Here is a 72,089-nt window from a genome sequence, read left to right on the forward strand (position 1 = left end):
TCCTTTATTTAAACAGACCATTTGATTGGGTGATCGTGGTTGGGGATAGGAGCTTAACTGCAGGTGTTAACATGACAATATGGACTGAGTATGATGGGAGTCGTAGTCTGCGAATTTGGGAAACTGCGAACTGTTTCATCTCCATTTTCGGATAACATTATCGTTCACTAATTACACCACTGTTAGTTAATTTGCACTTGTTAAATGAAGCTTGCCAAACACCCCATTGAATGAGTCCAAATGTAATTTAAACAACCCTCTATCAAGAAATCTTTAACGCAATATATCTCTTTCTTTTTTCTGAAACATATTCTCAGATGAGAATAAATTCCACAGGACAATCAGGATGAAAAGATGGCGACCAGACTGCTACCAGCGGGTTCTGATGGCTTGCGCCCATTCACTCGCGAGTCCCTTTTGGGCATTGAGCACAGGATTGCCGAAGAGGAGGCCAAGATCTCCGAGGATTCCCGAGAGTCCTGTGCGAAAGCAGAACATCCCAAAGCCCAAGTAGACCTGGAAGCTGGGAAGGTGCTTCCTCGAATCTTTGGCGACATTCCTGCAGGACTGGTAGGAGTTGCACTGGAAGACATTGACCCTTTTTACTTCAACAATCAAAAGGTGAGTTAAAACTAGGAATCGTTCAAATCTTTCTTACTGTTATTGGTTTCACATGTTTAATGAAACTGCTAGCTCCTAAACTGATTTTATGTCTTTCTTGGTAGACCTTTATAGTGCTAAATAAGGGGAAGGCCATCTTCCGTTTCAACGCAACATCAGCCCTGTACATATTCAGCCCATTTCACATCATCAGGAGAATCGCCATCAGGATACTAGTCCATTCATATCCTTTTCCTGCCATTTATGTTCATCAACATGAAGATTAAATTGTTACTGGGTAAAAGAATGCAAAAATGGGCTTGAATTTACACAACACATTCTATAAACACGTTGATGAGATCTTTTGGAAATTTAAAACTTAACGCAATTCAATACAGCACTCGCTATGCTTGGTTTTACTTTACAAACCACGTAAGCCAACAAAACTAAACTTTTGCCTTTGCGCCATACATTCTCACTGAGAAAACGGTGAGCTAAATGCTGCAACCAAATCGTTTTTGCGATTTTTATATTGTAATTTGTTGTATTATAAAAACAAATTACAACGATTAAAGAAAAGCAAGTGCAGGGAAGTGAAAGCATGTTCTATACTGTATTGTTCTATCCACATTCACTGGATATGAGCAATCGTGTGCTCTGATTGGCTACTCTACTACTAGGATATCAGCTCATATACTGTGAGTAGAGAAAAATAAAATGGCGGCGCGTGTTGCTGAACCAACCGAGGAAGAAATAAAAACTCTACTCAAAAACAAAACCCCAAAAATACAAAACAAGCAACAAAATATGGAATGAAAGTATTTGATGGCAAGAACGTATCTTTTAAAAATTTTTCAAGAATTATTATTATTATAGCATTTTTCACAAATTGCTCCTGTCATTTCGCTGGTTTGTTTACATTCGTCATCTTAAGCATGAAAGCGTGTTGAATTTTTTTAGACTGGTTCAAAAGCTCAAAGAAGTTTGAAAATTACAGAACTGAAATGTCCAAAGGAGAATTAAATAAACGTCTAAAGCTATTCTACACCTCGGCACGACAGCAAGACGGCACAAAAAAGCAACAGTGAAGTCAATTCATGCAGCCATCGATAGGTTTTTAAGAAGGCTGCTTAAGTGGAAATGATTTTGCTGGACGTTTTGTATAAAGTCTTTATTTATTGAATTTGCAAAAAATAAAAATGCTCAGTTTCTCAAAATCCAGTGAATGTGAATATAATAAAACTATTGCACTTAAGCTCGTTGTACATGGCTTATAGCCCTCTCGGCACTACGCGTCTCGTCGGCTATCAGCTCATGCACTATTTGATTTCGTGGAATAACTTAAATATATTACTATATCACTCCTAAATGACCTCTTTATGAGCTTTCATTACAATGGAGCAAAGGTCAAAGGTTTATTCATAACTTTGTATCATAGGACTGAGGATGCACAAAACTAGGTCAACACTATTTTTTTATTGCTTACCCTTACAAAAAAGAAGTTTATTCAAGTGTGCTTCTAGTATACTTCTTTTAAACTAAAAATAAGAGCGTACTGCTTTCAGTTTACTTTTTATTTACTTATCAGAGATATACTTAATAAAGTTATACATAAATATACTTGGCTTATACTGAAAAGTATATAGAAAAGTCGAAGTATATTAAGCTTATACGTAAACTTTTGATCAAGGTATACTTAACAAAAGTGTAATAAAGTATTAAAATATTTGTGCCTTGTGTTTAAGTGTACTTGCCCTGTAGTTGTACTTATCCTTTTGATAGTAGCCTATAAAATACTTCTTTTTCACACATATTGGCTTCTTTGTGATATACGGCAGCATGTTTTAAATCCCATCTTTTATACCTACATGTACCATAAGTTTGTGGTCAGCTCAAAACACTTAAGTTGTCTACTGGTAGTGTGCATGAGGTAAGGGTTAGGGCTAGAAAACTAATGGTATACCTAGAAGGGTAATTGCAGTATACTTCAAAACTAAAAAGTGGACTAGATGTATATAACCAGTAACTAATAGTATATCTCCAATATGCTATAAAGTTTACTTTTATAAACTAAAAATTGGACTACAAGTGTATAACGAGTAAAGCAATAGTATATTTCCAGTATACTACAAAGTATACTTTAGTAAGCTAAAAAGTGGACTAGAAGTATAAGACAAGTAAACTCATAGTATATTTCCAGTACACTATGAAGTATACTTTTGTAAACTAAAGAGTGGACTACAAGTATAGAACTAGTAAACTATTAGTATATAAGTTTACTTGTGGTATACTTGCAGTACAAAATAAAAAACACTAGTTGTATACTCAAAGTTTACTTCTCTTAGACTTAAAGTATACTTTTTATAAACTACAAGTGGGCCAATTTAGTCCCAAGAAGTATTAGATTAGTTTACATACAAGTACATTGATATCAGTATACTTGATACACAAAAGTATACTTAAGGAAATATACTTTAACTTTACTTAAGTATACTTAATAAAATTAACTTGAAGTATACTTCTTTTTGATAAGGGTAGTAAAGACAGAAGGGGAATTGATGAAACTGGGTTAAGCTTCATTAGGTAGTTTAGGAGGTTTGAAATCATAGTAAGCATGAGAATAGCAGTTTTTCATTCTATATGACATTAAATATTATAAATGAGGACTATATTGTGAAAAAAATATTATCTGGTTTATTCATATAAAGCCAATTTATAAGCCTCATCATATTCCCCTGAACTTGCACATCCAGAATTTTCAAAATCTATTTTTGACCCATCCTGTGCTAATACACATTCTCATCTCTCTGCACAGATGGAGGCTTTGCAGCTTTGTACTTTCATGAGAACAGGACACCAGATAGGTCAAATAAGGCCAGAATTATCTTACTGAATCCTCAAATCCCACTGGCTCAAAGATTTCCCCTGAGTTTAGGTCAAGACAGGAAATTTATTGATGCTTGAACTTGTCATTTCATCACATCAAAGTCTTAAAATAAGGTCAAATACCGAAAAATAGCCTCAATGAGGCTGTAGTTCATACCAGCCACTACGGTTGTGTGCAAGTTTGAAATCTGTTCAATCCTGTGGGAGGAGTAGCAATTTTTGTGAAACTGCATATAACCCCTGTGTAGCTGCATCCATGGCAAGTGGCACCACCTGGTGAACAATTCTTGTTGGAATGTCTTTAGAGTCTTCTGGGTGAGTTTCAGTGAAAACATCCTAGCAGTTTACAAACAGCAGTGTTTGGTGTGACAAGTTACCCAAAATTTTCAAAATGCTCATAAAATCATAAATAAGACAGGTGGCACCACCATCTTGACAACTTTTATACATACCAACCTGAGGAACATTCCATATGAGTTTGATCAAAATCTGATCACTCCTGTAGGAGGAGTAGTGATTTTCGTGAAATTGCATACGACCCCACTGTAACCTCATCCATAGCAGGTGGTGCCACCTGGTAAACAATTCTTGTTGGAATGTCTTTAGAGTCTTCTGGGTGAGTTTCAGTGAAAACATCCTAGCAGTTTACAAACAGCAGTGTTTGGTGTGACGAGTTACCCAAAATTTTCAAAACGCTCATAAAATCATAAATAAGACAGGTGGCACCACCATCTTGACAACTTTTATACATACCAACCTGAGGAACAGTCCATATGAGTTTGATCAAAATCTGATCACTCCTGTAGGAGGAGTAGTGATTTTCGTGAAATTGCATACAACCCCGCTGTAACCTCATCCATAGCAGGTGGTGCCACCTGGTAAACAATTCTTGTTGGAATGTCTTTAGAGTCTTCTGGGTGAGTTTCAGTGAAAACATCCCAGCAGTTTACGAACAGCAGTGTTCGGTGTGACAAGTCACCCAAAATTTTCAAAACACCCATAAAATGTTAAAATATGAGAGGTGGCACCACCATCTTGACAACTTTTATACATACCAACCTGAGGAACAGTCCATATGAGTTTGATTAATATCTGATCACTCTTGTAGGGGGAGTAGTGATTTTCGTGAAATTGCATATGACCCCTCTGTAACCTCATCCATAACAGGTGGTGCCACCTGGTAAACAATGCTTGTTGGTATATGTCTTGAGAGTCTTCTGGGTGAGTTTCAGTGAAAACGTCCCAGCAGTTTACGAAGAGTATCATTTAATGTTACGAGTCACCCAAAAATTTCAGACGACCATAAAATCGTAAATATGACAGATGGCGCCACCGTCTTGACAATTTTTATGCACACACACCCGGGGAACATTGTATGCGAGTTTGATGAAAATCTGATCGCTCCTGTAGGAGGAGTAACGATTTTTGTAAACTGTGGACGTACGCTGACGACGGACGACGTGTGATCACATAAGCTCATCCGGCCTGACCTGTGGCTGGATGAACTAAAAATGAAGAGCTGGAGTCAAAAGAAATGACATCACTTCCTGCTGCTATTATAATCATATCATAAATACAGTAACTTAATAAGTGACCTTTTTTCACTACTTCCTTAACTTCTCTCTACGTTATTTAGTTTGTTCATTATGTGCACAATTTTGACCAACTGCTTCTTTATGGCCATGTCGGACCCTGCGCAGTGGACCAAGTATCTGGAGTGAGTATTATATTACATGTTTTATCCTTGAGACCTGAGACTTAATTCAAAGGTAAGATAAATTACAAAAAAAAAAAAACAGTCACATAGCTGGGAAAGGATGCTTCTGTAAATATCCGAGTATACAAATAGTCATCTGTGTGTTTGCAATAATCAAACTTTTTAGTCTTTAGTATGATAGATTGCAAACATTTGTGGTATATGTACTAGAAGATTTTATGCTTTCAACAACATAATCCTTGAAATGTCAGATAACTCAGGTAAAATTAGAACACTCAAGTAATGCAAGTGGTAATTAGAGCAAGTCGAGACTGCATCTTTTGATTAAAGTGTTATATGTAATATTTTATTAAACTGAGTTTTCATTGACGCAATGCTCTGCTTGGACGATCCTGTTTCGGTAAGACATTTTTTCACTGCATTGTGTGCTGCAACTGGAATGCTGCCATCAAATAAAACTTCTTTTTGTTTGTTTGCTGCCATGCCACTTAACTTGCCACTTGTGGTCACCACCTTCACTTATTAACTATTTCTCATGAAAGGATTATGCTATCAGCTGAAATAGGGACTCAGTAAAGGACTTTCTGACATAGTTTACATGCATTAATGCATTTATCCAAAATGAGTCGATCAAGTCGCCACTTGTTTTCGAGGGTGTGGGCATTTTAGCAAGTTTTCGACGATAAAAACAGCATCGACTTGTCTTCTGCAAACAAATCAGAACAAAACGCCACCCATCCATCGGTCATTATGATATACACCGATCAGCCATGGCATGATGACCACTGACAGGTGAAGTGAATAACACTGATGATCTCATTACAATGGCACCTGTCAAGGGGTGGGATATATGAGGCAGCAAGAGAACAATCAGTGTTTGAAATTGATGTGTTGGAAGCAGGAAAAACGGGCAAGTGTAAGCATCTGGATGACTTTGACAAGGGCCAAATTGTGATGGCTAGATGACTGGGTCTGAGCATCTCCAAAATGGCACATCTTGTGGGGTGTTCGTGGTATGCAGTGGTTAGTACCTACCAAAAGTGGTCCAAAGATGGACAACCAGTGAACCGGCGACAGGGTCATGGGTGTCAAAGTGCTAGTCCATATGGTCCAATCCTACAGAAGAGCTACTGTCGCACAAACTGCTGAAAAAGGTAATGCTGACACCTTTCTGTTTTAGCCAGCATTAACTTTTCAGCAGTTTGTGCTGAAATATAGCACAACTGTGGATATAAATAGTCTAACACACCCCTGTTAAAATGGCAGGTTTTTATGAAGTAAAAGATAAATCATGTCAGATCTTTTCACAGCTTTAAAGGAACAGTCCACCGTACTTCCATAATGAAATATGCTCTTATCTGAATTGAGACGAGCTGATCCGTACCTCTCCGAGCTTTGCGCGACCTCCCAGTCAGTCAGACTCAGTCAGATGCGCTGTCACTCCTGTTAGCAATGTAGCTAGGCTCAGTATGGCCAATGGTATTTTTTGGGGCTGTAGTTAGATGCGACCAAACTCTTCCGCGTTTTTCCTGTTTACATAGGTTTATATGACCAGTGATATGAAACAAGTTCAGTTACACAAATTGAAACGTGGCGATTTTCTATGCTATGGAAAGTCCGCACTATAATGACAGGCGTACCAACACCTTCTGCGCGCTTCGGCAGCGCATTGATACGGAGCTCAGATATCAATGCGCTGTCGGAGCGCGCAGAAGGTGTTAGTACGCCTGTCATTATAGTGCGGACTTTCCATAGCATAGAAAATAGCTACGTTTCAATTTGTGTAACTGAACTTGTTTCATATCACTGGTCATATAAACCTATGTAAACAGGAAAAACGTGGAAGAGTTTGGTCGCATCTAACTACAGCCCCAAAAAATACCATTGGCCATGCTGAGCCTAGCTACATTGCTAACAGGAGTGACAGCACGTCTGACTGTGTCTGACTGACTGGGAGGTCGCGCAAAGCTCGGAGAGGTACGGAGCAGCTCGTCTCAATTCAGATAAGAGCATATTTCATTATGGAAGTACGGTGGACTGTTCCTTTAATGTGAAATTGCAAAGTATACAAAAAAGGTGGAAAAAAACCCAATCGGAAACATTTTAGGGAAAAATGGGGGGGGGGGGGGGGGGGGGGGGGGAAGAGTACACAAGCCCAGTCATAGTGTTCTTCTTTTGCATCACCAAAACAGACCATTTTAACAGGGGTGTGAAGAATTTTTCTATCCACCATCTATTACGGAGGAATTTCCCAAAATGGTGATTATTTTTGGATTTATGTAACACATGGTGGTGTAATGGTTAGCACTGTCGCCTCACAGCAAGAAGGTTCTGGGTTCGAGCCCAGCGGCTGGTGGGGGCCTTCCTGTGTGGAGTTTGCATGTTCTCCCCGTGTCAGTGTGGGTTTGCTCCAGTTTCCCCCACAGTCCAAAGACATGCAGTTAGCTTAACATGAGACGGCCTTGGGCTGAAGTGCCCTTGAGCAAGGTACCGAACCCCTGACTGCTCCCCGGGCGCTGTAGTGTGGCTGCCCGCTGCTCTGGGTGTGTGTGCGTGTTCACTGCTTCAGATGGGTTAAATGCAGAGGATGAATCTCACTGTGCTTGAAGTGTGCATGTGACAAATAAAGGTTTCTCCTTATTATTATTATTTCATATTGAAACCTGTGCTGTTTGTTAAATAATAAAGCACACTAGAAATTTATTAGACAAAGCCTCAATCGCATAAATAAATAAAGTACCAATACAAAAAAGGAGTTACTTGGCAAAGATTGATTACGATATCTATGTTTTAAATCGTATTCTCTTGTACCGTCTTGCCTTAACAAGTGCATGTGCTTGCTGTTCGGCTAGTGGGAATGAAAGACTATAAATCACACCGAGTACACTTCCACTGTATTACAGGCGTGTATTGTGCTGTAGCTTTCCAAAAGTTTAATACAGCTGCTGTATTCACTGCTTAATCCTATAGATGTAGCCAAACATGCATTGACCTTTAATGAATATGTGCATGCAGATGAGGTGAAAGAGAATGTGACTGGGCATGCAGCATGCTGATTTGCCAGCACCATCCCTCCTTACACCATCCACATTACTAGGAGTTCACTACAGATATGTTTACTGCAAGCTTTAGATAATAAAAACAGGCTCTGAACCTGTAAAAAGAATACATTCACTTGATAAAAGTGTAATATTCTATTTCAGAGTGATATATTAGAAGTGTTTTTATGTGAAAATGTCATATTGCAAAAAAGAACGTGTGATAGAAATGGCAGATGTTGAATAACCTGTCCCCTCAAACAACTTGTCAAGAATTCATTTAAAAAAATGTCAGCAAAATTTGGATGGAAACGTGAATATGCTGGTCATTTCACTCTGGTCTGCTATATTTATTTGACTCACATCATTTTGTAAGCTCATAAAACTTTAGAATCATTGTTCACCTTCTGTTTTCTTCTTTCTTGCCTTATTTATGCTCAGATATACATTCACTGGCATTTATACGTTTGAGTCACTCATTAAGATCTTGGCGAGAGGATTCTGTATTGGACCCTTTACATTCCTCAGAGATCCATGGAACTGGCTGGACTTCAGCGTCATCATTATGGCGTTAGTATTCTTCATGCTATATATTCTGTATAAAAGTTCACACGCTTATAAATCTCAGAATAATAATTGTCTATCATATCCATATTGGTTCAGATTGAACCATTCTGAAGCAGTGGCGGCTGGTAGTCTTTCAAACGGGGGAGGCTGGTCGGTTACGATATTTCCAGATTTTAAAAGAAAAAAGAAAAAACACATCAATTTTGCCCATACTCTTGCCTATGATCTGGCTGATTGTTGGCAGCGTCACAAACTGTGAAATAACAGGTTCTTTTGGTCCATTAGCCTACTGTCCAATATACATGATGGTGGTGTTGGGGGGGGGTATATTTTAGCATTTTATATTTTAAAATTGTGGCATGTTGTTTAAAAATTGATCATTATTGAAAGCAGCTCTTTGTCAGGAACCTCAGCAGTAACAGCAGAGTGTTCTGGAATAGGCACAAGCACTGACCTTGGGGAGCCAAACATAGAGCTGGGTGCCACACATTTCATTCAATGACACTTTCCCTATATTTTACTTATTTTGACTGAGAAATGTTTTATTGACAATTTTGATAACCCTTCACTTTTAATCCAGGTCTGTAGCAGAGGCGATTTCTCAGAGACAACAAGGGAAGCCGAGCTTCCCCTAAAATTCTCTCCCCAAACTGCGGCGTCTACGACGTTGAATTCTCATTAAAACAATAACTTGCAGAACATAATATATGCCCAAGATTGTATTTATGTTCATAACTATCCTGTAACTTATTTGAGTGATGTCTGACGAAATTGCAGTTTGCTACGAGAATCACCTTTGCTGCCAGGCTGTAACCTTTCTTATTTCAATGGGCTCTATGGACTGGCAGCAGTGTTGCCAGATTGGGTGGTTTTAAGTGCATTTTGGCGGGTTTTGAACATATTTTGGGATGGAAAACGTCAGCAGTATCTGGCAACACTGACTGGCAGCCGGGTATCCGTTGCAGTCTACGAGACGGCTCTGAACAGCCAATTTCGGCTAGTTGTTATTGGTTAAAATCAACAAACTCGTCACTTTCAGGGAAGCCGGGCTTCTCTGGGACTAAACGAGACAGTGGGAGGGACAAGAAGCCGGGCTGATAAAGGATTATTGGAGGTGGTGTTTGAAAGACATGAGGAGGGCGGTACTTCAGCGAGGAACACGGAAGTATGATCAGTCAGTCCCTAGCGGATGTCGAGAAAGTGTAGTCGTGTGCCAAAGTGCTGTCCGAATTTCTTTTCATATAAACGTTTCTTCTCATTGATGTCTCTGTACATTACTCTGTAAATAAATGTAAATATTACTCGTTGTGCTCCATTAACTTTCATCCATTCTATCACTTTGATCATTCGTGAATTCACTCGTTTATTTCATTTGTAGTTCAATCTGGTTGTAGGCTAGCTTGAGCCTTATTGGGATCTGCAGTGCTAGCTGCTAACAGAATTTGGTGAAGTCTCTGGAAAGCACAACCAGCTGGTATGACAGGGTCACAGACCATTTTCTGGAAAAGGAGCAGAGGGCAGAATTTGTGTATAAATAGTGTTCATGTTCATGAATCTGAAGTGTGTATATTGTTCAGTAATGTTAAGAGAATGGTGGGCTCTGTGTTATAGGTTATACCTGGGTATGATATTCAAGGTTCTGTGTGTTGCATAGCCTACCTGGTTATGAATTTCCAGACTGTGTTGCAGAAGATGTTCAAGGATGTGTTGCGCAGCTGGGTGTTGTGTTAAAGACTCTGTGTTGCATATCAGGGTATGATGTTCAAGGCTCTTCATTGAATAGCCAGTGATTTTTGGATGTTTGATATTTTTGATTAAGGATATGAGGCACTAGCCTGGCAAGCCAGACTATAACATGAAATCTACAAGCAAAAATACTTTCTGCCACTAGGTAGGGTTGTCTAGTTCACTATGCTAATGGGGCACACCTTTCTATGCTTTGATATCCGGCCTACAGGTTTTACGATGAATGCGTAAAATGGGCTTCCCCTGTTTTAAAAACCAGCAGCCGCCACTGGTCTGTAGTGTGAAATGTTCTCAGCTGTGTTTTTGTTTAAAAATGTTTTCCAAATTGTAGCTGTGTTTAATTCATATCCAGAGAAATATATATTCCAATATAATATACTCAGCATAAACATTTTAAATAGATTCCATATTTTTGGTCCATCCATGACATATTACTAAAGTAGCCTATTTACTGTTGTTGATGTGGGTCACTTGCTGTTAGCCAATTCACTTTCTCGTACCAGGAGAGCTGAAAGGAACGAGTATTATTCCCTACCTTTTTCACCAAGTCAATTTGAGGCGTTGGTCTACCCTGCTCTTTAATTTTAATTTTTTCCTCGAAAGGAAGACTGGCAAATGGCTTCGCCAAAATTAAATCAGCAATGCTTGGCATCCGTGCGCAGCTTTCTTGCTAGCTGACTAGCCCCCTCAAGTTCAAGTTCAGTCACTCAAATAAACAAAATTTCTGGAACTAAGATAGCAAACTTGACAACACTATATTTACACTTTATTTACAATGAAAATATATACAAACTAAAAAAGCTGGTAGAAACCGTATGTAATGAATGAAATCGAAATGTAAGCTGATCTCTTACAATACACCACAGCACTTGCGAATCCGCATGGGACTGAACTGAAATTCACCGCTGCCTGTCTATATTTGAAACGAGCTGTCAATCAAAGAAAATATCTGGCTGCTTTCACCAATCACCAGTCTCCTCACGGAAACTGCCATGTCCCTCCCACTGTGAGGCTGGGACTCCGTGGGCGGGCATTTTTGCAGTATTTGTCCAATAATCGTCTTGCATTTTGAGATTGAAAAGCGCATAGCTCCCAAATGCCATTGAAGTGCACTGAGGCTGCGCTGCATCGCGCTGTAACGAGGGGGAAAAACTCACACACACATTAGGCGAACTGGGGAAAGTTATAACGGAATGATTTCGCACTGTAGTTGGGTTGAGTACATATATTTCTATGATGCTGGATCTGAAATAACAATGTTATAAGGTCGGCTATAACATAAGCCTAGCGCAATTCATCCTACACGATGTTTGTCATTTTTAGAGGAGGCTGAGCCTCCCTCGTTGTCTTAGAGCAATCGCCCGTGTTCTGATGAGTGGCACCATTAAAAAGACAAATGGACCGCATACAGTGGTGCTTGAAAGTTTGTGAATGCTTTAGAATTTTCTATATTTCTGCATAAATATGACCTAAAACATCATCAGATTTTCATACAAGTCCTAAAAGTAAATAAAGAGAACCCAGTTAAACAAAGGAGACAAAAAATATTATACTTGGTCATTTATTTATTGAGGAAAATGATCCAATATTACATATCTGTGAGTGGCAAAAGTATTTGAACCTTTGCTTTCAGTATCTGGTGTGATCCCCTTGTGCAGCAATAATTGCAACTAAACATTTCTGGTAACTGTTGATCAGTCCTGAACACCGGCTTGGAGGAATTTTAGCCCATTCCTCTGATAGAACAGCTTCAACTCTGGGATGTTGGTGGGTTTCCTCACATGAACTGCTCGCTTCAGGTCCTTCCACAACATTTTGATTGGATTAAGATCAGGACTTTGACTTGGCCATTCCAAAACATTAACTTTATTCTTCTTTAACCATTCTTTGGGAGAACAACTTGTGTGCTTAGGGTTGTTGTCTTGCTGCATGACCCACCTTCTCTTAAGATTCAGTTCATGGACAGATGTCCTGACATTTTCCTTTAGAATTCGCTGGTATAATTCAGAATTCATTGTTCCATCAATGATGGCAAGCCGTCCTGGCCCAGATGCAGCAAAACAGTCCCAAACCATGATACTACCACCACCATGTTTCCCGGATGGGATAAGGTTCTTATGCTGGAATGCAGCGTTTTCCTTTCTCCAAACATAATGCTTCTCATTTAAACCAAAAAGTTCTATTTTGGTCTCATCCGTCCACAAAACATTTTTCCAATAGCCTTCTGGCTTGTCCATGTGATCTTTAGCAAACTGCAGATGAGCAGCAATGTTCTTTTTGGAGAGCAGTGGCTTTCTCCTTGCAACCTTGCCATGCACACCACTGTTGTTCAGTGTTCTCCTGATGGTGGACTCATGGACATTAACATTAGCTAAGGTGAGAGAGGCCTTCAGTTGCTTAGAAGTTACCCTGGGGTCCTTTGTGAACTCACTGACTATTACACGCCTTGCTCTTGGAATGATCTTTGTTGGTCGACCACTCCTGGGAAGGGTAACAATGGTCTTGAATTTCCTCCATTTGTACACAATCTGTCTGACTGTGGATTGGTGGAGTCCAAACTCTTTAGAGATGGTTTTGTAACCTTTTTCAGCCTGATGAGCATCAACAATGCTTTTTCTGAGGTCCTCAGAAATCTCCTTTGCTCATGACACGATACACTTCCACAAACATGTGTTGTGAAGATCAGACTTTGATGGATCCCTGATCTTTAAATAAAACACGGTGCCCACTCACACCTGATTGTCATCCCATTGATTGAAAACACCTGACTCTAATTTCACCTTCAAATTAACTGCTAATCCTAGACGTTCACATATTTTTGCCACTCACAGATATGTAATATTGGATCATTTCCCTCAATAAATAAATGATCAAGTATAATATTTTTGTCTCATTTGTTTAACTGGGTTCTCTTGATCTACTTTTAGGACTTGTGTGAAAATCTGATGATGTTTTAGGTCATTTTTATGTAGAAATGTAGAAAATTCTAAAGGGTTCACAAACTTTCAAGCACCACTGTACTTCAAATCACACAACGTTATAGTACCATTCAAACTACCTTCGCAAAATTTCATTCTGAAGGCTTTCATTATTCACTGCAGGTTTGACCATGATGGCTGCTCACATAATGTATTTTTAACAGCATCTGAAAAGCTGGTCATAATAACAGCCTAATGTCGTTCATTAAAAGTCATTCCTGTCAGTGGTGCTGAAAAATGTGACCTATACAAAATGGGGCCAGTGGCATGCAAGAATATTTCACAAAAAAGAAAACTTAAAATAGAGCCTGATATGAAAGCGAGTGATGGTTAACTGAGAGGTGAATAATGGCAACAGCAAGAGACACATCACATTGTTAAGGAGAGAGGAAAAAAATAGACTGAAAAATATGAGCGAGAGAGAGAGCGAGCACACAGGTAGTGTTCTGATGGAAACCTGGCCAGTGAGCCATTTTTCAGCTGACCTACATATGCAGCATTAGAGCTTGATCAAATTAGAGATGTGGATTAGCTGCCAGAAAAATGGTTGGAGAGAAGAGAAACGTTGAATGACAGACAAAGAGAGAAAGAAAGTACAAATTAGATAATCTTAGAGAAAAAAAATAAACCTCTTCAATAATTACACCCACTTTATTCCTATAAGAACCCTTATTTTGAGATTTTGGAATTTTGAGAGAAAAATTGTTTAGTAAAGCTACAACCCCGATTCCAAAAAAGTTGGGACAAAGTACAAATTGTAAATAAAAACGGAATGCAATAATTTACAAATCTCAAAAACTGATATTGTATTCACAATAGAACATAGACAACAGATCAAATGTCGAAAGTGAGACATTTTGAAATTTCATGCCAAATATTGGCTCATTTGAAATTTCATGACAGCAATACATCTCAAAAAAGTTGGGACAGGGGCAATAAGAGGCTGGAGAAGTTAAAGGTACAAAAAAGGAACAGATGGAGGACCAAATTGCAACTCATTAGGTCAATTGGCAATAGGTCATTAACATGACTGGGTATAAAAAGAGCATCTTGGAGTGGCAGCGGCTCTCAGAAGTAAAGATGGGAAGAGGATCACCAATCCCCCTAATTCTGCACCGACAAATAGTGGAGCAATATCAGAAAGGAGTTCGACAGTGTAAAATTGCAAAGCGTTTGAACATATCATCATCTACAGTGCATAATATCATCAAAAGATTCAGAGAATCTGGAAGAATCTCTGTGCGTAAGGGTCAAGGCCGGAAAACCATACTGGATGCCCGTGATCTTCGGGCCCTTAGACGGCACTGCATCACATACAGGCATGCTTCTGTATTGGAAATCACAAAATGGGCTCAGGAATATTTCCAGAGAACATTATCTGTGAACACAATTCACCGTGCCATCCGCCGTTGCCAGCTAAAACTCTATAGTTCAAAGAAGAAGCCGTATCTAAACATGATCCAGAAGCGCAGACGTCTTCTCTGGGCCAAGGCTCATTTAAAATGGACTGTGGCAAAGTGGAAAACTGTTCTGTGGTCAGACGAATCAAAATTTGAAGTTCTTTATGGAAATCAGGGACGCCGTGTCATTCGGACTAAAGAGGAGAAGGACAACCCAAGTTGTTATCAGCGCTCAGTTCAGAAGCCTGCATCTCTTATGGTATGGGGTTGTATTAGTGCGTGTGGCATGGGCAGCTTACACATCTGGAAAGACACCATCAATGCTGAAAGGTATATCCAGGTTCTAGAGCAACATATGCTCCCATCCAGACGACATCTCTTTCAGGGAAGATCTTGCATTTTCCAACATAACAATGCCAAACCACATACTGCATCAATTACAGCATCATGGCTGCGTAGAAGAAGGGTCCGGGTACTGAACTGGCCAGCCTGCAGTCCAGATCTTTCGCCCGTAGAAAACATTTGGCGCATCATAAAACGGAAGATACGACAAAAAAGACCTAAGACAGTTGAGCAACTAGAATCCTGCATTAGACAAGAATGGGTTAACATTCCTATCCCTAAACTTGAGCAACTTGTCTCCTCAGTCCCCAGACGTTTACAGACTGTTGTAAAGAGAAAAGGGGATGTCTCACAGTGGTAAACATGGCCTTGTCCCAACTTTTTTGAGATGTGGTGTTGTCATGAAATTTAAAATCACCTAAGTTTTCTCTTTAAATGATACATTTTCTCAGTTTAAACATTTGATATGTCATCTATGTTCTATTCTGAATAAAATATGGAATTTTGAAACTTCCACATCATTGCATTCTGTTTTTATTTACAATTTGTACTTTGTCCCAACTTTTTTGGAATCGGGGTTGTAGACTGCCTTTCAGATTTTTCAACTGTAGGTCATAAAAAGAATTTTCCCCGACACCCAATTATTTTTGTTTAGTGGACCGAAATCTACTGAATTCAAATCACAGACTTCCAATTTTATGAGGATTTTTTCCTAATAGAACAATGAATAAATTTAGGGCCACGTGGCCCTAAATTCTCTGCTATTTTTTCCTGCTTCACCATGACCCAATTCAAGATACTCCATCATGCATCACGTGGTGGGCTTCCCCTGTTCGCACAAGGCATTGTGGGATATAAATTTGAAACAGGAGAGAAAAATGGAGGACGCGAGTGTGCGAATGAAACGTGAAAGACCGACTACAGTAACAGAAAGCGAGAAGAAAAGATATTATGTTGCGAAGGAAAGGAAACGCAGGACCAAACTAATAAATATCGGTGGTCAGCGAGCACCTCGGTGTGATCAGCTGTTCGTTTAGCGACAGAATGATGGAACTGTTAGTGCACGGTCAAAGGTAAACCTGTAGATGCGCACACACGGACTTCCTGTGTCTGCTTGACTGCACGAAGCGAGCGATTTCATGCGCATTATTTGCTCGGGAATCTCGTCAAATTAAATAACTTCCTAGCCACAGAATGGCCTGATATTTTGTGAGATATTACAGCAATAAACAATCACAATGACCAAATTTCAGCGGGGACTAAATTTCACAGATTTTATGAAATAGAAAGGCAGTCTTGCTTTAAAGGTGACGTATTATGAAAAACTCATTTTTTTTCAGTGCTTGTGCACATACGTTTGGGTATCTGGAGCACCTACCAACCCACAAACTCTGAAATAAGACAAACCAGTCAGTTTCTTTTGAATTGCATATTTCAGAAAACATGTGCTTCAACAAACTGTTCAGATTCGGCTCCTTTATGTCACAAACGGAGCTCATTAGAGTTATCCCGCCCCCTCATGGATTGAGAACTGCCTTTGCGATTGAATATTCATGAGAAAAGTGCTACCGACTGGCTAGTGGAAGAGGGGGTGGAGTGATCAGTGGCTCATTATTATTTAACGTAACAGGCGCTCAAATTGGACGTTTTGAACAGGGCTGTTTAGACAGGGTGAGAAGGGAGCTGTGGTGCTTTATCCTTGTGCTATTTTGAACAAAGCATGTCACAGACATTTCATGAAGACCTCAGGGAACTGTGTCAACTTGTGGAAAAGGGGTGTAATATGTCATCTTTAAGAACTTTAGATATGCAATTTATGTTGTCAGTTGCTATCAAAGCTAAGGCCATTGTCATAAAGAGTAGCAGACCAAGATCTGACCCCTGAGGGACCTGTTACAGGTGCATTGACAATATGTGTCACGATCACGCTGGTCCAATCATTTGGGTAAAAGGTAGAAAAGAAGCATTTCATGTTTTATAGTATTAAAAGCTGTACTAAGATCAGATGTGTGTGTGTCAAGAGCCACAGCACTGACACCACTTTCAAAAGAGGATACTATTCAAAAATAATATACTATGAGGAACACTTTCAGAAAAAAATAGTACTAATTTGTACCTTCCTTTTACTGAGGCGGTACCCTCAAGGGTACCATCTTTAATACCTATGTTTTTCATCTGTAAACGTGGATATAGTGTACCATTAACAAATAATTACGGCACATACGTAAACTTCAGTTAGTCTTGAGGGTAAAGCTAAAACGTTGAGGGCACAACTCCAACCTCAAGGAAAGTCAAGTCAACTTTATTGTCAAATATGCTATACATCCTCGACATACAGCACCGATGAAATTTCAGTCCTCTCTGACCCACAGTGCAAACAGGCAACGCAATAAATAAAAATAGAATAACTGAAATAAACAAAGTACTCTTTTTTTTTTCTTGAGAGTGAGGGAAAAAAAATCTATGGGCTGAAGTAATATTTTCTTCTGGAAATGCTGTGGTGCAGCTACCACACTTCCCATCAGTTTAGCTCAGAAGGGAAGATAAATATTGGGTTTGGAGTTCATAAGGTAAGTTGCACTGAGCCCAGTTTGCAGGTAGATTGGCCATGCCATTGTTTTCACGTACTTATTACAATAAGGATGGGAGCTAGCTCTGATGGGCATCTGCTTTCCACTCTGTGTAGATATGTAACAGAGTTTGTGGATCTTGGCAACGTCTCAGCATTACGAACATTCAGAGTCCTGCGAGCCCTAAAAACCATATCTGTCATCCCAGGTAAGAGTCCTTAGACTCACATTGCCAGAACACAAACTGAATATACACTCACCAACCACTTTTTTAGGAATGTAGCAAAGGGAAAGAACAGTCCCCTTGTCCTGCCTTGAACCCAGGTCTACAGGATGCCAAACCTGACCACAATACCAAAGAGACAGGCTCATTGGTATGGCAGTCAGAGCACATGCTCAACTGTAGTGATGGGCACTCCGTCACAAGGAACAACTGTACACCTGCTTGGATAACTGCGTGAACAATCAGCCAATCATGTCAAAAGTCAAAGTCCTTCCCGCACCATTCATGGCGCGTTTGGCGGCACCAATCTCCGTTTCATAGCCCTTGGCCTTTCGCCTATATTACATAGCTAGGGTTACAGTGGAGGGCTAGTCCTCTAGGAACCGTGAGAGTTTGACTCCCCACTCGCATCTGTATTGCACCATTTTTATGATGGTCTTTGGTATGACCTGACCCTGAGTAGAATTTGCAATCTCCCGATTGAGAGGCAGACACACTAACCACTAGGCCACTCGCCAGTATATAGCCAATCATGTGGCAGCAGCACACTGCATAAAATCATGCAGTTACAGGTCAAAAGCTTCAGTCACACATCAGAATATGGAGAAATGTGTCCTCAGTGACTTTGACTGGTTGTTAGCCAGAAATACAGAAATTGATGATCTTCTGGGATTTTCTAGAGTTTACACAGAATCGTGCAAAAAACAAAAAACATCTTGTCAGCAGAGGCTCTACAGGATGAAACACCTTGTTGATGAGAGAGATCAGAGGAGAATGATCAGGCTGGTCTGAGATGACAAGAAGTCGATGGTAACTCAAATAACCACTCTTGACCGCGCTGAGCAAAAAAGTATCTCAGAATGCACAAAAACATTCTGAAGAGGAAGATCATCACGTCCTTATTTTAAGCCATCGCATACATACAGGGTGTTTCAAAAAATTTGATATTTCACAATCTGTGTCGTAACTTTGCCAATTCTCATTCAATTGACCTCAAATTTTAACAGCATGTGTGGAAACAGGTCAAAATATTATGTTTAATGTTTTTTTGGTTTTGATCTTTTTAGGTATAGAAATGCCATTCACTGGAAAAGAAAAGGTGTTTTGTGTGTTAGAGTACGCTCGGACACAGTCGAACAAGATTGTGCAACGTGCATTCATGAGAGAATTCTCGAAAAATGCTCTATTACCAGAAAAGACTGTTACCAAAGACATGCTGCAGTGTGTTTGGCAGGAGCTGGACTACCGACTTGACATGTGCCGTGTCTCAGGCGGCGTGAATATTGAAAATTTGTGAAATCGTTAATGGAATCCACATACCTTTGAATTTATCATTCAAATTTTGAGGAGGCGGCATGGTGGTGTAGTGGTTAGCGCTGTCGCCTCACAGCAAGAAGGTCCGGGTTCGAGCCCCGTGGCTGGCGAGGGCCTTTCTGTGCGGAGTTTGCATGTTCTCCCCGTGTCCGCGTGGGTTTCCTCCGGGTGCTCCGGTTTCCCCCACAGTCCAAAGACATGCAGGTTAGGTTAACTGGTGGCTCTAAATTGACCGTAGGTGTGAATGTGAGTGCGAATGGTTGTCTGTGTCTATGTGTCAGCCCTGTGATGACCTGGCGACTTGTCCGGGGTGTACCCCGCCTTTCGCCCGTAGTCAGCATGGATAGGCTCCAGCTTGCCTGCGACCCTGTAGAACAGGATAAAGCGGCTAGAGATAATGAGATGAGAGATGAGATGTAGTTTCTGGGATATTTACATCTCAAATGATATCAAATTTTTTTTAAACACCCTGCACATGCTAGCCGGGAGGCTGTGGCCTAATGGTTAGAGAAGCAGCTTTGGGACCAAAAGGTCACTGGTTCAATTCCCTGGACTAGCAGGAATAGCTGAAGTGTCCTTGAGCAAGGCACCTAACCCCCAGGCTGCTCTGGACAACAGCATCTGCTAAATAATGTAATCGGTTCAGTTTGTAATCTGACACTAATTGTTAAAAATGTCTACACTGCTCCTGCATCGTTGGAATTGAAGCTTTAATTTTCTGTCTCTTTTTTTTTCCAACTTTAAATTGCTATAACTTTATTGGTGACTGAGATGTGTGTTGTTCAGGAAAGGCTTCACCACATGAAGGATTTTCTGAGACCAACACACATGTCCATCATCTATCAGTTTTACTATAAAATTGAAATAAATTACCCGAGTTAGCAGTACAGCCATCACTGACTATATACAGTTTACATACTTCTTGTTGGATTGTGCCTGTCCAGGTCTGAAAACCATTGTGGGAGCTCTGATCCAGTCAGTAAGGAAGCTAGCGGATGTGATGATCCTGACTGTCTTCTGCCTTAGTGTCTTTGCCCTGATTGGTCTCCAGCTCTTCATGGGTATCCTACGGCAGAAATGTGTCCGCAGCACTGCTCATTGCGTAAACTCCACGTACCCAGGGAATGGAAGCTTTTTCTGTAACAACAAGACCTGGCACTCCATAAAAGACTTCATTAGCAGTGAAGGTACAATGAAGCTGGAAAGCTCTGGTATAGCACTTAACCACACAGGCTTATTTGATTGGATCGAAATGTTATGCCATGCATATTCAGAGCTAATAAATGGTTTTAAGCAATACGTTAGCATATACTACTGTGATTTAGGTTGAGGTCTGTGATAATGAGATAATCTCATCAAGATAATCATGACAATTTCTTAGAAAGATTTTTTTTCTTGGCATTAAATTCACTGTCCTTTTTCTACTCAGAAAATTTCTACAAAATTGAAGGAGCCAAGGATGCCTTGATATGTGGATATAGCAGTGATGCTGGGTAAGTCAGAACTCCACAATTTTTTTTTTTTTTGAGTCAACTAAACTGTCTGCATCTGAGATTTGGTGAAACATAAATCATTAGATTAAGGGAGCATTCAGCAGTTTTAGTTTAACAACACAGAAAATACAGCTTTAAATTCTGGCTTCATGGCATTTAGCATGTAAATGATGACTTCAAAATAAAGTACACACTCCCGATAAAATAAGTGACGTTTTCAGTTCAGTGCTCCTCATTAGACAGTGGATGTTTTTCAATGGATAATCCCATAAATCCCAGTACCTCTCAAACAAATCTGTGCTGCCAGAGCTAATTCAATACGCATCTGTGTTAAAATATTGTATGTACTGTTACAAACATGACACCATTTGAACAGAAGGCATTTGAAAGAAAAGTAATTTTGGAGGTGAACACAGAAAGATGTCATTTGTGGTCTGGAATACAGCGGCATGCAAAAGTTTGGGCACCCTTACTGAAAATGTCTGTTACTGTGAATAGTTAAGTGAGCAGAAGATGAACTGATCACCAAAAGGCATAAAAGGTAAAGACGACACATTTCTTTTCAGCGTTTTCTGCAAGATGTGTGTATTATTTTTGTTTTGTACAATTGGAGAGTGAAAAAAGAAAAGGAACGCCATGTGAAAGTTTGGGCACCCCGATACATTTGAGTTCTCAGGTAACTTTTACCAAGGTTCCAGACCTTAATTAGCTTTTTGAGCTGTGGCTTGTTCAAATTCTTCGTTAGGAAAGGTCAGATGATGCAGGTTTCAAAGCTGTATAAATTCTCCGACTCGTCAAACTTGTCCCTAAAATCAACAGCCATGGGCTCCTCTAAGCAACTCCCTCGCATTCTGAATAATAAAATAATTGATGCTCACAAAGCAGGAGAAGGCTACAAGAACGTAGCCAAGTGTATTCAGGTAGCTGTTTCCTCAGATTGTAATGTTATTAAGAAATGGCAGTTAACAGAAACAGTGGAGATCAAGGTGAGGTCTGGAAGATGAAGAAAACTTTCTGAAAGAACTGCTCGTTGGATTGCTAGAAAGGCAAATAAAAACCCCTGTTTGACTGCAAAAGACCTTCAGAAAGATTTTGCAGACCCTGAAGTGGTGGTGCACTGTTCTACTATGCAGCGACACCTGAATAAATATGATCTTCATGGGAGAGTCATCAGAAGAAAACCTTCCCTGTGTCCTAGCCACAAAATTCAGCATCTGAAGTTTGCAAATGAACATCTAAATAAGCCTGATGCATTCTGGAAACAAGTCCTGTGGACTGATGAAATCAAAATTGAACTTTTTGGCCACAATGTGCAAAGGTATGTTTGGAGAAAAAAGGGGGCCAAATTCCAGGAAAAGAACACCTCTCCAACTCTGAAGCATGGGTGTGGATCGATCATGCTTTGGGGTTGTGTTGCAGCCAGCGGCACAGGGCACATTTCATTGGTCAAGGGAAGCATGGATTCGAATAAATACCAGCAAATTCTGGAAGCAAACATCACACCATCTGTAAAAAAGTTGAAGTTAAAAAGAGGATGGGTCCTACAATAAGACGATGATCCAAAACACACCACAAAATCTACAATGGAATACCTCAAGAGGCCCAAGCTGAAGGTTTTGCCCTGGCCCTCACAGTCCCCTGACCTAAACATCATTGAAAATCTGTGGATAGATCTCAAAAGAGCAGTGCATGCAAGACAGCCCAAGAAACTTGTAGAACTGGAAGCCTTTTGCAAGGACGAATGTGTGAAAATCCCCCAGGTAAGAACTGAAAGATTATTAGCTGGCTACAAAAAGTGTTTACAAGCTGTGACACTTGCCAAAGGGGGTGTTACTAGGGGGTGTTACTAACCACGCAGGGTGCCCAAACTTTTGCTTTGGGCCCTTTTCCTTTTTTGTCATTTAGAAAATGTAAAAGATGAAAATAAAACATTGTTTTGGCTTAAAGTATAAAGGGAATGAGTCATCTTTAACTTTATGCCTTTTGGAGGTCATTTCATCTTCAACTTGCTTAACTGTTCACAGTAACAGCAATTTTGACCAGGGGTGCCCAAACTTTTGCAAACCACTGTATGTACACCTGCGAGGGTTTTAGGATTGGTTCTCAAAAAAGGTTTTCATCTCTAAATGGATTGGAAAACATCCATCATAGTTCCTATTTTGACTGGAAAGAAAAGATGTACAGCAAATGATCTGACCAGCATAAGAAAAAAAGTATGTCCAGGATTTGCAAAATATATTGCACATACACTCACCAGCCAGTTTATTAAAAACACCCATCCACCTACTGTTTTATGCAGTTCTCTAATCAGCCAATCCCTTGACAGCAGCACTATACATTAAATCATGCAGACACAAATCAAGAGTTTCAGTTAATGTTCACTTCAAACATCAGAATGGGAAAAATTGTGATCTCTGTGACTTTCATTTCACTATGGCATGGATGTTGGTTTGAGCCAGATGGACTGGTTTGAGTATTTCAGAAACTGCTGATCTCCTGGGGTTTTCACACACAGCACTCTCTAGAGTTTACACAGAATGGTGCAAAAAACAAAAAACACTGAGCGAGCAGCAGTTCTGTGGGTGGAAATGCCTTGTTGATAAGGCCAAGTTTACATTAGACCGTATCTGTCTCGTTTTCTTCGCGGATGCACTGTCCGTTTACATTAAAATGCCTGGAAACGCCGGGAAACGGGAATCCGCCAGGGTCCACATATTCAATCTAGATCGTGTCTGGTCCGGTGCTGTGTAAACATTGAGAATACGCGGATACGCTGTGCTGAGCTCTAGCTGGCGTCGTCATTGGACAACGTCACTGTGACATCCACCTTCCTGATTCGCTGGCGTTGGTCATGTGATGCGACTGCTGAAAAACGGCGCGGACTTCCGCCTTGTATCACCTTTCATTAAAGAGTATAAAAGTATGAAAATACTGCAAATACTGCCCATTGTGTAGTTATGATTGTCTTTAGGCTTGCCATCCTTCCACTTGCAAGTGGTAAGTGATATGCGCTAGGATCACACACACAGCGGCTCAGTCCCGAATCACTGCTCGTGCGCTTCACTCGCACGCTCTGTGAGCTGCGCAGGGCCGGAGTGCGCACCCTCCAGAGGGCACTCGCTGTTCAGGACGGAGTGATTTGGAGCGCAGGATGCCTGCGGAGCCGAGCGTATCCGTGTATTGGCGTTGCTATGTGCACGCGAATCGTGTATTGGTGTTGCTGTGTGCACACTAATCGTTTTAAAAACGTTAATCTGATGATCCGCTGATACAGTCTAATGTAAACCCCACCGAAGAGAGCTCAGAGGAAAATGGCCAGATTGGTTCGATCTTTTTTTGCCAGGAAGGATACAGCAACTCATAGCAACTCTTTACAACCGTGGTGAGCAGAAAAGCATCTCAACATGCAACAGTAGAAGACCACATTGGGTTCCACTCCTGCCAGCCAAGAACAATCTTACAATCAAGAACAAGTTTCTATTAAAGTGGCCAATGAGTGTAGAAGTAATGTGAAATGTCTAAGTTATCATTCTCTTCTCGTGCATGCTTGGGAGGCTGGATTCTAACTTTTCAACCCTAGACAGCATTAGCTCCCAGGCAGCTCATCTTGACACTGCTGTGTAGAGGACTTGCCCTCTAAACTCACATCTGGTCCTGATAAGCTCTTGTGTAGATTTGTTAATGGCTGCCATCTAGCATAACATTGGGGATTATGGCTACTGTTCACCTCTCTCTCTCTCTCTCTCTCTCTCTCATGCATATACAAACACATTCTCACCCTTTCATTTTGTATCTCTTGTTGACTGTGCCTCTTTACTTTCTCAGAAGTTGAAGTACCTTAATAAGCTGGTGGACCACCACGAGCCACCAGAACAAACTCAAGTCTTTGGAACTTTATTTTACGTTCTTCCAAATAATATTCTCTCAATTTTAATGATGGTGGTGGAGATGCTGTTTAACAAGTCATGCCAGGATCTCCTATTGAGGTTTTTCACCTGACGTCACAGGGTCACGTGACGCCCCGGTGTCCGCCATTTTGAACGTCAAGCTAGCTAATGTCAACATCATCATAGCTGGTATGTTACTGTAGCAATGTTTACGTTCAGTCATTTGGATGACTGTTAAAATTTTCAGTCTCAAGTTTTTCCTTTACTGTATTTACTAGTTTACTGTAATTATGATCCGGCAGCTATTTACACCGGATCCAGTGTAAATAGCTGCCGGAGCATGCTCCGGCTTGCTCCCCCTCAAATTAAGCAGCGCGCTCCGGCTTGCTCCCGGAGTGCTCCGGCCGAAGTTCTGGAGCGCGCTCCGGCAGCTATTTACACTGGATCCGGTGTAAATAGCTGCCGGATCATAATTACAGTAAATTAGTAAATACAGTAAAGGAAAAACTTGAGACTGAAAGGTTTTAACAGTCATCCAAATGACTGAACGTAAACATTGCTACAGTAACATACCAGCTATGATGTTGTTGACATTAGCTAGTGCTAACAGCTAGCTGCTAGTACACTGCTACAACACAGACACCGACCCTAATAATACAGTTCTTGGTCATTGCCTGGTAACAGCAAATTTATAACGGGCCATGTCTCAACAGACTAAGAAGTTATTTCAATGACATTTAATAACATTTTGTTTATCCTGAGGACCGAAAGTAAATGAAAATGTGAACAAACCTTAGCTGTAATGAGATGGCGACCACCGGCTCCAGGGACGACCCACTGATGTAGGCATGTTACCCAGCCTGACACAAAATATTTTCAGATCTTTCAGATCAATACCTGTGTATGGCGATGGGTTTTTAACGACATAGGTATACAGATCATGTGGGCCGAAGTCAGGTAAAGACGAGGGCTTCGTGTACTTCCGTACGTCAGTGAACAATCCTGGTGGAAGCAGGTAAACGTCGTTCTCTAAGCCTGCTAACCTCAATTTTTGCAAATACCTCTCCCTCTGCTCGCCCTGTAAATGCCCTACGTCGCTGGATAGTGAAGGTGTTTTCTGCATCTCGCTCCTTTTTCTTTTATGTTTTTCGTTTGTCGCCTTCAAACTGATTCAAGCCGTGACGTCCAAAATGGCAGCCTCACATGACTTGGTCACGTGGGTGAAAAACCTCAATAGGTGTTCAGTTTACATCATTTTCATCCTCAAACCATTCAGTGAACCTTTGTACCCTTTGGATGGAGGTAGGGCCATCCTGGTAGACACCACTCCCATAGATGTTTCATCATAGGATAAAGGTGTTAGGTCAGAAGAACTTTGTATTAATTTGTCATCATCATTGTCACTGCCGAACCAGATGCAGGCTTGAGGCAAACCATGTTTGGTTGACATGACCAGAAGTGCAGCAGTAGGACGCACTGTTTCTGCACACTCACACCTATGGGCAATTTCGAGTAGCCAGTTAAACTAACCACATGTCTTTGGACTATGGAGGGAAACCCATGCATCAGACATGGGGAGAACATACAAACTCCACACGTAAAGGCCCCTGTTGACCATGTTTGAACCCAGAACCTTCTTGCTCTGAGGCGACAGTACTAACCACCGCACCACCCATATTCATTTGTAAATGACATTTAAAGGGATGAGTGGACTTGAACCATGTCAGTAAATACCCCTCTCCAACTCCCCACGTAACAGAGACTGTTTACGTCTTCAAATTGTTTACAAATTCACTGTCCATTCACCCTGATGTGACATTTGCATTCAAAATTTTTCTGTGAGATTTCTGAGCTACTACTGGGTGAACAAGAACTTCTCTTTCTTGTCTTAAATAAAATCACAAATTTTCGTGTATACGGTGTATGATGTACAACACATCCCAAAAATTTGTATCCACATATATAATGGGATGCAAAATTAAATTAACGTTTGCATTTTGGAAAATAACTGATGCACTTAATGTCAAGATTTAGTTTAAAGTCCTGACATATTATTCAGTTATTTATCTTTAAAAGTATTACTCTGTAATTTCTATGAATTATTCAGTTCAGGCAGTAAAACTAGCAGGAAATGTACGCATTTGCAGTTGGGTCCTGAGAATTAAAGAAGTGTGGAATAGTCTAAATGAATAGTCCTCCTTTTTGATATATAAATCACTTTGATATATTGATTTGTCCAACCACTTGCCTTTGTGGATAAATCATCCATTCATTATCTGTAGCCGCTTATCCTGTTCTACAGGGTCGCAGGCAAGCTGGAGCCTCTCCCAGCTGACTACGGGCGAAAGGCGGGGTACAACCTGGACAAGTCGCCAGGTCATCACAGGGCTGACACATAGACACAGACAACCATTCACACTCACATTCACACCTACGGTCAATTTAGAGTCACCAGTTAACCTAACCTGCATGTCTTTGGACTGTGGGGGAAACCGGAGCACCCGGAGGAAACCCACGCGGACACGGGGAGAACATGCAAACTCCACACAGAAAGGCCCTCGCCGGCCCCGGGGCTCGAACCCAGGACCTTCTTGCTGTGAGGCGACAGCACTAACCACTACACCACCGTGCCGCCCACATTTAGTTTGTTTCAGACAGATTTGAACTAGCTATCAGCATTGGCACCGACTTACACAGGAATCAGAAAGCGGTCACTCAGAAATAGACATGGAAATTACATGAAATGACTCAGTGCAATCATAGAACCAAAAGCACTTCTGGTTTGACTTTGACGCATATATACACACACTACAATGGAGAGGCTGCTCCCAAGAGGCACTTTGCCACAGTTTCCGCTGGCCACCGCCACCAGGTCACGGTTACTATAGAGACGCTGAGTGCCAACTGCATAGCAACCCTGGACAGAGCAGAGCTTTGCCAATACATAGATTTTAGAGCTCATTCGCTCATTCTCTTCACTGACCTGACTGAAGCAATGGCTGCTTTTTGTATAAAATGTTTTATAATTACTGTAATATCCTAACCAATCCCTTCGGGGTTAGATTGTGTCATATAGTGCTAATAACTGAACAGTCATCAGCAGAAACGTGTGCTCGCTCTCTCTCTCTCTCTCTCTCAAAGATTTATGTTGTCCGTATACCGAGGCTGTGCCCTCTCCAGCTGTTTATACTTCCATTACTAAATGATCCATCTCTCACATTCTACCCTCCACCCTGCCTGTCACTTAAACCTAATGCTGCCATGGTAACAGAGAGATGGGATGATGAGGGCATTAGGATAGCGGATTTTTTTTAAAACTGCAATTAGATACTCATCTAACTGATCAAAATCCCCCTTAAACCTTAATACCTGCCCTTGCTGATGTCTTGTGAAGCATTTAAGGATTTCTCTGATAATATGATAACATACAATCATTTCAGTAACCACTTTATCCTGGTCTGGGTCACAGATCTGGAACCTATCCTGGCAACATGGGGCACAATGCCGGAGAATTCATCTCAACTGGGATGCCAGTCCATGCTAGAGCAGTGTGCTCATTCGCAGCTATGGGCAATTTAACTTAGTCAATCCACCTCACTGCATGTTTTTGACAATGGGAAGAAAGAGGAAAACTTGGAAGAAACCCGTACAAACAACACAGGGGAAAATGTAGGAAATAGATTTTAATCCAAGCCCAGGATCAAACAGGGAATGCTGGAGCTGTGAGATGGCAATGCTACACACTGTGCCACTGTACCGTCCCTCCTAACTTTTAGTCAATACCAAATGCCAGCTGCTAGCTACGCATTTCTCCCATTTTGCATGAAAGCTCCTAGCTTGGAAGTTCAAGGTTAGCATATACCGTACCACTTCCAAGATATGAAAAGCCAGTATTTAGCTTGTACATGAGCTCACACACTCCAGAAACACACCATTATCTCATCTCATTATCTCTAGCCGCTTTATCCTGTCCTACAGGGTCGCAGGCAAGCTGGAGCCTATCCCAGCTGACTACAGGCGAAAGGCGGGGTTCACCCTGGACAAGTCGCCAGGTCATCACAGGGCTGACACATAGACACAGACAACCATTCACACTCACATTCACACCTACGGTCAATTTAGAGTCACCAGTTAACCTAACCTGCATGTCTTTGGACTATGGGGGAAACCGGAGCACCCGGAGGAAACCCACGCGGACACGGGGAGAACATGCAAACTCCGCACAGAAAGGCCCTCGCCGGCCACGGGGCTCGAACCCAGGACCTTCTTGCTGTGAGGCGACAGCGCTAACCACTACACCACCATGCCACCCAGAAACACACCAAGTATTTCAAATTTGTGACGCCCCAATGACAAATTAAAGAATCAGTAGCTGGTGTAATTTTTATCCTGTAACACTCAGTGGTATTTCATGTATACTGACAACACTGATAAGCAATTCTTTCTTTCCTTAATGATTAACTATCCAGTACAGTATTATTTCTTTACATGTTTCATTATCATGATGGGTCTTGTCTTATTTTGAGTGTGTAATTGTGTTTTTCTGTCATACAGAAAGTGTCCTGATGGGTTCGAGTGTTTGAAGACGGGGAGAAACCCAAACTATGGCTACACAAGTTTTGACAGTTTTGGCTGGGCCTTCCTAGCACTCTTCAGATTAATGACACAAGACTACTGGGAAAACCTCTACCACCAGGTAGCCTGGTTTTTTTTTTTTTTGTTTGTTTTTTAATTGCTGAGTGGAATAGATATGAAGCCACCATGATTAAAAATGAAAGTAATCCATGTTTACGTCTGCTCCTCTCTTTTCTGGCAGACTCTACGCTCAACTGGTAAGACCTACATGATCTTCTTCGTGCTGGTAATCTTCCTGGGCTCGTTCTACTTGGTAAACCTGATTCTGGCTGTGGTGGCCATGGCATATGAGGAGCAGAACCAGGCTACCATTGCTGAAGCTTGGCAAAAAGAGAGAGAGTTCCAGCTGGCCATGGAGCAGCTTCACATAGAGCAGAGAGTATTGTGCAAAATTTAATATTTTAGTCAATATATCAATAAAATGACACTGGATGCATTTGATCTTTGAATCTGATTATGAAACAATCATGTCAGCAGTATTTAGAAGTGATTGGAAATCATAATTTTGAATGCTTCTGGCCAGATATTAGGAAAGCGAAGCAAGGAAGCCGAACCGAGTCCATTCCAAGAGATGCCATCATCACCATTTAGTCGCAAGGAGTCTCGAGAGCATCAATCCAGATCCCACAGAACTATGTCAGAGGAAACAGTAAATGATCCTCCTGATGAGAAGGTAGGATTCCTGCAGATTTCTGCCAGTTCTCTTAAGGCAGTCCCAACACTCAACTCTTCCCCATTTTCCATCTTTTCCTGTAGTTGGTGCACCCACTCCTAGCCACGCTCTCCTCCCATCCTCTGAGTACACGGCGGAGCAGCAATAGCAGTGTCTTCACTTTCTATTTGCGCAAAAACTCTGAGGCTGATGATCACACCAGTGAACCCTATGAGGGACGGAGTCGGGCAGGATCCACAGTGATCCCGTGGCACAAGCGCCGCACGAGCAGCATTAGGAGCCACTGCTCTCAGGTTCTTATACCCAGCTTTGCCATCAACGGCTGGCTTGAACTTTTACAGGACCAGAAGAGAATTGGTGGCATAAGCGCACACACACCTACCTTGTTTCCTGCTCACAGCATGGAAAAGGTCAAAGAGGTCAGAAGAACAGCACGATTAAATTGTACTACACAGTATTTGGACTGTTTTTTGAACACAGTTTATATGATTTGGGCTATAAATATAACCTTATTGTATATAAGTGGAAAGTCATATTCTGTTGTGGGTGCAAAACATGTGTTTCTTAAGTATACACCATACCTCTGGTGACTAACAGGAGCTGGGATGTGTAGAAGACCATGCTAATGAAGTCTGCAAATCCATGCAGCAAGTGCAGGTAGAAGCTCTGTCTCCCTGCAGGAAGAGAGAACTCAGCTCAGTCAGTTTCTTCAGTGATGCCATGGATGGTGAGCTTCAACCTTTTAGTCTCATCATTTTCTATTCTTATTATTCTTTGACAGGTAGCTATATTGTGCAAATTTCAGGCAACTGTGTACTGAAGCCAAATTAGTTCTTCATAGATTTAGTGATTTCTCATCTACGATGAAGGGAACCTTATGAAGGATGACATTTCTATTGGTTTGAGAGTATAAATAAATATTAAACAACTGCTTGTTTATTTGTATATCTCAGAATTTGAAGAATCCCATCAGAAGTGCCCTACTTGCTGGTACGTGTTTGCTAAAAAGTATCTGATATGGATGTGCTCTCCGGCATGGCTTGGTCTGAAGGAATTAGTTAAGGTCATGGTGATGGATCCTTTCCTGGACCTTGCCATCACTATCTGCATTGTGCTCAACACGGTCTTTATGGCATTGGAGCATTACCCTATGACTGAGGAATTTAATGGCATGCTGAGTGTGGGGAACCTGGTGAGAATTCGCCATACATAATGTTACAAAGCATCTAGTTCAGGATGTGGTATAAACTCTTTGACCCATGAATAATGACCATGTTACTTCATGAATATTTATTTACAAAAACTGGATAAAGATGGGCTTACTCAGAGGAGCACCTCTGAAAGGTAACACTCAACATGATGCTACCACCACCATGCTTCACGGTGGGGATGGTGTTGTCAAGGAGATTAGCAGTGTTGTGTTTTTTTCAAACGTAAAACTTTGTGACAAAGCCAGAAATTTCAGTTTTGGTCTTATCAGACTAGAGAATCTTGGGTTACAAATATCTTTTGGCAAACTGCAAATGGGACTTGCCACGTTCCATAAAGCCCGGCTTTGTGGACCATCTGATCTATGGTTTTCCTGTGAACAGTTTCTGCCATCTGATCTCCTTCAAAGCTACTCTTGGCCTCATAGTTGCTTCTTTGACTAATGCCATCACTGGCCAATCACTGATTTATTGTGGATGGCCTCCTGTAAACTATTGTTCCATATATATTTTTTCATATTCACAGGTGTTCACAGGGATTTTCACATCTGAGATGGTAATGAAGCTCATTGCTCTGGATCCATACTACTACTTCCAGCAAGGCTGGAACATCTTTGATGGGATTATTGTTTGCTTGAGTTTGATGGAACTTGGTCTGTCCAATGTTGAGGGATTATCAGTACTCCGTTCATTCAGACTGGTAAGATCACATCAGAGCAGGTGCAAGTTTCACATGTATTAGAACTTATGCCAGCTAAATTTACTTCAGCATAATCTCATCCATCCATCCTTTCAGCTGAGAGTCTTCAAACTGGCCAAGTCATGGCCCACGCTCAATACCCTGATAAAAATAATTGGCAACTCTGTGGGTGCCCTGGGCAATCTGACCCTTGTCTTGGCCATCATTGTCTTCATCTTTGCTGTGGTTGGCATGCAGCTGTTTGGGAAGAACTACCAGGACTGCGTGTGTAAGATCAGCACAGACTGCACTCTGCCACGTTGGCACATGAAGGACTTCTTCCACTCGTTTCTGATTGTGTTCCGTGTGCTGTGTGGAGAATGGATTGAGACAATGTGGGACTGCATGGAGGTGGCTGGCCAGCCACTCTGCATCCTTGTCTTCATGCTGGTTATGGTCATTGGAAACCTGGTGGTGAGTTGGAAGGATGTTATTAGTATGTTTGCATGACAATAAACATGATTTATTGAGGTTTTATTTTGTGAAAAACAGTTTCTTTAATCCAAACTTCATTTGTATTAGCAGGATAGATTTGTTGTAGTGGTTTGGTAGTTACTTGAGTTTGTGCAGCTCAGAAGTTTTAAAAGCCATGAACAAGGCAGGCAGAGGAATTAAGCCTTTGGGATTTTATTATAACTTTGGTCCACAACCGCTAGAATAGTTATTATAGTTTGGAAGGAGGGCAGAGGGATGAGGCATATCAAAGTCGATGGCATTGTGCGATAATGAAGAATTGGGAGTGGCAAAATCCCCAAAAAGATGATGTTTAGGAACAAAAGACAAACGCCTAAATATCACAGAGTATAGGTTCCCACCAGTATTTCGTGGCAAGCAGCTAGATACCATTATCTAGAGAATTATGTGCAAAGGTTAGAAGAACTCTGCTATGACTGGGTCATCTCTAAGGGCATGTGTTATTTAATGGTCAAGGTCCAATAGTCTAAGGACCAACTGATGGTGGCCACAAAAGAAGATTAAAGTAGCATTGTCTTTGTGGTTATAGGTTTGGCATTCAGTGGGTAAATTCAGGATTAAACTTCAGCTGACATTTTTGGAATCAGGCCAGTGTGATTTAGTTACCTGGAATCTTGGAAAGAAAAGAGCCCATTTTGCTTGTTGTGGTGTGAGACATTTGGCCTTCAGGTATAAAGTTTATCAGGGATACTCTGTACCCTATATCCAATGGCACCATTCCTCCAAGGCTAATTTAATGACCTGTTACAAATGTTGTAGTTGTCAACAAAAGCTTTTTTTTGAAAAGAAAGCAATGGGATACATTTTCTCTCTCGGTCTTTCTCTGTCCCTAGGTTCTGAACCTTTTCCTGGCTCTGTTGCTGAGCTCCTTCAGTTCTGATAACCTGTCTGCTCCAGAGGAGGATGGCGAGATGAACAACCTACAAGTAGCCATTGCACGCATATATGCTGGCCTTTCCTGGATCCTGGGAGTCATCAAGGACTTCTTCAATGGCAATCTGGCCAAATGCTGGCACAATAATAAGCAAGCCTGGGCAACCAAGGGTCATGACACCATCCATGTTGAATGTAATGGGACTGTTGGGAAAACCAGCAGTCATGCAGAAAAACATGTCACTTCTGAAAAGGATGACAGCTACATGACAAATCCCAGCTTGAACATATGTGTCCCAATAGCACCTGGAGAATCTGACATGGAGTTTCCTGAGGAAGAGGAAGACGGCACAGAGACATCAGGAGATGAAGTAAACAAACCAGTAAGTTGAGAGTTACTGATTTTTTGGGAGTTTATCAACATTAGTAGAAATAGATGTAAGCAAATGATAGGTCAATAAAAATTAGGTTGATCAGTTAACATTGATGGAGAATGAGTACATGTCAAGTCCAGAACCTGAAAGACTTCTTCAGTTTGTCCCTGTTGGGGAACCCGACAACAAAATTGGTTAATGAGAGGGGTTCCCAAGTGAAACCTCTTTTAGAAGACAAGAGAAGCCCCTTGAGGAGACCTGACATACAAACTTTCATAAAATCAGCAACCCTATGGTTCTTATCTTACACTATCTGTACCTGTTTTGTGCTCCAAATATCTGTACCTGTATTCAGATTGAAACCCAAAGTGGGTGTGATCACTATAATACGGTAATTGCTGTGTTTGTTTCTGGTTGGACACACATATTGTTCATTCCAAATACAGTAATGTATTTGCATTTGGTTACATCCCTAGTTTCTTACCAACATAATCATTCTGGCCAGAGCAAACATAATAATGGTCAACATTCAGAGACCTGTCAGTGTAGAATTACAGAGCCGATATAGGATTGTGCCAGCACCTTTTGCAAAAAATCAATCAATCAATGGAAAATTTCCAAGCATTTTCTCCTGCAGGGAATCTCAACAAATTTGCTAATCATTATTTATAAGGTAATGCCACAGTTCAGTAATCTTCAGGATAGCACATTGGTCCAAGATTGCGTGTCCTTAGCTGATATTGGTAACAGACAGTTAATGATTTTTTAACTATTTAGGGCATTAAACAGGGCTCAGTTGTTGTGGCTACTATAGAATGGATATGATCAAGAAAGGAATTCAACACCAGCCTTTTGGCTTTATCAGGAATTAATCAGCCTGTCAGAAGGAAGTACTGTGGATCTGAGGAATCCAAGAGGAGAAAATGAGGACGCTCAGCTTGCTGGTGAAACCATGGAGCCAGATGAGTGTTTCCCAGAGTGTAAGTGAAGGACAAATGTTAAAATTAATAATAAGCATTTAAATCCATGTATTAAATATGTGCCCTGTTGCATTTATTTTGTACTCTTTATATTTCAGTTAACTAAAGCTTAACCTACATTAATATCCACTGAATCCACAGATTTCCACGTTCTGTGTGTTGTGGACATTATTTTAAAATCATAGTATATTATATAATCATTGTAACATATGGAGCTTGGGCTAATGTCTGTGGGCAACACTTTCCAGTATCCTCCCAAAGAAATGGAGCAGTGGCCTCTATTTTTCATGAGGGCCACATGTATTTTAGACGAAATTAATCTTCTTAAAGTTAGTTTCCACTAATCACAGATTAACTGCTCAATGTAAATTATTGTACCCTCTTACACTCTTATACAAGCATGCAGGAGCACAGTTCTTATGTACTCCAGACCATCCTGATGAGTGTTTAGCTTATAGTATGCTTTGTTCTCAGTTTTACCAGCGAACTCTAAGCATTTTGGTTATGTTCAGTCTGTATGCGTCGCTGTGAGTGGTGTGGCATCAACACAAACCAGAGTCTAGGCCTGGTGTGGTGGAACTTGAGGAAGACCTGCTACCAAATTGTGGAGCACAGCTGGTATGAGACCTTCATCATCTTCATGATCCTCCTCAGCAGCGGAGCTCTGGTAGGAGGCTACACACAATCGCCACATATAGTTAAATCACCAGTGCTGAGTCGAGCCCTACTGTTAAATTAATGCTAAAATGCTTGATGATATAAATGTCCTGATTGTAAAACAGAGAACATACTACCAAAATCAAACAAATAAAGCAATCTAGCCTTAACCACAACACACTATTGTTTATAGATAGATAGATAGATAGATAGATAGATAGATAGATAGATAGATAGATAGATAGATATAGAGTGGTGCTTGAAAGTTTGTGAACCCTTTAAAATTTTCTATATTTCTGCATAAATATGACCTAAAGCATCATCAGATTTTCACACAAGTCCTAAAAGTAGATAAAGAGAACCCAGTTAAACAAATGAGACAAAAATCCTATACTCGGCCATTTATTTATTGAGGAAACTGATCCAATATTACATATCTGTGAGTGGCAAAAGTATGTGAACCTTTGCTTTCAGTATCTGGTGTGACCCCCTTGTGCAGCAATAACTGCAACTAAACGTTTCCGGTAACTGTTGATCAGTCCTGCACACCGGCTTGGAGGAATTTTAGCCCGTTCCTCCATACAGAACAGCTTCACAACTCTGGGATGTTGGTGGGTTTCCTCACATGAACTGCTCGCTTCAGGTCCTTCCACAACATTTCAATTGGATTAAGGTCAGGACTTTGACTTGGCCATTCCAAAACATGAACTTTATTCTTCTTTAACCATTCTTTGGTAGAACGACTTGTGTGTTTAGGGTCGTTGTCTTGCTGCATGACCCACCTTCTCTTGAGATTCAGTTCATGGACAGATGTCCTGACATTTTCCTTTAGAATTCGCTGGTATAATTCAGAATTCGTTGTTCCATCAATGGTGGCAAGCTGTCCTGGCCCAGATGCAGCAAAACAGGCCCAAACCATGATACTACCACCACCATGTTTCATAGATGGGATATGGTTCTTATGCTGGAATGCAGTGTTTTCCTTTCTCTAAGCATAACACTTCTCATTCAAACCAAAAAGTTCTATTTTGATCTCATCCGTCCACAAAACTTTTTTCCAATAGCCTTCTGGCTTGTCCATGTGATCTTTAGCAAACTGCAGATAAGCAGCAATGTTCTTTTTGGAGAGCAGTGGCTTTCTCCTTGCAACCCTGCCATGCACACCATTGTTGTTCAGTGTTCTCCTGATGGTGGACTCATGAACATTAATATTAGCCAATGTGAGAGAGGCCTTCAGTTGCTTAGAAGTTACCCTGGGGTCCTTTGCGACCTCGCCGACTATTACATGCCTTGCTCTTGGAGTGATCTTTGTTGGTTGACCACTCCTGGGGAGGGTAACAATGGTCTGGAATTTCCTCCATTTGTACACAATCTGGGGTGGCACGGTGGTGTAGTGGTTAGCGCTGTCGCCTCACAGCAAGAAGGTCCGGGTTCGAGCCCCATGGCCGGCGAGGGCCTTTCTGTGTGGAGTTTGCATGTTCTCCCCATGCACGCGTGGGTTTCCTCCGGGTGCTCCGGTTTCCCCCACAGTCCAAAGACATGCAGGTTAGGTTAACTGGTTTTAACTCTTTAGAGATGGTTTTGTAACCTTTTCCAGCCTGATGAGCATCACCAATGCTTTTTCTGAGGTCCTCAGAAATCTCCTTTGTTCGTGCCATGATACACTTCCACAAACATGTGTTGTGAAGATCAGACTTTGATAGATCCCTGTTCTTTAAATAAAACAGGATGCCCACTCACACCTGATTGTCATCCCATTGATAATCCCATTGACTCTAATTTCACCTTCAAATTAACTGCTAATCCTAAAGGTTCACATACTTTTGCCACTCACAGATATGTAATTTGGATCATTTTCCTCAATAAATAAATGACCAAGTATAATATTTTTGTCTCATTTGTTTAACTGGGTTCTCTTTATCTACTTTTAGGACTTGTGTGAAAATCTGATGTTTTTGATCATATTTATGCAGAAATGTAGAAAATTCTAAAGGGTTCACAAACTTTCAAGCACCACTATAGATAGATAGATAGATAGATAGATAGATAGATAGATAGATAGATAGATAGATAACTTAGTGGTATAACACCGATGTATTGTTATTTTAGTTGACTGTAGGTTATCTTGTTGAGATACATAGAGACACTTGGGTAAAAACCAAATTTACCAAAAAGTTATACCAAAATTAATTACTGTTGGGTGAGTGAACACCTTGAAATCCATGAAAAGACACAAAACTCATTTGCTAATTCAGCCAGATGATAAAATATTGACTTTAGGAATCTAAGTCAAATCTAATCCTATATTGTTATGAAATGGGCTGCATGGAATTTCATATATTTTATTGCAATGCTAAAATAGAGGACACTCAAATTTTTGCTCAACGCTTTTCTTTCAGGCGTTTGAAGACATTTATATTGAACAGAAGAAGGTGGTGAAAGTGGTGCTAGAGTACGCAGACAAGGTCTTTACCTACACCTTTGTGTTAGAGATGCTTCTGAAATGGATTGCATATGGTTTTAAGAAGTACTTCACAAACTACTGGTGCTGCCTGGATTTCCTGATAGTGGGTGTGAGTATAGAGCCTCACTTTGAATTCTTAATGAGTTATATCTTTCCTTAATAGTACTTTATAAGGTTCATTTTTATCCCCCACCCAAGCAAAGTTTGTCGGGGGATATACTGTAGAAATGGGGTCCATCCGTCTATCCGTGTTTTTGTTTCCGGGGCATATCTTTAAAACTACTGAAGAGATCTTCATGAAACTTTGTATACATATCAAGCAACATGTGAACTGTTGCCTTTTGCTATTTTGGAATTTTGAGAAAAAGTATTTTTCAAATTTTTACATAAAAAATAGATTTTGACTTAGTCTCTAAGAGCAATGTTCGTTTCTGGAGCATACATCCAAAACTGTTCATGATACAGATTTGAAACTTGGTATACATGTTAACAAGGTGCTGTAGATGTGCCTTTTCATACTAAGAAATTTTGAGAAATTTAAATTTTTCATGTTTCCATGGAAACAATTTCAGACTTAGTCTCTCAGGTTAGTCTTAGGGGTAGGTTTTGTTTCCAGAGCAGAACTTGAAAACTATGAGTGGTATGGTCTTGAAAGTTGGTATATGTGTTGATTAAATAATGCATATGTGCCTTTTGATACTAAGAAATGGTGAGGAATTTTTATTTTTAGCTCACCTGGTCCAAAGGTCTGGTGGGTTTATACCATGGGCTGCTGAGGTCAGTGTAAAGAGGTAGGGTTGGTTTCCTGCAGCAGAACTTGAAAAATGTGACAGATAATATCTTGAAACTTGGTATATAGTTGGTATATAGGGTGGGGGATAGAGATGACTCTGTCTTCTTGTTCTTTGTGGAAATATTCAGATGTTCAGGTACTAGGGTTGCCACCTGTGTCTGACAAAAATCCTGGACATTTCGACCATCCAATCGACCTTTTTGCTTGTAAGCAACGGCGCCCTTCGCACATCTAACCCAAGACAAAAATCGCCCTTCTATGCTGAAATTGTATTGCTCTAATTAGTAAAAATGACGCTTTTGCTAGTTATTTGTTTAGTTAATTGCTTTACATAATATAGCAGGTCTTCATTATTTTGGTTTATTTCCAACAGTTTTTGGTTGTGGACACCTGGGGGCAGTAGTGGGCACAGGTAAAAGGGGAATACATACTGTAATTAAATTCTGTTTGTTTGCTTATGTGGAATAAAAATAAATAATCTAATTTTTCATTGTATCTAAGAATACCTGAATGTAACAATGTAAGGTGTAGTGTCAAACAGCTTACCTGATTGCTTAGAGTGTGGTGTGTGCTTTGCTTGTGCTTGCCTGTGCCTCTGCTGCTCTTGGCTAAACAAATACATAGGAGGACATGTAACTGATATAACTGGGCACATACAGGAGTATGTACTACACTACACTATTTCATTTAATTCACCAAAACCTTACCTAATCTTCCATTTATATTTGGTGTTTTTCTTTGCTGCTGCTATGAGTCTTGACTGATTTTCAATGAATGTCTTGAACTCAGTACAGGACAACTGAAAGTTTAGCCTGACTTGAAGCTCAGCCTTCACCATTGCAACAGAGAGTCTGTTTCTTTTATCAGTCCAAGCATCCTCCATTGCCCCTTTTCCACCAAAGCAGTTCCAGGGCTGGTTCAGGGCCAGTGCTTAGTTTGGAACCGGGTTTTCTGTTTCCACTGACAAAGAACTGGCTCTGGGGCCAGAAAAACCGGTTCCAGGCTAGCACCAACTCTCTGCTGGGCCAGAGGAAAGAACCGCTTACGTCAGCGGGGGGGGGGGGCGGAGTTGTTAAGACCAACAACAATAAAAAAGACCGTGAAAGATCACCATTTTTAGGCGATGAGAAGCAGCAGCTCTACAAACGCGAAGTCATCCATTATTATTATTATTGTTGTTGTTGTTGCTTTGATATTCGCGCCAAGGTTTATGCAAACGTAGCGCCGTAACTGACGTGTACAGCGACGTAAGTGACGTATACAGCGACGTAATGACGTGGCTCCGCTTAGCACGGCGAGCTTAGAAAAGCAAACTGGTTCTCAGCTGGCTCACAAGTTGAAATACACATTTTGCCCATTATGTACAAAAAACCGGGACATTCAGTGTCCCGGATTTTTATTTTTTTTTCCGGGACAGACCATGAAAATCCGGGACAATCAGGAAAAACCGGGACAGGTGGCAACACTATCAGGTACCAGTGAATGCACAATATGCATGATGGTTAACTTTTGCACAGAGAGGTGAAGATTTGTGGCAAAATTGGACTTTATTTTATCAAGTTTACCACATGTAATGGTGCTAGGTATTGACTGAAAAACTTCATAGGCTAATAGGTTAACGATTGTCGTATTACAGTAAATATTAAGAAAATCTATTTGTGAATAATTAATAACTTGAAATCAAGCAACCAAACAATGTGTCAACAATATTTTGTTTTAAAAAAAAGTTCCTTTCTTGATAATAGCTGCATTTTGTTTTTAAATGAGTAATAGTGTTGAGGGTTTTTTTTTAATTGATTTATTTTAAGAGCATAGAATTACACAAGGCGGCACGGTGGTGTAGTGGTTGGCGCTGTCGCCTCACAGCAAGAAGGTCCTGGGTTCGAGCCCCGGGGCCGGCGAGGGCCTTTCTGTGCGGAGTTTGCATGTTCTCCCCGTGTCCGCGTGGGTTTCCTCCGGGTGCTCCGGTTTCCCCCACAGTCCAAAGACATGCAGGTTAGGTTAACTGGTGACTCTAAATTGAGCGTAGGTGTGAATGTGAGTGTGAATGGTTGTCTGTGTCTATGTGTCAGCCCTGTGATGACCTGGCGACTTGTCCAGGGTGTACCCCGCCTTTCGCCCGTAGTCAGCTGGGATAGGCTCCAGCTTGCCTGCGACCCTGTAGAACAGGATAAAGCGGCTAGAGATGAGATGAGATGAGAATTACACAATATTTGGTTAACTAGCATCCATACTAAACACGTGTAATACAGGTCCTAATGGTGGCAGTGACGCACTTTTTTGTGACAACCTACACATGCATATTTGCGATTTTATGCAGAGAGCAAACATAAATTCTCTGGAAATTCTTGGGAAATTGGCAACCGAGACCCTTGAAATGCTTCATCAAGTCTACAGCAATGAAGCAAGGAGCTGAGCATGGTGTTTTGAGTAGCATTTACACTTCAACATACAGAAGTCAGGGCGATCCTACTATCCTCATGCACAACGTGTCCAATTTCTTAGACAATTTCAAGGACTGTTCTCATGAAGCCTTTCCAGTGTCCCCACTGTCGATTTCCCAAGTCTGACAAATAATTTGATGTTTGTGTTCTGTGTAAAATCGCAAATGTGTGTAACATGAACAAGAACAGTCTCAGAACTTTTTGATCACACCTTATAATATATAGACACGAGTGTTTTACTGGGAAATACACCACTTGTATTTTTCATACGAGCTACATCCGGGACATGGAGAACCAAAACCATGACATAAATCTCAATGTGTCACCTGTGAAGAAATCAATTCATTGTTTTGATAAATTTGGGTACTTTTTGTTTGTGAACGTGTCTACTGTATATAATAAAAATAAAATCACATGTTGGCTTCAAGATATGAAGTTTATCTTGTGTTGAAAAACTTGCATATTTCATATGAAATACATCGCAGATCTGAGTGACATATTTCACAATATTTCACTCCGATGACGTCACTCCCAGTGTCATACCCGCTGACTGGACGTGCGTTGTCAAAATGGCGAACTGGTTCAGAATTAAATTTTTTTTTAATTAACTTGCGTATTTTTTTTTTTTTGTGTGTGTGTGCGTGTGTGTGTGTGTGTGTGGATGTGTCCATATAATATAAAGGTTACATGGTAGTGAGGAGATATGAAGTTTATCTTCTCGTGTTGAAAATATTTTCACTCGTTCACGATGCTCACTCATGAACACATTCACCACTCGAAGATAAGCTTCATATCTTCGCGCAACCATGTAAAATCCTCCATTTATACCACCATGTATTACTTGTAAGCATTGCATACGGTACATGTTCATCATCCTAAAAGTTGTTTTCAAAAAGTTTTCATTCTAAGTATCTAAGATTGACGACATGTGGATGGTCTAACGATATCTCTGACGCATTCTGCAAGAAGCGAATTGGCCTGGTATTCAGAACCTTTGCTTTATATGCAACAACATGGCACAGTTTTCCCAGCTCAGATATGATGACCAACCATTGCAGAAGCGTTCATACAACCAATTATACTGTAAATATCAGCAGGACAGTTGAAAACTCTACTAATATTATAGCACATAGAGTAACTTTCTTTAGAACTTTGACCAAAGTTTTATTGAAACATTCCTCATAGTTTATGAAAAAAAACCTTTGGTAGAGATTTAAGAAATTTAACACAATCCTACCAGGTTGGTAAAACTTAATATCTTTATCTCAAATTGCAATGTGCATTCCTTCTCTCGTCTCACCCTGCAGGTATCATTAATTAGCTTGGTGGCTAACTCTCTGGGCTACTCAGACTTTGGCACTATTAAATCCCTACGGACCCTGAGAGCTCTCAGACCACTACGAGCCCTATCCAGATTTGAAGGGATGCGGGTAAGGCACTTTCTCGCCTTAATCTTCTTGTTGCGATTTCATGCCACCAGGATACTAACCTGTGTTATAACCACGATATACAGTAACTTGATAAATTATGCAACCTTTTTGTCCTACATATGTACTGTATAGTGTTTTCTTGGCAATAGGCCAGTCCCTAATGACTTGTTGTAGTACTGTATGGTCTAACATGGTGGTATTTTATTTTTTGTTGAGGTGGTGGTGAATGCACTAATTGGTGCCATCCCCTCCATCATGAATGTGCTACTGGTATGTCTGATCTTCTGGCTTATCTTCAGCATCATGGGTGTCAATCTCTTTGCTGGGAAATTTGGAAAGTGTGTCAACAGGACAGGTTACATCCATGACGCCTCAATCGTGAACAATATATCAGATTGCATGGCCATGAACAACACTCAGTTCTACTGGACCAGGGTGAAGGTGAACTTCGACAACGTAGGGTTGGGATACCTTTCACTTTTACAAGTCGTAAGTCACCAATTTATTCTCTTTCTCTGTACTCACTTTCTTGTTGCCATTTGAAAATAAATTATATTAAGGCTTGGTGTATCCTGTTTGTCTTCTAAGACTACTTGTAAGATAATTTGGCAATGTAACCACTTAATACCCCTATCTGTGCTAAGTCATACAAATTACCTCTGAAAATAAGGAGCACCGCCATTCACAAAAGTATGTAATTCCCTATTACCTTGGCAATAACATTCCATGGGTATGCTTGCATTACTCTGTGTTTTTAAATAGGACATACAGTGGTGCTTGAAAGTTTGTGAACCCTTTAGAATTTTCTATATTTCTGCATAAATATGACCTAAAACATCATCAGATTTTCACATAAGTCCTAAAAGTAGATAAAGAGAACCCAGTTAAACAAATGAGACAAAAATATTATACTTGGTCATATATTTATTGAGGACAATGATCCAATATTACATATCTGTGAGTGGCAAAAGTATGTGAAACTCTAGGATTACCAGTTAATTTGAAGGTGAAATTAGAGTCAGGTGTTTTCAATCAATGGGATGACAATCAGGTGTGAGTGGGCACCCTGTTTTATTTAAAGAACAGGGATCTATCAAAGCCTGATCTTCACAACACATGTTTGTGGAAGTGTATCATGGCACGAACAACAGAGATTTCTGAGGACCTCAGAAAAAGCATTGTTGATGCTCATCAGGCTGGAAAAGGTTACAAAACCATCTCTAAAGAGTTTGGACTCCACCAATCCACAGTCAGACAGATTATGTACAATTGGAGGAAATTCAAGACCATTATTACCCTCCCCAGGAGTGGTCGACCAACAAAGAGCAAGGCATGTAATAGTCGAAAAGGTCACAAAGGACCCCAGGGTAACTTCTAAGCAACTGAAGGCCTCTCTCACATTGGTTAATGTTAATGGTCATGAGTCCACCATCAGGAGAACACTGAACAACAATAGTGTGCATGGCAGGGTTGCAAGGAGAAAGCCACTGCTCTCCAAAAAGCACATTACTGCTCATCTGCAGTTTGCTAAAGATCACGTGGACAAGCCAGGAGGCTATTGGAAAAATGTTTTGTGGACAGATGAGACCAAAATAGAACTTTTTGGTTTAAATGAGAAGTGTTATGTTTGGAGAAAGGAAAACACATGGTGGTGGTAGTATCATGGTTTGGACCTGTTCTGCTGCATCTGGGCCAGGACGGCTTGCCATCATTGATGGAAAAATGAATTCTGAATTATACCAGCGAATTCTAAAGGAAAATGTCAGGACATCTGTCCATGAACTGAATCTCAAGAGAAGGTGGGTCATGCAGCAAGACAACGACCCCAAGCACACAAGTCGTTCTACCAAAGAATGGTTAAAGAAGAATAAAGTTAATGTTTTGGAATGGCCAAGTCAAAGTCCTGACCTTAATCCAATTGAAATGTTGTGGAAGGACCTGAAGCAAGCAGTTCATGTGAGGAAACCCACCAACATCCCAGAGTTGAAGCTGTTCTGTACGGAGGAATGGGCTAAAATTCCTCCAAGCTGGTGTGCAGGACTGATCAACATTTATTGAGGGTCACACCAGATACTGAAAGCAAATGTTCACATACTTTTGCCACTCACAGATATGTAATATTGGATCATTTTCCTCAATAAATTAAGAACCAAGTATAATATTTTTGTCTCATTTGTTTAACTGGGTTCTCTTTATCTACTTTTAGGACTTGTGTGAAAATCTGATGATGTTTTAGGTCATATTTATGCAGAAATATAGTAAATTTTAAAGGGTTTGTATCAATATCCGGATTTGAACTTGAAGTGAGTGTGGCCTTTTTCCAAAGCTCATTTTTAAATGAAACTTAAAAACATGCATCCAGAAACACTGGAAAACACACCTGTAGTCTCAACTAGATCCTTTTCTGGCAAGAATGAATGAATGAATGAATAAGAATTGTGAGCCTCCTATTCATATCTATATTTGTATTCATTTAGAACACTGTGAATACATTATTCAGAATGAACAATCAATCAGTTACAACCCTAATGATATTGTAAACGAATATTAGACGCTGATATGAAACCAAACCTTAAATCCCTTAAGGCCCGGTCCCACAATACCGATAACTATAACGACAACTAACACAATAACTGTAAATAAATCAGTCCCCTGCTGTTTATGTGGTTTGTGGTCACATCAGACCGATAACACTACCTACAGTCCAGGCCTGGGTTTATGGAGATCTGTGAGACTGCCTCTGAAGCAATTTTTCCAGGCTTGGACCTGATCCAATAAAACATCTGACCAATCAGGTATTTCTAAACCAACAACCATGTCTATTTATTGACCTGAGTGGCAGGACCAACCGATACTATAGTTGGGATTATAGTTGTGGTGTGACTGCTCCAGACTGGAACTAAATTCAGGCAGAGGTATAGTCATAGTTGTAATTATAGGTATATACAACCCCGATTCCAAAAACGTTGGGACAAAGTACAAATTGTAAATAAAAACAAAATGCAATGATGTGGAAGTTTCAAAATTCCATATTTTATTCAGAATAGAACATAGATGACATATCAAATGTTTAAACTGAGAAAATGTATCATTTAAAGAGAAAAATTAGGTGATTTTAAATTTCATGACAACACCACATCTCAAAAAAGTTGGGACAAGGCCATGTTTACCACTGTGAGACATCCCCTTTTCTCTTTACAACAGTCTGTAAATGTCTGGGGACTGAGGAGACAAGTTGCTCAAGTTTAGGGATAGGAATGTTAACCCATTCTTGTCTAATGTAGGATTCTAGTTGCTCAACTGTCTTAGGTCTTTTTTGTCGTATCTTCCGTTTTATGATGCGCCAAATGTTTTCTATGGGTGAAAGACCTGGACTGCAGGCTGGCCAGTTCAGTACCCGGACCCTTCTTCTACGCAGCCATGATGCTGTAATTGATGCAGTATGTGGTTTGGCATTGTCATGCTGGAAAATGCAAGGTCTTCCCTGAAAGAGACGTCGTCTGGATGGGAGCATATGTTGCTCTAGAACCTGGATATACCTTTCAGCATTGATGGTGTCTTTCCAGATGTGTAAGCTGCCCATCCTACATGCACTAATGCAACCCCATACCATCAGAGATGCAGGCTTCTGAACTGAGCGCTGATAACAACTTGGGTCGTCCTTCTCCTCTTTAGTCCGAATGACACGGCGTCCCTGATTTCCATAAAGAACTTCAAATTTTGATTCGTCTGACCACAGAACAGTTTTCCACTTTGCCACAGTCCATTTTAAATGAGCCTTGGCCCAGAGAAGACGTCTGCGCTTCTGGATCGTGTTTAGATACGGCTTCTTCTTTGAACTATAGAGTTTTAGCTGGCAACGGCGGATGGCATGGTGAATTGTGTTCACAGATAATGTTCTCTGGAAATATTCCTGAGCCCATTTTGTGATTTCCAATACAGAAGCATGCCTGTATGTGATGCAGTGCCGTCTGAGGGCCCGAAGATCACGGGCACCCAGTATGGTTTTCCGGCCTTGACCCTTACGCACAGAGATTCTTCCAGATTCTCTGAATCTTTTGATATTATGCACTGTAGATGATATGTTCAAACTCTTTGCAATTTTACACTGTCAAACTCCTTTCTGATATTGCTCCACTATTTGTCGGTGCAGAATTAGGGGGATTGGTGATACTCTTCCCATCTTTACTTCTGAGAGCCGCTGCCACTCCAAGATGCTCTTTTTATACCCAGTCATGTTAATGACCTATTGCCAATTGACCTAATGAGTTGCAATTTGGTCCTCCAGCTGTTCCTTTTTTGTACCTTTAACTTTTCCAGCCTCTTATTGCCCCTGTCCCAACTTTTTTGAGATGTGTTGCTGTCATGAAATTTCAAATGAGCCAATATTTGGCATGAAATTTCAAAATGTCTCACTTTCGACATTTGATATGTTGTCCGTGTTCTATTGTGAATACAATCTCAGTTTTTGAGATTTGTAAATTATTGCATTCCATTTTTATTTACAATTTGTACTTTGTCCCAACTTTTTTGGAATCGGGGTTGTAGTTAGTTATCGGTGTTGTGGGACCGGGCCCTTATACTTTTGAGAGACTGCACTAAGAAGTTAATGTGTATGCTTATTGCTCTTACCTGGAATTACAGGCAACTTTCAAAGGCTGGATGGAAATCATGTATGCAGCAGTGGATTCACGTGGGGTAAACATTCATCGTTCCTCTAAAAATCTACAATATATTCGAGGAAAATATCAGAAAAAGAAAACAGTGCTTGTCATATATTTTCTTTCTAATCACAGGTAGAAGAGCAGCCCATTAAGGAGATTAACCTGTACATGTATCTATACTTTGTCATCTTCATCATCTTTGGCTCATTCTTCACTCTAAATTTATTTATTGGTGTAATTATCGACAACTTCAATCAGCAGAAGAGAAAGATAGGTGCTGACGCCTAGCTGATTTTGCTGAAATATTTAATACGTGACAAATATTTTATTTAATACAAAAGATTATTATAATAAATATATTATTTTGCCATTACAAGGTGGCCATGACATCTTCATGACTGAGGAACAGAAAAAGTATTATAATGCAATGAAAAAACTGGGGTCAAAAAAGCCACAGAAGCCCATACCAAGACCAGCAGTAAGAAAAAAAAAAGTGTCTCATCATATTCATTGATATTATTAACAAATTACTAATCTTCTTGTTGCTAACACAATTTTTTGGTCTTTAAATCAAGAATATTCTGCAAGGTTTCTTCTTTGATTTGGTCTCCAAACAAGCCTTTGATATCACAATCATGATGCTCATCATCTTGAACATGATCACCATGATGCTCGAGACGGATGAGCAGTCTCCTCGAATGGAGTTCATTCTCAACAATATCAACCTGGCTTTCATTGTCATCTTCACCACTGAATGCCTCATTAAGATCTTTGCTCTCCGCTGCTACTTCTTCACCATCAGCTGGAACATCTTTGACTTTGTAGTAGTCATCCTGTCTATTGTTGGTGAGTATAGAGACGTTGCTAAGTTGGTTATGGTTCTCGTGCAAAATGTCCTGGAGGAAAATTATGTCTTGAAGGAGAATAGTTCTGTTTTCCAAACCCATGCTCATTATTAGTAATTATTATACTTTGGGATGCCCATTGGAATTTTATAATGCAACTCAGTACAGAGAATCCCAAAGTATAATGGAACTAAATTCAAACAAAATTACATCTATTAGTCCATCACAGTCTTTTACTCCATTACAATAGATTAAAAAAAACAGTCAAGAGAAAACTTGCCCAACTTGGCAACCAATGATTGAGTCTTTGGTGCAGATTTTTTAAGTCATGAAAAATGCTAAATTGTACAGAGTTACATTCTTCTAAAAACATTCCATCTAACAGTGTTCTTTGGTTTGCACTTCTGGGGGATCTTTTAAAGGTTCTATGACACACTCTACAACAGCCAGTTTTCATTTCAGTAAAGCTTTAGGAAGTTAAAACTAATACCCATCCAGAAACCTTTGAAGAACCCTTTTCTTTTAGAGTGTAGGGCTAGAGTTTGTCTTCATCCTAACATGTTTTCTTGGTCATCACAATTGCATGTTGTTATAATTTCCAAAATGTTATATTGGCTCTTGTTACAGGAATTGTCTTGGCTGATATCATCGAGAAATACTTTGTCTCTCCAACCTTATTTCGGGTGATCAGGCTGGCCAGAATAGGACGGGTCCTCAGGCTCATACGGGCAGCCAAAGGAATAAGGACATTACTCTTTGCCTTAATGATGTCACTGCCAGCCCTCTTTAACATTGGCCTTCTGTTGTTCCTTGTCATGTTTATTTATGCCATTTTTGGGATGGCCAACTTTGCCTATGTGAAGAAGCATGGTGGAATCGATGACATGTTTAACTTTGAAACCTTTGGAAACAGTATTATATGCCTGTTCCAGATCACCACCTCTGCTGGCTGGGACAATTTGCTGGAGCCTATTCTAAGCACTGCACCAGAGGAGTGTAACCCACACATCATCAACACAGGTACTAATACAAAGGGCAACTGTGGAAATCCCTCAGTGGGAATTACCTTTTTTGTTAGCTACATCATCATCTCCTTCCTCATTGTTGTTAACATGTACATTGCCATCATCTTGGAGAACTTTAGTGTGGCCACAGAGGAGAGCACTGAGCCTCTCAGCGAGGACGATTTTGAGATGTTCTATGAGGTATGGGAGAAGTTTGATGTGGAAGCAACATATTTCATTGAATTCTCCAAGCTTTCCAGCTTTGCAGATGCACTTTCAGAGCCCCTGCGAATTGCCAAACCCAACAAGCTCAAGCTGATTTCGATGGATCTACCGATGGTGAGTGGAGACAAGATCCACTGCCTGGATATCCTGTTTGCCTTCACTAAACGTGTACTCGGTGAATCAGGTGAGATGGATGCCCTCAAGCAGCAGATGGAGGAGAAATTTATGAAATCCAACCCTTCCAAGACCTCGTATGAACCTATTACCACCACTCTCCGGCGCAAGCAAGAGGAAGTCTCAGCTACCATGATCCAGAGGGCATACAGGAGGCACCTAGTCAGGCAGCAGGTAAAGAACATTTCCTATCTGTACCAACAAATAAACCAAGAGGTGTCTGTGGATGTGGGGAACGTGCAAGAAAAGCAGGAACTCATTACACATATGACTAAAGAGCATTACAATCCTAAAGAAAAGTTGGTTGAGGGGTCTCAGCACTCCTCCACTCCTTTCTATGAGGCCATCACCATGGCTCCAACCGGATTGCTCCAGGTGCTGATACCTGCCTCTAAGAACTTTGCAGATTATGAGTCTTGCAACACTGAAGAAACCTTTCTGTAAGTACTAATTATTTCAGGAAGAACCTTTTCAAGATTGGCGTGTAATGCACATGGTATGCTGGAATACCCAAAGGCATAAAGACTGAACTATAGTGGACTCTTGAGCATGCGGATACATTTGCTGATGCTCGAACCATGTACAAGCCATACTGTATGTTACCATTACTAAACTTTTGACAGCCATAAATATCAAGATCCATGGATAATGATGTCACACATTGATGAGAAACCCAGATCCTGAAGATCTACCATTTTGTTTGCGTAACAAAGTGTAGATTGAGTAAGTCAGTAAGGTGGATGTTCTCAAACAGCAGATGGTGGAGTCTCAGGCTAATCCCTACTTTTTTGGAACCAAACTTTGTAGAAAAGTGATTGTTCACTATATCCATGAATGGATGAAGGCTAAGGTCCAGAACATATTCATTATAGATACAACGGGTTTTTAGTTGACAGTATTTACCTTCAAATAAGATCATACATAAATATTGTCGAACTGATAGTGTTGATCTTAGTTTTGACCATTCCCCCCCCCCCATGTTTTTCAACCAAGAATTAAATGTATACCATTTACTGCATATCCCAACATGACCAAATGTAACTAGGTATATTTTTACTTGAAGTCTATGGGACAAGGTTGTGAACATGAAAACAGAACACCGATTTCTTACCTGATGTAAATAGATTACAAACCAGGGAGGACGTGGTGTTGAAAAATACATCGAACACAATTTTATTTTGTAGAAAAATTACACTGACGCACAAGATATCCAGGTTGATTTTTAGGGCTATTTTCACAATGAGATCTGCAATATGTGCCTGCTGAAGGGTGTTGTGTCTCGACACTCATGCCTCAGCTTGGGAAAACTGTTTCAGGAGCTATATTAAGGGCTCTCATACATCACTGTAAGAATTACTCTTAAATCTCACATACACTTTAATACTTACTGTAGATTTCTTTGCATGAACTCAAAAAAATCAATATCCATTCATTTATTTAACTTTTCTAATACAGACAGGTGACAAATTAATAGGAAAACATGCATTATGCTGTGGGGGGCATGTGTTTATTTTGCTGGCATGGTTTGTGTCCACTGAAAAGAATGATGTTTCGCTCTCCAGTACACTTCAGAGACTTGTAGAATCTGTACAGAGGTGCACTTGAGCTGTTTGGACAGCTTGTATTGCAAAACCTTCCGAATACACTGCATATTTGGTTTGTTCCTTCGATTTGTCACCTGTATGTATCTCAAGATGATATTCCTTTTTTTATACAGTGCAATAGCTTATCCAAAATTATGACCAGAATTTGTAACCATATGTTTAAATCAAAACATTCATTAAGTATTATATAATAATATGACAATAAAGGAAAAAAAATGCACCAGAAAATGCATCTGTAATACATTATACAGTGGACTTGTATATTGGTTGGGGGTGTGTGTGTGACAAACTCTATGAAAAAAAATCTTTCATAAAAGTGTTCTCTGGTAGCCTGGCAAGCCAGACTAAATGTGAATATTTAGTCTGGTCTTGCTCGTAGACATTTCCGAAGGGTGTGGGAGGAACAACCCGCTGTTTTTCAAACTGCCTCTGTGCGTATAGGCCAACGCTCTGACCAATCAGCGCAACAGTGACTGTGACGTAGTCAGAGCGACAGAAAGCAGTGGGGGAGACCTTGAAATAAATAATTTTTCAAAATGCGTATTAATTAATAAACAGGTTCTAGATATTAAGAAGTTTGGAGATAATGACCACAAGTTTGGAGTCTGTACCACATACTTAACATACACTCTTTTTTCCAAGTGTTTTTCAAGGGTTTGCTTAAACTGTTTTTGAGAGTTTTTATTTAGTGGTGTTTGGTGAAATAATTTCCCTTAAATTTAAAATAACGGGAAAATAAGAAACAATCAAAAAGTAATGTTTCAAAGCTGTTTATTAATTCTTTGTACTGCACAAACTAGCCCCATCCTTTTGGCTACGAGCGGAGCCAGCTGGTAGATCAGACTTTTGCCATAGCCGGTTGGCAAAACAGCGAAAACGTCCTTCTTGAAAAGGAATGAGCGGAGAGCCTCTTCCTGCTCATGTTTCAACGAAAACTCCAAGTCTAATTCTTCTAAAACTGATTCCAAAGCGGAGTCAAACTAGCGCTGTTCACTAGCCGTAGCCATCTTTCCTGTTGCGCTTTCTCCAGCGTCGCGCAGCCTTGTCGTCACTCCTTTAAAAGCCCGCCCAAAGAATCCAAACAAAAACCTTGCGTTGTGATTGGCGGGCATGATTTGATGCCCGGGGTGTTTTGTTGATATGGTGCGAGGCTAGACCCACTCGTAGGCAAAAATATTTTTGGCCGCTAGGCGGGTGGGTCTAGTTTACTAGGCTAGTTCTCTGGGCCATTAAAAAAAATTGGCAAAATTTTGTCTTTTTATTACTACATTCATTCTGAAATCAGATGATAATAATAATAATAATAATAATAATAATAATAATTTCTTAAAAACACATTCACATAGAAATCTCAATGCTTTTTACAGTAAGAATCATAAAAAACCCTCAAAAAAAGATACCAATAGCTAATAAAAAAAATAATCATGGTGGTTAATCACTTAAACAAAAATGTCTTTAACTTAGATTTAAAACTATCTATTGAAGGAGAGTCTTTAAGCTCAGCAGGGAGAGCATTCCAGAGCTTTGGTGCTATTACAGAGAAAGCACGATCTCCATAAGTTTTTGTATATGTGCGCGGAACAGCCAAGAGATTCTTCGTAGTGGACCTCAGACGTCGAGTTGGAGAGTAATCGTTCAAGAGACAAGTTAGGTATTGAGGTGCAAGGCCATTACGTAATTTATACGTCAGTAACAGGATCTTGTAGATTATTCGATCTTGAACTGGAAGCCAGTGTAACCTCCTCAGAATATCTTGGATATTATCATCAGGCTTTGGTCTTGCAACAACTCTGGCAGCAGCATTCAGGACCCGTTGAAGCTTGTTGATCTCATAAGCAGGTAAGCCATACAACAGGCTGTTACAGTGGTCCACTCTAGAGGTGACAAAAGCATGGACCAACTTTTCAGCTTGGTCTTGATCCAGATATTGTCGAATCTTAGCAATGTTACTCAAAGCCATAAAAGACGCTTTGGAACAATTAGTAATCTGACCCTTTAGAGATAGATTATGATCGAAGAGAACACCAAGGTTGCGGGCCTCAGGCTTGGGTGCTATAATTTTTATCGCCGACAGCAATTCCAGGTAAGGTAGAGTGACCGGGCAAACTTTGAGTGAATATGCAAGAGTTCAGTTTTGCCATCATTCAAAACAAGCTTGTTGGCAGAACACCAGGACTTGATATCACGTATGCAGTTCTCAAGAGTAGATTGTGCAGAGTCTTGCTGATGCTTCTGGATAACACAATGCAGTTGTGTATCATCAGCATACGTCATAGACGATATTCCATGAGATGTAAATATGTGTCTTCCAATGGTGCAACGTAAAGGCAGAATAAGACTGGTCCAAGAACAGACCAGAACTGGTCCAAGATAAAACCTTATAATACTGAAAGCACAGAGTGAACTGATAAATAAACCAATGGATTGAAGTGAAGGGTCATATTAAATTATATAATACTCGTCTCGTCTCGTCTCGTCTTCTTCCGCTTATCCGGGACCGGGTCGCGGAGGCAGCAGTCTAAGCATGGAAGCCCAAACTTCCCTTTCCCCAGACACCTCGGCCAGCTCCTCGGGAAGAACACCGAGGCGTTCCCAGGCCAGCCGAGAGACATAGTCCCTCCAGCGTGTCCTGGGTCTTCCCCGGGGCCTCCTCCCGGGGGGACATGCCTGGAACACCTCCCCAGGGAGGCGTCCAGGAGGCATCCGAAAAAGATGCCCGAGCCACCTCAGCTGGTTCCTCTCGATGTGGAGGAGCAGCGGCTCTACTCCGAGCTCCTCCCGAGTGACTGTGCTTCTCACCCTATCTCTAAGGGAGCGCCCAGCCACCCTGCGAAGGAAACTCATTTCAGCCGCTTGTATCTGCGATCTTGTTCTTTCTGTCATTACCCAAAGCTCATGACCATAGGTGAGAGTCGGAATGTAGATCGACCGGTAAATTGAGAGCTTCGCCTTTTGGCTCAGCTCCTTCTTCACCACGACGGACCGGTAAAGCGACCGCATCACTGCGGAGGCTGCACCGATCCGCCTGTTGATCTCATGCTCCATCCTTCCCTCACTCGTGAACAAGATCCCGAGATACTTAAACTCCTCCACTTGAGGCAGGACTTCTCCACCAACCTGGAGAGGGCAAGCCACCCTTTTCCGGTCGAGAACCATGGCCTCGGACTTGGAGGTGCTGATTCTCATCCCAGCCGCTTCACACTCGACTGCAAACCGCCCCAGTGCATGCTGAAGGTCCTGGTTTGAAGAAGCCAACAGGACAACATCATCCGCAAAAAGCAGAGATGAAATCCTGTGGTTCCCAAACAGGATTCCTTCCGGCCCCTGGCTGCGCCTAGAAATTCTGTCCATAAAAATTATGAACAGAACCGGTGACAAAGGGCAGCCCTGCCGGAGTCCAACATGCACTGGGAACAGGTCTGACTTACTGCCGGCAATGCGAACCAGACTCCTGCTCCGTTCGTACAGGGACCGGACAGCCCTTAGCAAAGAGCCCCGAACCCCATACTCCCGAAGCACCCCCCACAGAATACCACGGGGGACACGGTCGAATGCCTTCTCCAGATCCACAAAGCACATGTGGACTGGTTGGGCAAACTCCCATGAACCCTCGAGCACCCTATGAAGGGTATAGAGCTGGTCCAGTGTTCCGCGACCAGGACGAAAACCGCATTGTTCCTCCTGGATCCGAGGTTCGACTATTGGTCGAATTCTCCTCTCCAGTACCCTGGAGTAAACTTTCCCTGGGAGGCTGAGAAGTGTGATTCCCCTATAATTGGAGCACACTCTCCGGTCCCCTTTCTTAAAAAGAGGGACCACCACCCCAGTCTGCCACTCCAGAGGCACTGTCCCCGACCGCCACGCGATGTTGCAGAGGCGTGTCAACCAAGACAGCCCCACAACATCCAGAGACTTGAGATACTCAGGGCGGATCTCATCCACCCCCGGTGCCTTGCCACCGAGGAGCTTGCAAACCACCTCAGTGACTTCGGCTTGGGTAATGGACGAGTCCACCTCTGAGTCATCAGCCTCAGTCTCCTCAGTGGAAGACATGACGGTGGGATTGAGGAGATCCTCAAAGTATTCCTTCCATCGCCCGACAATGTCCCCAGTCGAGGTCAACAGCTCCCCACCCGCACTGTAAACAGTGTTGGCAGAGTACTGCTTCCCCCTCCTGAGGCGCCGGACGGTTTGCCAGAATTTCTTCGAGGCCGACCGATAGTCCTTCTCCATGGCCTCCCCAAACTCCTCCCAGTTTCGAGTTTTTGCCTCCGCAACTGCCCGAGCTGCAGCACGCCTGGCCTGCCGATACCCGTCGGCTGCCTCAGGAGTCCCGGAGGTCAACATGGCCCGATAGGACTCCTTCTTCAGCTTGACGGCATCCCTTACTTCCGGTGTCCACCACCGGGTTCGGGGATTGCCGCCACGACAGGCACCGGAGACCTTGCGGCCACAGCTCCGAACAGCTGCGTCCACAATGGAGGTAGAGAACATGGTCCACTCAGACTCAATGTCCCCCGCCTCCCTCGGAAGCTGGGAAAAGCTCTCCCGGAGGTGGGAGTTAAAGACCTCCCCAACAGAGTGCTCGGCCAGACGTTCCCAGCAGACCCTCACCATACGTTTAGGCCTGCCAGGTCTGTCCAACTTCCTCCTCCGCCAGCGGATCCAACTCACCACCAGGTGGTGATCAGTTGACAGCTCAGCCCCTCTCTTCACCCGAGTGTCCAAGACATAGGGCCGGAGATCAGATGAAACGACTACAAAGTCGATCATCGACCTCCGACCTAAGGTGTCCTGGTGCCACGTGCACTTATGGACACCCCTATGCTCGAACATGGTGTTCGTTATGGACAAACCGTGACTAGCACAGAAGTCCAATAACAAAACACCACTCGGGTTCAGATCGGGGAGGCCGTTCCTCCCAACCACGCCCCTCCAGGTGACACTGTCGTCGCCCACGTGAGCATTGAAGTCCCCCAGTAGCACAATGGAGTCCCCAGTCTGAGCACCCCTCAGTACCTCTCCCAGGGACTCCAAGAAGGCCGGATACTCTATACTGCTATTTGGCCCGTAGGCACAAACAACAGCAAGAGCCCTCTCCCCAATCCGAAGGCGCAGAGAGGCGACCCTCTCGTTCACTGGGGTAAACTCCATCACATGGCGGCTGAGCTGGGGAGCTATAAGCAAGCCCACACCAGCCCGCCGCCGCTCACCACGGGCGACTCCAGAGAAGTGGAAAGTCCAGCCCCTCTCGAGGAGCTGGGTTCCAGAGCCCAAGCTATGCGTGGAGGTGAGCCCGACTATCTCTAGCCGGTACCTCTCAACCTCCCGCACAAGCTCAGGCTCCTTCCCCCCCAGTGAAGTGACATTCCATGTCCCAACAGCCAGCCGCTGTGTCCGGGGATCAGGTCGTCGAGGCCCCTGCCTTCGACTGCCACCCAATCCACATTGCACCAAACCCCAACTGCTACCTCTGTGGGTGGTGAACCCACAGGAGGTCGGGCCCACGTCACCTCTTCGGGCTGAGCCCGGCCGGGCCCCATGGGCAAAGGCCCGGCCACCAAGCGCTCGCATACGAGCCCCAACCCCGGGCCTGGCTCCAGGGTGGGGCCCCGGCTGCGTCCTACCGGGCGACGTCACGGTCCTGGATTTTTTCTCCATAGGGGGTTTTTGGTGAACTGCTCTTGGTCTGGCCTGTCACCTAGGACCTGTCTGCCTTGGGAAACCCTACCAGGGGCATAATGCCCCCGACAACATAGCTCCTAGGATCATTCAAGCACACAAACCCCTCCACCACAATAAGGTGGCAGTTCTAGGAGGGGATTTATATAATACCCATTAACAAAACTTGGTGCATGCTAGAAGTATGCACATCACTAAAGTGTACATTGCATTGTTTAAAGTGCCATTCCACCATTGGATGTATTCTTTGGCATAAAATACAATATATTTTATGACATGACTAGACAGAGAAATCTTTTAGCTTCAAAATGATATATCAAACATAATTTGACAACGACAAGTATATTAATTTTGCGACCAAAGTCACCTACCCTTTTAATTTCCGCATGGTAGTGAAACGTGATGTCATCGGCAAGTTCCCCTTCTTGTGTACCACGTCATGTGTGACGTGGCACAGATTATCAGCAATGGCGGATAGAACGCGATTTCCACTTGTCGATTGCTGTGCCGATATTCACCATCGACCGTCTCCTTTGAGCATCACTTGCTATTTTCCTTCGCTTCTTTTCCGAAGCTGACAATCGTGTTCTATCCGCCATTGCTGATAATCTGTGCCACGTCACACGTGACGTGGTACACAAGAAGGGGAACCTGCCGATGACATCATGTTTCACTACCGTGCGGAAATTAAAAGGGTAGGTGACTTTGGTCGCAAAATTAATATACTTGTCGTTGTCAAAAAATTATGTTTGCTATATCATTTTGAAGCTAAAAGATTTCTCTGTCTAGTCATGTTGTCATAAAATATATTGTATTTTATGCCAAAAAAATACATCCAATGGTGGAATGGCACTTTAAGGCAGCAATTTTATCCATCCAGCCAGCCATCCTTTATACCATTTTTCCATCAGGGTCACGAGAGAAGCTGGAGCCAATCGCACCCGAGTTCGGGTGAGAAGCAGGGTCCACCCTGGGCAGGTCGCCAAACCATCACAGGGCTGCAACAATTTCATAAAAACAACAGTTCATAAAACAACGATTAAATTACTTGTATGTTAACATGAAAACATTTGGAAAAACTCAGGTCAAGATCCAGATTGTGCTGCTTTGACTGTATACCAAACCACTAAAAGGTTTGATCATCATTTCAGACTTTTCCAAGCAAAATTGCAATTTTAAAAGTGTAACAACTTTAGAGTTGTGTACTTCGGAAGCTTTAAAAATGATGGCCAATTTTGCACTTTGAGAGCTTAACCTTCTCCTGCCATGAAGAGAGTGATCAAATCCCTCTCTGACCAGCTGGACCTTGAGGATTATCCCGGTACGGGGTGGGGGGAAATCACTTGTTTTAATTAGATATGCAAACACACAGACATTTCTGTCCATCTCTCTCTCTCTCCATAATACACACATGGGCATGACACCAGTGTTTGCTGTATACGCTATTCTACAGAGACATTGATGAAAATCAATGTGCTTTTCACACTACAGACAGGTTAATTCCTCTTTATCTCAGCATCAGCACTGAACATAAATGAATTCTTTATGAATGTGCTTGGGTAATTGATATGTGAAAGCATGTGAACATGTGGTCAGGATTAAGCTTAAGTAGACATAAAATATTATAAAGGATTAAAAATGCACTATTACTAATTACAAAAATGCACTTGCACACCCTGGCACTAATGTATCCAAATAATGTCATGCTGCATTTAGGTTTGTTTATTTGTTTTTACATAATCCAGAGCTGTTAACAGATGGAGTGCGACTTTGTGAAAGCGTCACTGGGGTTAAACCAGTATCATGTTACACCTCATTCCTTTTGAATCCTCGTTTCTGACTGAAGGTTTCTCTAATAGCATCTCTGACAATAATTCCGGCTGTGTTTCAAATCACAGGTTTCTGTTAATGCTCTCGTTCTAATACACAATGGTTTCGACAGTGGTGCTTGGAAGTTTGTGAACCCTTTAGAATTTTCTATATTTCTCCACAAACGTGACCTAAAACATCAGGTTTTCACACAAGTCCTAAAAGTAGATAAAGAGAACCCGGTTAAACGAGGCAAAAATATTATACTTGGTCATTTATTTATTGAGGGAAATGATCCAATATTGCATACAGTGGGGCAAAAAAGTATTTAGTCAGTCACCAATTGTGCAAGTTCTCCCACTTAAAAAGATGAGAAAGGCCTGTAATCTTCATCACAGGTATACCTCAACTATGAGAGACAAAATGAGGAAAAAAAAAAATCCAGAAAATCACATTTTCTGATTTTTAAAGAATTTATTTGCAAATTATGGTGGAAAATAAGTATTTGGTCAATAACAAAAGTTCATCTCAATACTGTGTTATATACCCTTTGTTGGCAATGACAGAGGTCAAACGTTTTCTGTAAGTCTTCACAAGGTTTTCACACACTGTTGCTGGTATTTTGGCCCATTCCTCCATGCAGATCTCCTCTAGAGCAGTGATGTTTTGGGGCTGTCGCTGGGCAACACGGACTTTCAACTCCCTCCAAAGATTTTCTATGGGGTTGAGATCTGGAGACTGGCTAGGCCACTCCAGGACCTTGAAATGCTTCTTACGAAGCCACTCCTTTGTTGCCCGGGCGGTGTGTTTGGGATCATTGTCATGCTGAAAGACCCAGCCACGTTTCATCTTCAATGCCCTTGCTGATGGAAGGAGGTTTTCACTCAAAATCTCACGATACATGGCCCCATTCATTCTTTCCTTTACACGGATCAGTCGTCCTGGTCCCTTTGCAGAAAAACAGCCCCAGAGCATGATGTTTCCACCCCCATGCTTCACAGTAGGTATGGTGTTCTTTGGATGCAACTCAGCATTCTTTCTCCTCCAAACATGACAAGTTGAGTTTTTACCAAAAAGTTCTATCTTGGTTTCATCTGACCACATGACATTCTCCCAGTCCTCTTCTGGATCATTCAAATGCTCTCTAGCAAACTTCAGACGGGCCTGGACATGTACTGGCTTAAGCAGGGGGACGCGTCTGGCACTGCAGGATTTGAGTCCCTGGCGGCGTAGTGTGTTACTGATGGTAGCCTTTGTTACTTTGGTCCCAGCTCTCTGCAGGTCATTCACTAGGTCCCCCTGTGTGGTTCTGGGATTTTTGCTCACCGTTCTTGTGATCACTTTGACCCCACGGGGTGAGATCTTGCGTGGAGCCCCAGATCGAGGGAGATTATCAGTGGTCTGGTATGTCTTCCATTTTCTAATAATTGCTCCCACAGTTGATTTCTTCACACCAAGCTGCTTACCTACTGCAGATTCAGTCTTCCCAGCCTGGTGCAGGTCTACAATTTTGTTTCTGGTGTCCTTTGACAGCTCTTTGGTCTTGGCCATAGTGGAGTTTGGAGTGTGACTGTTTGAGGTTGTGGACAGGTGTCTTTTATACTGATAACGAATTCAAACAGGTGCCATTAATACAGGTAACGAGTGGAGGACAGAGGAGCCTCTTAAAAGAAGTTGTTACAGGTCTGTGAGAGCCAGAAATCTTGCTTGTTTGTAGGTGACCAAATACTTATTTTCCTGAGGAATTTACCAATTAATTCATTAAAAATCCTACAATGTGATTTCCTGGATTCTTTCCCCCAATTCAGTTGAAGTGTACCTATGATGAAAATTACAGGCCTCTCTCATCTTTTTAAGTGGGAGAACTTGCACAATTGGTTGCTGACTAAATACTTTTTTGCGCCACTGTATCTGTGAGTGACAAAAGTATGTGAACCTCTAGGATTAGCAGTTAATTTGAAGGTGAAATTAGAGTCCGGTGTTTTCAATCAATGGGATGACAATCGTGTGCGAGTGGGCACTCGGTTTTATTTAAGGAACAGGGATCTATCAAAGTCTGATCTTCACAACACATGTTTGTGGAAGTGTATCATGGCACGAACAAAGGAGATTTCTGAGGACCTCAGAAAAAGCATTGTTGATGTTCATCAGGCTGGAAAAGGTTACAAAACCATCTCTAAAGAGTTTGGACTCCACCAATCCACAGTCAGACAGATTGTGTACAAATGGAGAAAATTCAAGACCATTGTTACCCTCCCCAGGAATGGTCGGCCAACAAAGATCACTTCAAGAGCAAGGCGTGTAATAGTCGGCGAGGTCACAAAGGACCCCAGGGTAACTTCTAAGCAACTGAAGGCCTCTCTCACATTAGCTAATGTTAATGTTCATGAGTCCACCATCAGGAGAACACTGAACAACAATGGTGTGCATGGCAGGGTTACAAGGAGAAAGCCACTGCTCTCCAAAAAGAACATTGTTGCTCCTCTGCAGTTTGCTAAAGATCACATGGACAAGCCAGAAGGCTATTGGAAAAATGTTTTGTGGACGGATGAGACCAAAATAGAACTTTTTGGTTTAAATGAGAAGTGTTCTGTTTAGAGAAAACACTGCTTTCCAGCATAAGAACCTTATCCCATTTGTGAAACATGGTGGTGGTAGTATCATGGTTTGGGCCTGTTTTGCTGCATCTGGGCCAGGACAGCTTGCCATCATTGATGGAACAATGAATTCTGAATTATACCAGGGAATTCTAAAGGAAAATGTCAGGACATCTGTCCATGAACTGAATCTCAAGAGAAGGTGGGTCATGCAGCAAGACAACGACCCTAAGCACACAAGTCGTTCTACCAAAGAATGGTTAAAGAAGAATAAAGTTAATGTTTTGGAATGGCTAAGTCAAAGTCCTGACCTTCATCCAATCCAAATGTGGTGGAAGGACCTGAAGTGAGCAGTTCATGTGAGGAAACCCACCAACATCCCAGAGTTGAAGCTGTTCTGTACGGAGGAACGGGCTAAAATTCCTCCAAGCCGGTGTGCAGGACTGATCAACAGTTACCGGAAACGTTTAGTTGCAGTTATTGCTGCACAAGGGGGTCACACCAGATACTGAAAGCAAAGGTTCACATACTTTTGCCACTCACAGATATGTAATATTGGATGATTTCCCTCAATAAATAAATGACCAAGTATAATATTTTTGTCTCATTTGTTTAGCTGGGTTCTCTTTATCTACTTTTAGGACTTGTGTGAAAATCTGATGATGTTTTTGGTCATATTTATGCAGAAATATAGAAAATTCTAAAGGGTTCACAAACTTTCAAGCACCACTGTATAATAACTTATTATTCACAGGGACTTTTGTGGTGGATGCTTTACATGATCCAAGTTTCTTTATAACATGACAAGCTGAATTTTCTTCTTAACTACGAGAGAGAGAAAAATAGAAACTGGTGAGGGGATTGTCTCATTTATTAATAAATTAAAACCTGCAATATTTGTGGTACTCGGTCACAGAAAAATAATCAACTTTGGGGTAACTGGACTACATTACGGCATCATTGATTACTGTGTTTTCCTATAACAGTAGGGTTGTAGTGTTTTATTCCTTGCCTGTTACATGAAATCAATCAACGTGGACATGCCTGCAAGAAAACATTAAAAACAAGAGGAAAAGACGAAGACAAAGATAGAAATGAAATGTTTGAGTGAAGTAGGAGTATGAGAAAGGCAGCAAAAGAAAGAAGAAAAAGCGTGGGAGGCAGAGGCAGGAGAATCAGAGGACACAATGAGCTGTACATTAATTTAGTCAAGTGGTGAGTGCTGTGAGGGAGAAAAGCCAGGTTAAGGCATGTATTCACTTCAGAGCCACTAGACTCATTTCAAGGGGAAAGAAAGGAGAGTGAATGAGTTGTGTAGGCAGTCCTTCCATTACCTGTTAAAAAAATCATCATCAGATGGACATGTTTTGCGCCTTGTGTTTTTTTTTTCCTTTTTTTTTGAGAATTCGACTGATGCTAGTTTTTAAACTGCATCTTAAAAGTTTTTGGCAAAATTGTCTGTATAGTGAAGTAAGCTTTTCAAAAGAAATAACTATTTGTTTAAGCTACAAATACACACAATAGTGCAATCCTAAAGACACAAAAGTTCCTTGTTAATCCAACATAACTACATGGTTGGTTGTTTCAGATTGTAGGCTCTGAGGAACCTTGACTGAAGGAGGACAGGATTTCTGCCTGCTGAATCCCTTCCTCCCATTTATGCTGAATGAATACAGTTAGGTCCATAAATATTTGGACAGAGGCAACATTTTTCTAATTTTGGTTCTGTACATTACCACAATGAATTTTGAACAAAACAATTCAGATGCAGTTGAAGTTCAGACTTTCAGCTTTAATTCAGTGGGTTGCACAAAATGATTGCATAAAAATGTGAGGAACTAAAGCATTTTTTAAACACAATCCCTTCATTTCAGGGGCTCAAAAGTAATTGGACAAATTAAATAATTGTAAATAAAATGTTCATTCCTAATACTTGGTTGAAAACCCTTTGTTGGCAATGACTGCCTGAAGTCTTGAACTCATGGACATCACCAGACGCTGTTTCTCCTCCTTTTTAATGCTCTGCCAGGCCTTTACTGCAGCGGTTTTCAGTTGCTGTTTGTTTGTGGGCCTTTCTGTCTGCAGTTTAGTCTTTAACAAGTGAAATGCATGCTCAATTGGGTTGAGATCAGGTGACCGACTTGGCCATTCAAGAATATTCCACTTCTTTGCTTTCATAAACTCCTGGGTTGCTTTGGCTTTATGTTTTGGGTCATTGTCCATCTGTATTATGAAACACCGACCAATCAGTTTGGCTGCATTTGGCTGGATTTGAGCACACAGTACGTCTCTGAATACCTCAGAATTCATCCGGCTGCTTCTGTCCTGTGTCACATCATCAATAAACACTAGTGACCCAGTGCCACTGGCAGCCATGCATGCCCAAGCCATCACACTGCCTCCACCGTGTTTTATAGACGATCTGGTATGCTTTGGATCATGAGCTGTACCACGCCTTCGCCATACTTTTTTCTTTCCATCATTCTGGTAGAGGTTGATCTTTGTTTCATCTGTCCAAAGAATGTTCTTGCAGAACTGTGCTGGCTTTTTTAGGTGTTTTTTTAGCCAAGTCCAATCTAGCCTTTTTATTCTTGAGGCTTATGAGTGGCTTGCACCGTGCAGTGAACCCTCTGTATTTACTTTCATGCAGTCTTCTCTTTATGGTAGATTTGGATATTGATACGCCTACCTCCTGGAGAGTGTTGTTCACTTGGTTGGCTGTTGTGAAGGGGCTTCTCTTCACCATGGAAATTATTCTGCGATCATCCACCACTGTTGTCATCTGTGGGCGTCCAGGTCTTTTTGCATTGATGAGTTCACCAGTGCTTTCTTTCTTTCTTGCTCAGGATGTACCAAACTGTAGATTTTGCCACTCCTAATATTGTAGCAATTTCTCGGATGGGTTTTTTTTTTCCTGTTTTTGCAGCTTAAGGATGGCTTGTTTCACCTGCATGGAGAGCTCCTTTGACCGCATGTTTTCTTCACAGCAAAATCTTCCAAATGCAAGCACCACACCTCAAATCAACTCCAGGCCTTTTATCTGCTTAATTGAGAATGACATAACGAAGGAATTTCCCACACCTGCCCATGAAATAGCCTTTGAGTCAATTGTCCAATTACTTTTGGTCCCTTTAAAAAACAGGGTGGCACATGTTAAGGAGCTGAAACTCCTAAACCCTTCATCCAATTTTAATGTGGATACCCTCAAATGAAAGCTGAAAGTCTGGACTTTATGTCCATTATATAACTATAACTTGAATATGTTTCAGTAAACAGGTAAAAAAAAAAAAATGTGTCAGTGTCCAAATATATATGGACCTAACTGTAGCTATACTAATATAATTAAATTAAAGCTGTTGGTGAATAAATACAGTACATGTTTATACTAATGGGTTTACTTTGCGTCAAAATTTAACAAAATGAGTTTGCCTTGAAAGAAACAGCAGGTTGTGCATCACATATTCTTCAACATCAGGATCACATGCTGTAGTAAATTTAAGCTGTGACTTGTCATATCAGTGGAGATATATTTTTCTCCGTCTCACCCACACAAAACCACCGACATCTGGATCGGACCTGAGTGGACAGTGAGGAACAGTTATGGAAAGAATCTTCTTGTCATTTGCTACAATTTTAATACCGAGTAAGTAGAAACAGCCAACAAACTTCATATTTAATAACTTAAAAAAAGTCACTCAGCAATTCTTCTATACAGTAAGACTTCATGGCAATGCTGATCCCATTTGTTGCACACTGGGGGTGTCGTACAAAGCACCCATTTTTAACAGGCGTAAATATTTGTGCACATTCCTACATCATAATACATACATGTAATAAATATTCAACATTCAAAACCATTACAATGCCTGAAGAAGTGTAATTATCAAGATTGACGTGCTTGTACTTAAGGCTGTGTCGTGGAAAAATGACACCAAAACCAGTCTCGTCCTTTTGCAAGAGAAAGGAGGTTTATGGCAGAAACAGACAAGTGATGAGGGTTCGGCACACCACTCATACCATCCCTTTATTCTCAAATCTATATATACTCTTTACTAGATAAAAAGGAGACATCTATTGCATTACATGACATGCCCTGATCATGCTCCAGGAGCATGATCAGCTCTAAAGCTGATTGGATCTTCTCTAAATCGCTGGCTTGTACGCATGGAACGAGCATGATAAGATAAACAATTTTCAGTACAGAACGTTCCGAGTTGTTAGTCCGTGAAGAGGAAACACTCAGAGAAAAGGAAAATTACAAAACAGTAGGACACTAAAATTTACTCTACACCTGGGAGATATGTAGATAAAATATCAATATAAAAAAAAAAAAATAATCACAATCTGCTTTTCAGGTAGTTGTGGATATTGTGATTTCTTTTTATTAAATGGAAATAAAAGTAATTAATTATATACTGATACAAAAACAGCAGCTCATGTGATGTTAATCTTATACTTAAATTTTTGTTTAAAAGAGAGTAAACAAAACACTTCATTTTTTTTTTTAAACTTAAAAATAAAATAACTTTAATTAAAAAATCACTCACTCTTCCTGGAACAGGCACCATCCCCACTATAACCCTGACCAGGTTAAAGTGTTCACTGAAGAAGAGGAATGAATGAACTTTCCAGAGGTGGACAAAGTCCCCAACTTCATTCCTTAAGTCAAAGTGCAGATCCCACTGGTCAAATGTTACTCCGATACAAGTGAAAGTTGTCCAGTCAATTTTTTTACTAAAAGTACTGAAGTACTTGCTTTTAAAAATAATTAAGTATTAAAAGTACATTTTCTGTCAACACATTGTTGTATTATTGCCACAACGCTTACGGTACAAAACCTAATGCCGTTACCAAAGACAGAAATGTGAATTCACAAAATGAACGCATGCTGTGCCATCATGGTGGTTTAACGTGAAGCTTGCTAGCCAGTGAAGCTCCACCTGACATGCTAGCCAACTCTTCAAACTCGAAGAAAAGAAAGATTTCTGCATTGTTTATTTAGCAAGATTGTGCTAAAGCATATTTATGAAAGGACTTCAGATAAGTTAATGTTATTCATGTTAGCGTAACTCCGTTTTTACACGCTAACTAACAGTGTCTAAGTTAACTACGGTACAGTGGTGCTTGAAAGTTTGTGAACCCTTTAGAATTTTCTATATTTCTGCATAAATATGACCTAAAACATCATAAGATTTTCACACAAGTCCTAAAAGTAGATAAAGAGAACCCAGTTAAACAAATGAGAGAAAAATATTATACTTGGTCATTTATTTATTGAGGAAAATGATCCAATATTACATATCTGTGAGTGGCAAAAGTATGTGAACCTCTAGGATTAGCAGTTAATTTGAAGGTGAAATTAGAGTCCGGTGTTTTCAATCAATGGGATGACAATCAGGTGTGAGTGGGCACCCTGTTTTATTTAAAGAACAGGGATCTATCAAAGTCTGATCTTCACAACACGTGTTTGTGGAAGTGTATCATGGCATGAACAAGGGAGATTTCTGAGGACCTCAGAAAAAGCATTGTTGATGCTCATCAGGCTGGAAAAGGTTACAAATCCATCTCTAAAGAGTTTGGACTCCACCAATCCACAGTCAGACAGATTGTGTACAAATGGAGGAAAATCAAGACCATTGTTACCCTCCCCAGGAGTGCTCGACCAACAAAGATCACTCCAAGAGCAAGGCGTGTAATAGTCGGCGAGGTCACAAAGGACCCCAGGGTAACTTCTAAGCAACTGAAGGCTTCTCTCACATTGGCTAATGTTAATGTTCATGAGTCCACCATCAGGAGAAGACTGAACAACAATGGTGTGCAAGGCAGGGTTGCAAGGAGAAAGCCACTGCTCTCCAAAAAGAACATTGCTGCTCGTTTGCAGTTTGCTAAAGATTACGTGGACAAGCCAGAAGGCTATTGGAAAAATGTTTTGTGGACGGATGAGACCAAAATAGAACTTTTTGGTTTAAATGAGAAGTGTTATGTTTGGAGAAAGGAAAACACTGCATTCCAGCATAAGAACCTTATCCCACCTGTGAAACATGGTGGTGGTAGTATCATGGTTTGGGCCTGTTTTGCTGCATCTGGGCCAGGACGGCTTGCCATCATTGATGGAACAATGAATTCTGAATTATACCAGCAAATTCTAAAGGAAAATGTCAGGACATCTGTCCATGAACTGAATCTCAAGAGAAGGTGGGTCATGCAGCAAGACAACGACCCTAAGCACACAAGTCGTTCTACCAAAGAACGGTTAAAGAAGAATAAAGTTAATGTTTTGGAATGGCCAAGTCAAAGTCCTGACCTTAATCCAATCGAAATGTTGTGGAAGGACCTGAAGCGAGCAGTTCATGTGAGGAAACCCACCAACATCCCAGAGTTGAAGCTGTTCTGTACGGAGGAACGGGTTAAAATTCCTCCAAGCCGGTGTTCAGGACTGATCAACAGTTACCAGAAACGTTTAGTTGCAGTTATTGCTGCACAAGGGGGTCACACCAGATACTGAAAGCAAAGGTTCACATACTTTTGCCACTCACAGATATGTAATATTGGATCATTTTCCTCAAAAAATAAATGACCAAGTATAATATTTTTGTCTCTTTTGTTCAACTGGGTTCTCTTTATCTACTTTTAGGACTTGTGTGAAAACCTGATGTTTTAGGTCATATTTATGCAGAAATATAGAAAATTCTAAAGGGTTCACAAACTTTCAAGCACCACCATAGCTATGTGTAAACGTTAGCCATGGACAAGGCTGTGACAACTTGGTGGGCAAATCCATAGAAAGTCATTTGACTAACCAGACTGCAGAGCTACATTTGCAATGTTATCACTAGCTCTAAAAGCACAGACAACTTCGTTGCAAGCTTTCTCTCGGAATAAAATGTTTAATATGCTTCCGCAGGTTGAACGGCGAGTTTTTGTAGGCTGTGATGTGGTTCATTTTAAGTAAACAAAGCAAACATTTAAAACGAAACGAATTTTTAACCCTTTCAGAAAACTGAAACATGGGTTCTAGCTATAGCCATGGGTGTCTCCTTCCATTCTGCCATCAACTGATCGTGTTCAAATAAAGCTGCTGAGAAATCACTGAACTTGATTTTATGGCCCCTTTGTCAGACCATACAATCTATGGACGTGACATGACCCTAGTGATTACTGATAGACTGTCTCAGTGTGACCTGCAAAAAAAAAAAACCCCACAAACAATCACGCTTTAGAAAAGAAAAGAAAAAACATCCACTTTCAAAGCTGCATCATAGTAACGAGGATCTTGACAGAAATGTAGTGGAGTGAAAAGTATGATATTTGCCTTTCAAATGTAATGAAGTTAAAGTCAGAAGTTTAAAAAAAAAAAAAAAAAGTACGGATACTCAAAAAAAGTGGACTTACGTACAATACTCAAGTAAATGTACTTCGTTACTGTCCACCTCTGGAACTTTCTGGCTATAAAGTTTCAAACCAGACATTTTTGTAAGTGAATAAACTTCCTTACGTCTACAGCACTGTCAAGCTGAACCCAAAGTAATTTGTTCTCTTCTAAATATTTTACAAAAGTTAGCCATATTTCAGCATCAGTATACTTCTAAACAAAAGACAAGATAGATATGGAATCATTACCAAACCAGGGGCGTAGCTTGGGGTGGGCGTGACCCCCCCTTTGTCGGACCATACATTTTTTTCAATAGCCGCATAAGAATATTAGAAAAGCACCCACTGTAATTTTTCTAACTTTTTTTTTTTAAACTAGATTGTCACCTCAGCCTCATTAGGGTTTCTATAACCTTGTATGGACTTCCTGTGGCTCGGGTGCGAAAACCCAGTTTGTCAGAGTGTGTGCGGGAGAGGCGGATGCAAGTGCAGATATGTTAAATAATACACAGTGCGATATGAGCATAAAGTGCGTGAAACGCACACAAAACAGGCAAACAGTCCGGAACAGCAGGCAAAATTATAATCGAGGAAACAGGCAGGAGGTCAATCGAGGCGCGGACAGAATATCAGAGGCAAAACTGTACAAGATCAAGGGACGAGAAACAGGAGTCGAAAAACCAGGAGGTCGACAAGAACAGGGACAGAAAACAAGGCTCAGTAAGGGACACTAGACGTGGTGTAATACTTCGTATCGTCCTTGCATGGGCGCGGTCCTTAAATAGTCTAAACATAGTTCATTGTTAACAGCGCGTGTACTGGAGCTCGTTAGGCGTGCCTTCAGGTGCACGAGCCAAGGCGTACAGGACCGATACAGTTCCGTGCAAGCGTAACATGAGCGCACTAGAAAGCATGGTCAAGCTGCCAGTGTATAGAGAGCAAAGAAAAAAAAAATCCTGAACTTTTGAAAATCAAACTAAGATTGGGGGGAGTAATGTCCCCTGAAAAAAATTTTAACAACATACGAAACCCTGCATTCTAGTGCATTTTAGTACTTACTTTCACTAAAACAAGTTATAACTTTTAAGCCTTTTTCCTTTCATGTACATTGATGATTAACATGTCAAAAATATCAAATTTAATTCCCCTAGTTAATGAGTAACTTTCAGGAGTGCATTTAGAAAACGCAGTGATACTTTGAAAAATATCAAACAGTTGAAGGTAAACTCAGCAAAATCCCAAAACAGTACTGTTAAAAAGTAAAGGTCTGTTAGAGTTTCTAAAGCTTTCAGGTTTCAAATGTTGGGGACATTAAGGCCCACTTTACACGGGGACGGTCTGAAACAAAAACGCAAAAGTCCGTTTTCGTTCTCACTTTTTTCCGCGTCTACACGACCGTTTTCAAGGAGGAAATCTGCGTCTATACGGTGACGCATAAATGTGTGGAATTCAATTGGATGTGCATGCCAGGCGGCTAGGTGGTGCTGTGAAAGACCTCCGCTATGTCTGCACGCATGCGCAACGTCTTCCGTCTTGTCTGATCTGCACATCTGCGCCGCGAAAACTTTGACTACTCTGGCTATGGTAAGTAAGAAAGTAAGTAAAAAAGTAAGAGCATACTATACCCGCCTCTGTTCATTCACGGTATATGTGCAGATTCGGTATAGATGTTCGAAGGACTCCTGGACGTTTATTAAAGCTGCCAGAGCAGCTTGAAGGTCTGTTGGATCGATGTAATCAGACATGCTCTTACTTTTTTACTTACTTTCTTACTTCCCGGGCTGGCATGTACAGTATATGACATATGTATGACGTAAACGCGTACCCGACGTGAGCAGATCCGAGCAGAGTTTCGCGTATTGGGTAGTTTAGACGGATATGCAACGGGGGCTGTTTTTAACTTATCCACTCTGGAAGGCGTTTTCAATTTTTTCCGTTTTTCAGCCTCGGAAACGCCGTCCCCGTGTAGATGAAAGGCACTTCCGATAAATATTTAGTCGTTTTTACCCGACAGCGTCCTCGTGTAAACGTGCCCTGAGCCTCGTTTATCAATCTTTTAGTAGAGTTGTGCGTTTGCATAAGCTAAAGTGAACTAAAAATTTCCAATTCATATTTATGCGAGTTGAAGCCAATTGTTTACATTAGGTCGTATTGTCTGTAAATTTAAACACACCAATGAATACCAAATTTCTCATGTAAATCAGGGGCGTAGCTAGGATTTTTCAGGGTCACACACTGTCTGGCAGCCTGAGTACATTATGTAACAAAAAATAAATTACCATTGCTAGTTTTATGGCCCTTTTCCACTACCCTTTTTCAGCTCACTTCAGCCCGACACGGCTCGCGTTTCGACTACCTTAGAGCAGCACGACTCAGCTCGCTTCAGCCCTGCTTAGCACCCAAAACTTGCACGGTTTTGGAGTGGGGCTGAAGCGAGCCAAACCGAGCCGAGTGGGGCTAGGGGCGTGAGCAGACACTCCCCTGTGCACTGATTGGTGAGGAGGAGTGTCCTCACACACCCACATACGCCCCGCAAGCACGCTGGGATCTGTAAACACCGTAAACCCGGAAGAAGAAGAATTACGAATTACGAGAATTTCTGAAGCCTTATGCGCCTCGCCTCATCTATACGCTCTTGCCAGTATCTGTTGGCGTTGTCGGTGACAACAAGCCACAGCACCAAGACCAGCAACACTAACGACTCCATGTTTATTGTTTACTATCCGGGTCGTGAGACTACCGCTTAAAAGATCACTGATGTCACTGTTTGCGCTGCTTAACGACATCACGTGACGTCCACCCACTTTCGCTAACTCCACCCAATGTGTCCACCCACTTCCAGCCAGCACGGTTCAGCGCGGCTGTAGTAGAAATGCAACTCCAACAGCCCCACTCAGCTCGACTCAGCACGGCACGGCTCAGCCCGACTCAGCCGCGTTGGTAGTGGAAAAGCGGCATTAGGTAGCTTAGAAACCGGCTCTTCCATTATTGCTGTTTCTTCCACGTTTTCTTGATGTTCTGTTCTAGAAACGGCACTAAAACTTAGCTTCGGAGCCACAAAATGCAACTTTAATAGGAAAAAAATATATAATAAATTGCTTACCTCTCTTCACGTCGAAAGGAGGAAAGTTTTGCTAGTTTTGACATGGCGAATTACTAACACGAGGAAATACTCGTAAATCGCAACTAAAAAGACTGCAGCTACACTGGCAGCTTGACCATGCTTTCTAGTGCGATTGTGTTGCGCTTGTGCAGAACGGTGTCAGTCCTGCACGCCTTAGCACTCGCACCTGAAGGCGCGCCTTGGGCACTCGCACCGTTAACAAAGAACACCTGTCTTTAATCAATGAACTATGTTTGGACTATTTAAGGACTGCACCCATGCAAGGACGATGCGAAGTATTACGCTGCGTCGAGGAACGCGAAAAAATCCGAAAAATAAATTTCTCCATTCGGAAAACTGGAGATTTCCAAGAGTCTTGTCAAATATCCGAATTTCCGGGTAAATCCAGAAGACTTTCATCTATACAGTGTAGCTGGAGTCTTTTTAGTTGCGAATTACGAGTATTTCCTCGTGTTAATAACTCGCCATGTCAAAACAAGCGTAAC

General features: G+C 41.3%; 1 protein-coding gene across 1 annotated transcript; it reads left to right on the plus strand.

The window, feature by feature from the left end:
- Positions 1 to 348: 348 nt before the first annotated feature.
- Positions 349 to 49,861, plus strand: scn12aa (sodium channel, voltage gated, type XII, alpha a). The gene is made up of 26 exons (XM_060906238.1): positions 349 to 621; positions 726 to 844; positions 5,114 to 5,203; positions 8,683 to 8,811; positions 17,961 to 18,052; positions 20,326 to 20,568; positions 20,811 to 20,874; positions 29,316 to 29,457; positions 29,578 to 29,775; positions 29,920 to 30,069; positions 30,153 to 30,488; positions 30,667 to 30,796; positions 31,023 to 31,261; positions 31,804 to 31,977; positions 32,074 to 32,430; positions 33,324 to 33,746; positions 34,603 to 34,717; positions 35,230 to 35,384; positions 37,774 to 37,947; positions 42,383 to 42,505; positions 42,722 to 42,994; positions 47,150 to 47,203; positions 47,302 to 47,443; positions 47,547 to 47,647; positions 47,745 to 48,015; positions 48,642 to 49,861. Exons 1-26 carry the CDS (start codon positions 355 to 357, stop codon positions 49,859 to 49,861), a joined length of 5,781 nt encoding a protein of 1,926 aa, XP_060762221.1. The 5' UTR covers positions 349 to 354.
- The last annotated feature ends 22,228 nt before the right edge of the window (positions 49,862 to 72,089 follow it).

Source organism: Neoarius graeffei, chromosome 23 (assembly GCF_027579695.1).
Source record: "Neoarius graeffei isolate fNeoGra1 chromosome 23, fNeoGra1.pri, whole genome shotgun sequence".
In the NCBI taxonomy this organism is placed as follows: Eukaryota; Metazoa; Chordata; class Actinopteri; order Siluriformes; family Ariidae; genus Neoarius; species Neoarius graeffei.

Excerpts from the sequence above, each read along its gene's own strand:
- scn12aa (XM_060906238.1), top strand. The coding sequence starts at position 355 with ATGGCGACCAGACTGCTACCAGCGGGTTCTGATGGCTTGCGCCCATTC. Across the intron at positions 30,489-30,666 it reads GCATGGAAAAGGTCAAAGAG|GAGCTGGGATGTGTAGAAGA; the intron begins GTCAGAAGAACA and ends GGTGACTAACAG. Across the intron at positions 42,995-47,149 it reads ACCTTTCACTTTTACAAGTC|GCAACTTTCAAAGGCTGGAT; the intron begins GTAAGTCACCAA and ends CTGGAATTACAG.